This window comes from Rhinolophus hipposideros, assembly GCF_964194185.1.
Source record: "Rhinolophus hipposideros genome assembly, chromosome: 21".
Lineage (NCBI taxonomy): Eukaryota > Metazoa > Chordata > Mammalia > Chiroptera > Rhinolophidae > Rhinolophus > Rhinolophus hipposideros.
Genome location: NC_138067.1, coordinates 35,878,774 through 35,946,965, shown reverse-complemented (window position 1 = coordinate 35,946,965; position 68,192 = coordinate 35,878,774). Strand labels below are relative to the sequence as shown.

Sequence of the window (68,192 nt, the reverse complement as noted above, 5' to 3'; positions counted from 1 at the left end):
AGGAGATTCATCGGAATCCCAGGGCAACAGCGTCTTCACTATCGTCCGGCCTGTGGGAACAGGGGACTTAGTAGGATTTTGAGTTCAGCCAGGGACACGGGACATTGGGATGGGAAAAGCCACAACGAAGTGGGGCAGAAGACAACAAGTATGGGAGAGATACAAAAGCACATGATGGAAAAGACGACAAAGGTGGTGGACTGAGAAGGGGAGGTGAGCAAAGAAAACATCGTTTCCTCATACCACGAGTCTAAAGAAGACTATGCAAAGAAATGCTCAAAACTTGTTACCTTTTTTAGCCAGTCGTTCCATCTTCCGAGCCTCTATCTTGTCGCACTTCCGGTATCTGGGGAGGGGAGCAGCACGTCACCAGGGTAGGGGACTGGTGGTCTGGGGGAAGAGAGGAAGCTCTCCACAAGGGTGCCAATCCCACTGCTATGGCAGGGCAGGCGGCCTGGGTGACGGGCAACCATGGGTGGGAACGGAGGCTGCACCCCAACTACTCACACACAGCACTGCTTCTTGGTGTTAGGGCCCCCAAACTTGGGCTTGTCCAGGCAGTTGACACAGGAACCACAGTCCTGCACACGCAGGCAGCCCCGGCAGTGTCCACACCGTGCCATCCGCATTTTCTTCCCATGATGGGAGGGCAGTGAGCGCCGGGGTGTGTGGGCCAGGGGCCCTCCAGACCCTGTAGGCTCTGAGTCTCCCCCAGGCCCTGCTGACTCCACCTTCCCACGCCGTGACCGTGATGGGACACTCTCAGTCTCAGATGCTGATGAGGTATCTGGTGCAGCAGAGAGGGGATGGAGACACAAAGCCACCAGGCTTTCTACCTCATGTCCCTGTTCTTTCCTAGACCTCCTTCAATTGGCCCTCTGCTCACCACCTTCAGACAGTGCTCAGGTTCCACGGGCCCCCAAACCCACTTGGTCGAAGACCTAGCATGTGTTCCAACCCCCTTGCCACCCCGCCCCAAGCCCACCACTCAGCTCCCTTTCCGAGGCGCCTGGTACATTGGCTGGCCCCAGACTTGACACAGCGGTCCAATGTCCCCATGACACACCCACCCTACCCTCCGTGGCGAGGTCCTGCCGATCCCGGAGAGGAAGAGCACTGAGGCGAGGGACATCTTCGGGCACCATGGCCCGGGCCTGACCCAAGGCCACAGCAGCATGACGGCAGACGTGTTTGATGCGGGGGCCTTGCACAGGGGACTCGGGGCCCTGGGGGAGGAGAAACCAGTAATACATGTGGGGAGTTGCTGCTTATGCGCCTGTAACCAGCCTTCTTCAGAGGGCCCTCCTCCCACTCCATACCGATGGTCTCTCTCTCTTCGTTTCCAACGATTCATCTTCAGACCTGACAGAACCTCTATCTGACATCTGCTTGACAGGCCCCGTGACCTCCTCCATCTGCCCTCCAGGGCTTGGCTGGTGGGGGAATAAACAACAGGGTCAGAGGCTGGAAAAGTGAGGAAAGATGAGGCCAGGGCCGGAACACAGGAAGCTGGGGTACAGGGGAAGGACTGGCTCTGAGGGTTCCCTGCAATGCTGGAGGGTGTCTAGGGAGGCAGGAGGTTCAAGGATTTCAGAGAATCGAGGCAGGATGACTGGGTGCGGGGGCCTGGCCCAGGCACCATACTTACCGGCATCAAAGACGCCACTTTCTGCTGCTGCTGCTGGTCAATCTTGAATAGCTGCACCTTGGCTCTCTTGAGAAGACTGAACATTTTCTCCTCTACACCAGACAGCGGTAAGGAACCCAGGTCCGCAATCCGGGCCTTTTCCAGTGGTGGCGGCTGCTGTGGTGGGGGTTGTGGCTGCAGTTGTAACTGTGGCTGCTGTGGTGGTAGTGCCTGGGGCAGCAGCTGGGTTTGCAAGGCCTGTAGGGGCTGCTGTAGCTGAGCCTGAGGTTGCTGCCCATTGCTCGGAGCTGGAATTCCAGGTGGGGGCACCTCGGCCTTAACAGGGGTGGCAACCACAGGAGCAAATCGAGGCAGGCTGAGGTGGTTGGTGCGGCCCACTGCCCGTGGCTCAGGCTCAACTGGAGATTCATCAGCGGGAGGAGGCTCTGGCTCAGGGGCTTCAGGGGCTCCAAGAGGAGGAGTAGTAAGCACCGATTCATAGATCTTCAGGTGGGCTTCACTTGGGGTAAACTGAGGGGCCCGAAGGAGGAGGGGCCTCCTGGATGGGGTGACAGGGGCAGGGGGTGGGGGTGGGGCTGGCGGAGGGGCAGGGGGAGGAGGGGGCAGTTCCCGGGTCAGCGAGGTCCAGCGAAATGTGGGTTCCCTTAGGATGGACCGTCTCTTTTCAGGGAGTGGGACTGGAGTAGGTAGGGGGGTTGGAGCACATGGTGGAGAAGGGACTGGTGCTGGTTCCTGGGGGGCGAGTGGGGAGACGGCAATGGGAGGCCGCAGAGTAGGTGAGACCTCCACCTTTGGAGGTTTGGGGGGGTCTTCATCCATAAATCGCCGGGGTGTCTTGATGACACGGGAGGACCGGGCACTCACCACAGGCATAATAAACTGCCGGATATTCTTGAGGAATGTGGTGCTTTTGGGGGCCACAGTGGGGCTGTCTTCCAGAGGGCCTCCTGTGGTGGTGCTAGGAGTTGGAGTGGGAGGAGAGGTGCCCTCTGGCCCTGCCCGAGCAGCTTCCCGCTCTGCCCGTTGGCTGGCAGTCAGGGGAGGCCGGCCCCTCTTCCTGGAGCATGTAGCTGGGATCACAGGAGGTGCGGGTTCTTCTTGCTCCTCTGGGGCAGGAGGCGGTGGAGGGGATGGTGGGGGCGGAGGGGTCACTGAGGGTGGTGGAGGACAAAATGGGGATGGAGGAGATGTTGAGGGGGATGGGAGAGGCGGGGGAGGGGGAGGAGCTGGAGGAGTCAGGGGTGGTGAGGGCAGCTTTGTCTCTTCCTTTTCCTCGGCTAGCATCATCTCTTCCTCAGCTACAACTCTTTCTTCCTTCTCTTTCCCCTCTTCTTTGTCTTTCTCTTCTTCTTTCTCTTCTCCCTCCTCCTCCAACTTCTGCTCCTTGCTCCAGCAGGGGCCCTCTCCCTGTCCAGATCCAGCTCTAGCTCTTTCTTGGGGGGCATCCTGCCAGCTTTCCTCATGTTGATCTTGACCCTGACCTGATTCAAGTTCCAAGGACAATCGTCCCATCTTCACTTTTTTGGCCTTTGAAACAAACTTGATCACGAGGGGGAGCCCGCCTCGGCCTCGGCCCCTGCCTCCACGGCCTCCTCGCCCAGACTGTCCTCCACGCTTAGGGGTCCCAGGTCCTGGGCCAGGCCCCTCTTTGCACTTCCAGCTGCCAGTTCGGTGTTTTACTGGAACCACAGGAGGCGGAGGCTCAGGTTTGGGGATTGTCACAGCTGCTTCTGCCACCATTACTGCTTGTTGCTTCTTCCTGCAGGGGCCTGCTGGCCGTCCTGGGGGCCGCCCCCGAGAGCGACGGGGGGTGGAGGGCTCACATGCCCGGCTTCGGGGGGCAGGGGGTGCCTGGGCCCGCCGGAGAAGTTCAGTCAGTGCCTGCACCATCCGTTCTGTGCCCTCCTCACCCCGTTTCCGGGCAGGAGTCTTTGTAGGGGTAGGAGCCACATCGGCTAGGCGAGGAGGTGGTAGGGGGGTCGTCTTATGCTTGCGGCCCCGACCTCGGGGAGCTCGACCTAAAAGGAGAATAGGTGTGGGGAGATGGGTCAAGCTAGCCTTGCGGACTGAGGAAGGAACTCCAGGAGGGCAGGGACTAAGTCTTACTTGTCTGTTTCCCCCCACAGCCCAGCCTAGCTTGGGCTTTGAACACAGAACATACTCAGTAACTGACAGAGACTCTAATTGAACAGGGAAGAGCCGACACAAAGAGCGAGAATAACATTCCTATAAAGCTATAGAAGTAGTTTCCCCATCACTCACCTCGCTGGGACCGGAGCGCAGAGCGCAGGGAACTGGGGGCCACATCTTCATCTGAATGAAAACCCTGAAACTCCTGATTTAGGGGACCAAGGGTGGAGGGGAGAAACAGCAGTCAGTGCCAAAGCCCTAGTTCCACCTGAGACTCATGTATCGAGGACTATCCCCAGCTTCCCCCGCAATATACCCCTTCCTATTTACAAAAGAACTGAAAAGACTAGAAGGTGAGGGGAGTAGAAAACAGGGTCTCTCCTTAGGGATGGAAACGCGGGATATTTTGAAACCCCATCTCCTGTGCCAGACCACACCAGCACAGCCAACAGTGGCCTGCTGGCCCCAGAGGAAACAGAACGAGGTCTTCTCAGGCCACAAAGTAGGCACTACCCTCAGATTCTCTCATACTCCAATTTAGAAGAAAAAAAGTGGGACCTCTGTTTACACCCTCACAGGCCGCAGTTTCTTCCCGAACGAAGATGGAAATAGGGCCACCCAAGCATGGTGTGCATCAAATGGTTTATCACGTTGAGATCCACTCTGAGTCCTCAGGTGGCCACAAACTGTCCTGAGTAACACAACCCACACCTTCCTGCCTTTTCTCAGGCTGGGGATAAATCCAGAGCTGAGCTCAGACCTGCCAGAGTGTCCAGCGTCTGCCTTCATTCCATTTCTCTTCAACCTGTGGCCCTAAGAGGGAAGCCCTCCACCATTCTACCCTCTCTCCTCTTTAGGTCAAAAGAGGAAATGGGGCACTGGTGAAACCAGGGCTGTGTCAGAGGTTGCGAGGCTGGGCGGGGCAGCTTACAGGTGAGATCCCCGAGAGCCCCAGTCTGAGTCCACCAACGCCACGCTGCCGCTGTCACCACCACTGGTGGGGCATGCAGTTCCCAGAGCCTTCCGGCCCAAACCTGCACTGCCCCGGCTTTGCCAGCTGCCAAGAAGGCTCAGCCCAGGAGACTTCAGCAGGACCCACTCGGGCCCCAGTGCTCGGCTGCAGCTCGGGCTTCCCTACCCACTGGCAGAGGCCCCGAGCACCGACAGTTCCGCGCAGCCGGCCACCCCCCATGCCTATGTGCAGGGCGCTTTTCCTCCGCAGGGGCCCCGAGGACCCCGCTTTCCCACGTCATTCCTCGGGGCCACCCGGACCCCTGGAAGCCCCCGGCCTCCGCCCCGCCCGGCGCTGGGGACGCCTGTGACTGCCTCACCTCATCGTCGGATTCCCCGTCACTGCTCTCCTCCTCCGGCACGCAGCCCCGGCTCGGGCCCCAGCCTCGACCCCGGCCCCGGCCCCGACCCCGCTGAACGCGCGGGCCGGCCCACAGGCGGCGGAGTCGGCGCAGGCCCCGGCGGAGCCCCAGCAAACGGAGCAGGGCCGTGTCCTCTCCGGGCTCGGCTCCGCCCGGCCCCGCCGCGCCGCCGCCGCGCCGCAGAGCTACCCGCACTCGCTCGGCTCCGCTGCCCCGTCCGCCGCGGCCCCCGCCCCCGCCGGAGCCCCGCGGACGGCCCGGGAAGCGGCCCCGCGCGGAGCCAGGCCCGGGGCAACTGCCGCCGCCCGCCGCCGCCGCCATCTTGGCACCGTGAGAGGGGCCGGGGAGGCAGGGGGAGGGGCGGCCCGTGCGCAGGGCCGGGGGGAGGGGAGGGGAAGGAGGGGCGGGGCGGCTGCGGCTCACGACAACAAGCAGCGCCGCCGCGGGGCTGGCGGGAGCCGGGGGCTGGGCCGGTCACGCGCGGGGCACCACGGGAGCGGGAGTCCGAGGCCCGTCGGCCGTCACCCTGGACCGCGCCTGAAAGGCAGAGACCTCGCGTCGCGGCCGGAGAGGGGTGAGGCGCAGGGGCCTCAGGGAAATGTAGTCCGGACGCGTCGCTTCTTCCGCCGCAGCTAGGGCCGCGAGAGCTGGGGCAGTGGGGTCCCGTCTGGACCCGGAACGGAGGCCATCTCTCGGGCGTCCGGGAGGGGCGGTCCTCGCTGCGCACTGTTCCTAGCGTTCTTGTCTAGGCCATCGGCCCGCATGAACTACCACTCCCAGTGTGCAGGGGCCTTTGGATCCTGAGAAGCCCGGAGACACTGGGTAATAGAGTTCGCGACTTCAGGAGGTGTGGGCTGGGCAAGGGGCGGCGGCCAAGGGGTAGTCTCAGTTCGAGGTACCACACACCCGCCTTTCCGTACAGCGTGGAAGAAAAATGCCGCAGAAGCCGCGGCCCTGCGGCCTTTTTGCTCAACGAGAGGAGGCGGGTGACCGAGAGCAGGGCGGAGCACGAGTTCCTCTCGAGCCCCGGGCCCCCAGACTCAGGCTCCGCACGCCTTTGCTCGCTGTGGCAGGGACAGTCACTTGGGTGTTCACAGCCCACCCACACAGGGCTTGCTGCTAAGTCTGCCCGGACACCCAGCCCTCGCGGCCGCTCCCGCCGGGGGAGAACAGGGAGGCCCGGGAGACGGAGCCGGTGGCCGCCGCGCCGAAGAGCAGGCCCAGGGCCACCAGGGGCCGCTACAGGACTAGGGTCCAGGCGGCGGCTCTGCACCCCTACCCCGGCTACAGACTGAAGTCTGGGCTCGGCTTTTCTGGTCCTGAGGAAGGCACAGGAAACGCTTTATTTTGGTGATGAAATCAACAGTCCCCACACAGTTAACCTGCACTTGTGCAAACTTCACGGCCCTGTCCCCGCACGGGATCGCTGGCCGGGGCGTCTGCGGCCCGCGGTCATCTGGGAAAGAGCGCTCAGCGCTCTTCCCGCGGCGCTTCCTAGACGCGAATCTGCTAGGCAGCCGAAGCCGCGGCGCCGGTTCAGAAGCCTAGCCGCCCGCCTGCTCGTCTTTCATCACTTAATTCTTTCGTTCTTTGGCTGAAGTCAAATAAACTACCGACATCTCGTCAGGTGGGGGTGGAAGGGGGCCTACAGGGGAGAGGTCGAGGCCCGGGATGGCCTCGAGGAGGAGGAGTAGAGGAAGGTGGAGCGAATGGTCCATCCGGGCGGGAGCTGGCTAGGTGAGTGGCCGCGCATGTGCGCCTGCATGGAGGCCAGGCTGGGGCACCCTGCGCTGCACAGAGGGCAGCGGTAGGGTGCGGCCCCGTGTGTCCGCAGGTGCTTGGTCATAGCAGAGAAGTCTCGGGAGCGCTGGGGACAGAGGCTACAGGAGAAGGGCTTCTCGCCTAGGGACGGGAGAGGGTAAGGCTGGTGAAGCAAAGAAGGGGACGAAGGCTGGCCTAAGGGTAGATTGGCACGACTGGGCAAGGCAGTTGTGCGAGAACCTGGCACACAGGGACTTAGGGGCGGGCAGACCGGTGCTTGGAGAGAAGCAGACAATTGACACATGCCGGGCGCCCATACCTGTGTGGACTCGGTAGTGTGTTTCCATCTGATGTTTGAGTGAAAACCTCTTTCCACAGACAGAACAAGAATAGGGCTTTGGCCTACAGCGAGCAGGAGGAGCCAGGGGAGGATGTTGGCGTGATGGGTGACCTGCTGTGCCCCCATGACCCACACAGGTTGCAAGTGCACCTGTGGGGACAGAGAAGGCGAAGGAGGGCAGGGCTGGGAATCCCAGAGCCGGATCACTGGGACACCCAGGCAAGACATCACGCTACAGTGGGGCTGAGGCAAGAGCACCCTCACCATACTCACCTGTGTGCCTCTGATCAGACTCTTCTGTCTCAGGGCTGAGCTGTGTGGGGCCCTGAGGGAGGGAACCTGGAGGGAGCATAGTCAAGCAGGGGTCCTGCTCAGGCTGGACTCCTGCGGTTCCAGCCCCAGCAGAGACCATGTTACAGGGTTCATGTGGGACAGTGAGGGCCTTACCGGGGGTAGGGCTGGAGGAGGCCAACTGGTTCTGGCTCCAGAGCCCTTTGTGGAGGTTCAGGGACAGCGGGATCCTGGGGGTGGGGTGGGAAAGAGTTACATTACAGCCTTGGCAAAACCTGGGATCCTGACCCATCCCTTGCAGGAGGGGGAGGTGTAATGAGTTCTCCAGGGCTGGGCTTTGGCTTCCCCTGTGGTGGGAGCTTCTGGTTCTATCTGCAGCTCAGGAAATGTACAGTAAAGATAAGAGATGTGGTACCCTTCCCCCCATCACCACTGCCTGTCCCGAGCCATTCCCTCCCAGCCAGGCTTCCATTAGGCCCTTCACTCACCTCTGGTTCTGAGGCCAGACCTCTCGCCAGGCTGCAGTGAGGGGGGTGCTATGGGAGAAGGGGGTGCCATATCTGGGCGGCAACAGCAGAATGCTCCACAGAGCGGGCTGGCCCTCCCCCAACCAAGGGGCCCCAGCCCACCAGGGCCTAGGGGTGGTGCTGGTTTGGAGGGGACCTGGGGGGGGAAGGGAGCCAGGGAACTCCCCCAGACTTCCTTCAGAGCCCCCTGGGCTCTCCCTCACCCACATGATCACGTCTTGCTTCCCATCTACTCCCCCGTGGCCAACAGGGAATTGGTTGAGTTTCTCCTCTGATCTTATCTGTTCCTCCTGGTCCTCCTGCATGGCCTCTGCCATCTCAGGCCTCTCTCTTGGTGTCCTGTGCTCATGCGTCATCTCATGTTTTTCCCCACCAGCTCTAACAAACTTCTCCGGTCCTTCTTCTCCAAGGCCCCTCACTCCTCTCTCAGAATCCCTTGTGTGTTTCTCTTGCTCCTCCTGAAGTTCCTTCAACCCTGGATTCAGTTCCACCCTAGCCCTGTCCCTTCGAGCCCTCCTGCATGCCTCTTCCAGGGACTGCACCCCCAAGGCCCTGGCTGCCTCCTCAAGGGGCTCCAGTTCCCCAGGTTGCAGCTCTACGTTCTCCCCATAAACAAAGTACAGAAGCTGTGCAAAAGTGGAAGGGCTGATTCCTTTCACCAGAGACCAGCGACCCCTGCGGCCCAGCTGCTGACTCACACCTGCCAGCACTAGGCTGTGAGCAGGGAACTCCTGGCTCCCCACGGTAATCAGGGTGTCACATAGTGCTGGCCGGAGCCTGGCTGCTAGCCGTACCAGTCGATCAGAGCCATAGGGGCTAGGCAGTCTTGTCGGGGACACAGGCATTATGCCTTGCCTGAGTACCAATCTCAGAGGTTCTGAGAGAAAGGCCACAGTGTGAGGTCCACGGTGGAAAGAAGAGGGAGGAACAGCATATTTTCAAGCCTGTGGAGGGGAGGGGAGAAAGAGTGAGTTGTTGGTTCTGGATCAGAGCTCAGTCCTGAATGGAGCAAGTAAACTAACCTAAGAGAGGACCTCAGGTTATCTAGAACCATAATAGAGGCCAGGGATGGCAAGAGAATGGAAATTAGACCAAATTCAGGACGTAAAGAGCAGGGACCTGGCAGTTAACAATTATATCAAGTATAGATGCTGCCAATGGGAAATCTGACTTAAAGGATAGCAGACATATGCTTTTGCTTCTCCAAGCCCCTTTGCAGGGAAAGACCTCTGAGTAGGCCAGGATCTCCTCATTTCAGACAAGAGAACACCACCAGACCCAGTCAGCCGTGGCAGTTAGGGATGGAGGAAGACACAGCTTCATGGGAGGGTTTGGAGAGCTAGCATATCCTCCACACAAGCCCATCACGTGGAGCTGAGGGGCCTGAGAGGCAGAAAGGTCAGCAAGACGGGTCATAGCTGCAGGAGGGCAGGCTTAAAGGCATTAATCAAACATCGCCTTGAGGCTGAAGCTTCTAGAACACATCCTCAGAGAAGGAACGTGAAGGGACCAAAGACTCCCATCCAGTGAGTTAAGAGAGCAAGTACGGAAGCCACAGGAGAGAAGGCTTTGGACCCAAGGATGGAGAGAAGTTTGGGAGAAGACTGACCCTCAAGGAATCGCGAGTAAGGGAAATGAGAACTGTAAAGGGAGAGGCTATTTCCTTTCAAGGTTCAGATAAGGAGATAGTTTAATTTTGTTTTTCATAAGCCAAAAGTGAACAATAGAAAGAACCCAACAAGGCAGATTATCACACATCAAAACCACCACATTGGCTTTTAAGAAGAGAACTGGGAACCCAGATACAAAGAGACAGACCCAAGAATGTCAGTTCCCAGCAGGCATATTCCCAGGTGTGGGCTCACCGTGGGTAAGGACCCTTGTTGGAGGGAGGATTACTACTTGGATACCGCAGGAAGAGGGCTACAGCTTGGCAGGAACTAGACAGAAAGAGGGGTATAATGAGAGGGAAGACTCAGCTGGGAAGAAGAAACCACTCACCAGTTGTAGCTTCCTCCTGGACACCGCATGTTCTGAACTGCTGTTTGGGCTCCTGCCCCCAACCCCCAGCTAGCCCCGCCCCTGACCTCACAGTCTTCCATTGGGTGTCCCAAGTATCAGTCTGCCAGTGTCCCCCAACGGGGTGTGGTTTTACACCGTTGGCTCTGCTTCATCCTTCTAGGAGAGACTACCCCCCTCTACTTCCAGAAACCACACCTCCTGCCTCCTATCCTCCTGTCTCCTGATTTCATTTGTGAACTTCTAGAGCCAAAGAAGTGCACCTGAGGCAACAAGAACTTTGAACTAATCAGACCTGCATTTGAGTCTCATCTCTGCCATTTACTAGTTGGGTCACTTTGGGCAAGTCGTCTTTCTGAGCCTCAGTTACCTACCTCATCCATGAAATAGGGATACCCTCTGCTTATCTCATTTGGAGGTATAGTTGAAATGATAAATATGAAAGTGGTTTTCAGTACATAGTATCATTCAAATATTATTAGTTCTGTTTCTTAGAGGTGTCAGTAGAGCTCAAGCAGCTGGAAGCTGTTTCTACTATCAGAAATAAAAATGGCTGAAACATCTGAATTCCAAGGACAGAGTAAAAGAGGGCCAAAAGCATGTCCGACTTGGTACTAGGAAGCCTTGACTGCTATGTGGGAATGACCACTGTCATCTGGGCCACCACTGGGGACGGGGTGTGTGAGTGACTCAGATCCTCCCATCAAGCTCTGAAGGGGGCAACCCCAGGAAGGGCCTGCGGTGGTCTTCGAAAAGAAAAACTCTTTTTCTTGGGTTGATGACAAATGACATTTCTCTGAAATCAGGACTCCGGGGTTTCTTTCACTTCCTGCCCAAAGGGTCAAGGTCCTCAGAGATTTCCCCTCTTTTCACACTTTAGCACTTTCAGCAGGGGAAAGGATGAGGTCTGACAAATTTCTTTTTCTGTTTCTTATTCCATTATCCCTCATCCTGTGGCAAGTTTTCATTAATTCACCAAGTGATAAATCACTTATGATATGTGCCTGGCATATCATGTATGCCCAATAAGTAACGAAGGTAAACAAGTCAGGCACTGGTAGGCTGCTCTGGCGACAGGACATAGTCTGGTTCCCCCTGAGCTTCTCGTTTAGATCGTGGTCACCTCCTAGACTCAAATATTATGTCTCTAAACCCATGTTTTTTTCTTTGGCTCCAGAACCCCCAAATGTTCAGCCTTCTAGTCTCTCTCTCTTCAGACCCAGCATGCCTTCCCTTTACCTTTCATTCTAGCTTGGGTGCAGGCAGATGTTACCCCTTCCTAGATCAGACAGGGTGTGCCAATGGGTGGGGCTGGTGGAGGGGCAATAATAGGGTGGGGAGAGGGGAAGATGAGTCAGAGTGAAAGGGAAAATGCAAATGGGCAAGTTGTGTTCATTTGCTACTCTGAAATGTTTTCCATTTCTTAGCGTTCTAACTCCTCACACCACCACACCCAGGGACTCATTAGACACTCATATAAAAGTCACTTGGCCTGGACACATAAAAGCACCAACCTCTGATATGTATACAGAGGGAAACATCCTCCAACACAGTAATATACAACCCCTGGAGATATGGAATATGTGGGGAAAGCCACGAGGGAGACACCCCCAAGTGTAGAAGGAAAGGTACAGGGGTCTGGAATATGACATCACCATCTAGTGGAGTGTAGTCCCCCTTACCGCCCAGCTGTGTATCATGTTTCTGTGACTCAGCGCCCCCACAGGTGTGATTTGCCCATTGATGATCAAGAGAGTTGGAGACTGTGCTTAACGGGCAGCATCCTCTGTAAGCCAAATGTAGTTGACAGGAAGTGTCAATGGGCTTTTAGGAAATCTAAAAGGGAGCAGAAGGAGCAAGGGGACTCCCCATTCAGTGAACAAAAGCCCCCAAGAATGGGAAACCCCATCTTGCCTCCCACTTGGTGTTTACCCCACCTAAGGATATCCCTTTAGAGATCGCCTCCTTAGAGGTATCTCTAAGGCCCTCTACACCTCAGCCTTTAGGTTGATGACTCTCTAGGCCCTTCTGTCTCCCTACATTCTTGACTGCACAGCCCAAGTCATCTTCTTGCTCTGAGGGAGCACTGACAGCCGACACAAATAGCACTTTGATTTGGAAGGACAGGGGCATCACTGTTTCTATTCTTGAAAGGTCTGCCCTTGCCAGTCTCAGAAACCTTGTCCCCCTTCCACTTCCCAGGCTGACTCAGTACAGGCAGAGCCAGAAAACCACAGGTTATGAGGATGCAAGCCGGCATCTTGGGAGAGGGTAGAGTGCATAGGAGAAATTAGGTGGGACATCATTGGAAGAGAAATATGTGGGAAAAGGAGGTATGACTTTTGCCTCTCAGTCCTTTATAATACTAAATAAATTTGAAATCTGGTAATTTTTATTCTTACTGATAAGCTTGATAAGATTGACCAAGAGCCCCTTCAGACACAACCCAGCTTGATATAAAAATATCAACACAGCAATACAAGTATGGATTCTCTTCAAATATAATTAAAATTAAACCATCAGAATAGGCCAATTAGAGGAATGGTTATTTGTTTTATGAAAAGTATTCTCCCTTTATCTCACTTATTTTAACTATTGAGTATCTCCAAAGTCAAGTTAAGCAAGATTCAATTTAGAAAAATTCTATGAACTTTTCACTCATCCCAGGAACACATCTCTTTATGCAAATTAAGGTGGTTAACTCACACACACACACACACACACACACACACACTCACACACACGTAGCATTTTCTAAAGAATAAGACTGGTTATCGAAATCATACATAAACTTTCAAATGTTCACTCTTTCTGGTTAAGAATAATACATCAACACACACCAGAGAAGAGACATCACAGAGGGAATTCATTTCTTTCTTCATTTAAATCTATGTTCTACATAACCCCAAACCAGATACAGCGAGATGAGCTGAATCTAGGTCATAGAGACCCCATCATAACACACCTTTTGTGGATTAAGTGGGAAAATAACGACTAGAAGTAAAAAAACTTAGGTTCTACTACATCCTCACAGTGAAGGGTCTTTTTCTTCAGCCCTAATATGGGGCTAACTCTTCCAAGACCCTCAAATTCCTCACAGGGGCTGTTTTCAAGACCAGTACTGAATGGCAGTACTGCCTTAAACCCAGGGAGAGGGCCTGACTCTGACATCCTCTGGCTGTGTCTCTCCCCATTGGCTGAGGAGTGCAAGGTCATCTAGGAAGTACCACCTGGAACCTGCACCGCCCAATTGTAGGCCATGCTCTGGGAACTCAGAACTCTGGACCTCCCGGCCCAAATGGCCCACTTCCAGGATCTACGTGGTCCTCAACCCCAGATGTATATTCATGTCAGTGGGCTGCGGGACTCATGAGACAGCCTAGGCCCTGACTGTGTGTGAGGGGCATGGGAACAGGTTGGACATGCCAGTTAATATGTGAGATACTTTGAAGTGTGCACCAACACCAGGTGTGGGAAGAAAAAGATGAATCTCCATTTCTTGTCATGCCCAGGCCCCATAAATAATATGGGAGCCTGCTTTATTCCAATACTTCTTAACTTCTTAGGGGGTCACCATTCCTTTGAAAATGTAAGCCATGGAATTAACTCCTTACATCGGAAAATTGTAGACTTTTATGACATTTTGCATATGAATGACAGGGCATTCACAGACTGCTGTGAAGCCCATCATTGAAGAGGTCAAATACTCCTAGATTGCCCTTTGACTGCTTTTGGCCCATATTTCCCAAATCCAACACGCATGAAATCTTATGATTTCCAAGAGTTCACAGACCTTTGAAATCCATTTGTAGACCACCCTTTTGCATTCCCCACCCTTGGTTTAAGAACTCCAAGTATACATGAAAGCACTCTGAAAGGTTTAATAACACATAGAGCGGGAAAGGCTGAGTGAATATAGATATCAACACCCTGCCCCATAAGTATAAAAAGATGTTTGGTAAAGACAACGTGGGTGGTTTCCTAAAGAGCAGGATATCTCACACATCTCTACCTGTGCTCAGGTATGACATCCATCTTACCCATGCACCTGTCCCCTGCTTATAGCCTGATACCTTTTGAGAGTGACCAGAAAGGGTTTGGGAAAGAGGTGAGGACAGGAACTGAAGGACCCCAGACATGACCCAATCCTGGTTCTGTCTAGAGCCACCACAAGGCAATAATACTTCATGGAGGGCAAACAAGTTGGCTGGGGTTTGGAGACTCCTCACTCCCTAGAATCTTTAGAAGACCACGAGACTAACCTTCTGGCCACATGGTACAGCCTGGACCCAATACTGGAAAATCTGCCAAGAGCACCTCAACTTAGAGTCCAAAAACCCCTAAAAGCCTTGCAGCCACATGTTCCCAGCACAGCCTGGATGCAATGACCCTTAACTTCTCATTGGGCTTTTGACCTCATTAGTGCTCACTCTCAGCCCAGGCTGCATCAAAGATGTCAGAAACCTCTCAAATGCCCACTAGTTTCATCTCTTGGCCAGTAACTCCCAATAACCTCTGAAGAATCACAAGTCTCTCCTTCCAGTCGCCAGATCCAGACTTAGTCCAGAGACCCCAGACCACCTCTCACAGTTCAGAGGCCATACCTCATTGCCAATGACCCCACGCAGGGCTCCAAGGGCTTCCAACTGCCCTACAACACACTTCCAACTCAGGCTGGCTTAGGGACCATGTACCACCTCATAGGACATGCTGGCCTGGCCTCTGCCCAGCCTGGGCCCAAAGTTGTTCAGGAGGCCCTATTTCCAGCCTTTCCAGGGCAGAGAAAGTTCCCAAGGGTCTAAAGCTCTCAGCGCTCATTTCCCAACCCTCACAGCCACCAGTCAAGCCCCCCCATGCCCCAGCTTTGCTTGGGCCAGGCCCAAGCCTGAAGAAGAGTAAGAAAAACCACAGCACTCACCAACTCAGACGGTGTTCCTCTCCCCACTCAGCCTCACATACACTAAGGGCGGCACAAGCCCAAGTGGCGGTTAGAAAATGGGGAGCGGCGCTAGGCCAGGAACGCGATGCCCAGGCGCGCGCACAGCTGGCTTTTCGCGCCTGGATCCCAAGGCAGATACCGATTGGCTGCGGCGCTGGCGGCACACTCTTTCCTGGCTCCTGACTGGTGAGCGTGCTCAACAGACTGAGAGGCACCTAGGACAGCTCCACTACCTCGCGCCCACCGCTGATTGGTTGAGGAACTCGCGCCTGCCCTTGTGCTGTGGATGCTGGAGGCCTCTGAGACCTCATACTCCAGCCTCACCCCAAGGCTGGTTGGCTGCGGAGTTTGCCTTCTCTCACCCTTTCTATGATGATGAGACTGACACCCGGACCTCCTCCACCTGAATAGCCTTGGAGGCGCCCCCCACAAGAGCTCAGGGATACCACCGCTTTCTTGCCTTTGAGTAGCTCTCGTTGCAAACACTTTCACCTATCTCTCAACCCCTTACATATCTGTGGAGATGTGCGTGATTGACTGAAAGGCCCTCAAGAACCACCAGGCTTCAGCTGCCTCAGGGCAGCTCACCTTTCTCACCTCCTGCCCTGCCCCACCACTGATTGTTTGCAGAACGCACCCTGCCTTACCCGGAAGTATTCGGGGACAAGAAAGACGCAAGAGGGGGCAGTGCCTTGACCCAGGAATGGTCTAGATATTCCGCGCTTCAAATGCTCATTGACACCTCGACTGTCAGTTGAGCCAGGATCAACTGAGTACTTCGCGTACCAGACCCCCACTACGCTGTATAGAAAATGGCCTGTTGCGCTGCCCCGCCATTAGTTGGCCTGGGCTTAGATCCCGGCCAGCAGGCTTTCTGCCTAGGCAGGGATTTGGGCTGACACACTGCGAGCTCGCACCGCGGGAACATGCGAGGGCCACCTGCCTCTCCTCCCACCAGCCCGACTGCGGTTGCACAGCTGATTGGCTGGCCACACTCTTCTCAGCAGCTCAGCGGGTTCGCGCTTGGATGTATCCAATGAGGAGCAAGGGCGCTTTAAGAAGGCGGGCATTGTGTGACCGCTTCCACTTCTGATTGGTCCCGAGGCTTGCAGCTTCGCGTTTAATTGATCAGAGGGCCAGGAGGCGGGAGCCCAACCCAACGGTTTCTGGCGGTTAGGGTTCTGTCCCTGCGCTTCTGTTCAGCTCCCGAGCCCTGCCGAGTGGTGTCTGTCTCCTCCTTCCTTGCGACTCGCTGAGGAGCTGTAGGTTGGGAGGCGAGGGTGGGGGTTGGCCCTCTTGGAGAGGTCATGACGCAGAGGAGCCTGGGACGAATAGATGGAGCTGAAACCGGAGGGAGACTTGCCTAAGGCGAGTGTCCGGTCCGCGGGAGCAGACCCCTCAAAATAGTACGGGAAAGACAGGCGCTGTAGCTGTAGTTACAGCAGCTTCCGCTTACTGAGCCCTTTCCGTGTACCACGCACGCTTTGTGCGTCATCTTATTGACTTTTGCTAAGTAACCCTGTGAGGGAGCTGATAACTATGCTGGGTTATCCTTTGAGGTCGGCGGCAAAGTCACTCGTCTCAGGTCCCGCGGTGAGTATGGGCATCGCTGGCACTCCGACCTTGTTTTGGTGAGTCCAGCATTCAAGGTACCCTACAGTTAAGGAGCGTTGGTCTTGTACATGTGGGATGGTGTCTGCTGTGGTCACGTTGGCCCTGGTTTACCTCATCTACAAATGAGGGTTTTTTGAGGGGTTTTTGATTTTTGTTTTGGACTTAAATCTGATCCTGAAGCCTCCAGCACTTAGCGCATATTTGCAGTTCCTCAGTTTGGCAAATGCATTTGCATTCCAGAAAAGGATATTTTAAAAATCACCCTCATGATGGGTATCTTTGCCACTTATACCGAATCAGGCCAGTTTTAAGTGCTTTGCATGCATCATTTGAGTGAATTCTCATAACAAGCTCTATCCGATACTTACTGTTTTTATTCTCACTTCACAGATAAGCAAATTGAAACTGAAAGAAGATCATTGATTTCCCTAAGATCTCACCAGAAATAATTGCAAGAGCAGAATTTGAACTGTTGCAGTCTGACTCCAGAATCTAAGCTCCTTACCATTGGGTACACTGTCTCCCATCCTCACAGCTACAGTGTCCGCAGAGTCTGCACACATGGTCCTAGGGAATCCTCAGCCGCCCTAGGAAGAGGAATAATGACAAAACCCATTAGAACAGGCAACCACGGTGCATGGAGCCGAAGACACTCAGCTCACATAGCTAGTCCTTGGCAGAGCAAGGGATGGAATAATATATAACCTAATTCAAACCCATATTCTTAATTACTCCTCACACTGCTCCTTTCCTATTTCACAGATGAAGAAAATGAGACCCTAGGAGAAATCAAAGCGGGAGTTCAGACCCAGGTCTATCAGACCCAAGAGATTATCCCCTGAACTAGACTGCTGCTAGGAAGTACTTGTCTGGTAGATCTGGGTTGGATCAGGTGAGGGGTCCTCTCACCCAGCCAGCCTTGTCTGTAAACAATGAATTCATCTGGTCCCAACGTTGGCCCTAAAGGTGGTTGGGAGTGTATTTCACAGCCTCAGGACCATTGGAGGCTTCTCATTGAGAAGCCCTAGTCATAATTGCTGCCGTGTATGGAACACTTTCTATGGGTGAGGGAAGGTGGAAAGCACTCTGCGTCATCCATACATCATCTCACTGAATCTCTGTAATAATTCTAGGACATAGCTATTGTGATTGTCCCCATTTTACACGTGAGGAACCTGAGACCCAGGGAGGGATGGAATATTCCCTGGTGTACAGAGCTAGTAAATGGTGGAAACTGGATGGGAACCCAGAGAGCCTTACTCTAGAGCCCTGAAATCCAGCTACCCAGCATGTGCAGGCATGAGAAGATGGAGTAAGGGACCCTGAGCTCTGTCAAGGTGGAGTAGGAAGGGTTGTTGGCTTCATTCTGGGGGTTGGATTAGGAGAATCAAATGTCTGAAAAGACTAGAGAAATAACTATAGCTTACTGAGCAACTACCCTGTGCCAGACCCTATGTTAACTAAGTTTTAATATACATCAAGTAGCAGAGAGCCTTGTGGTTAAGAAGCTGGACACTGGATCCAAATTGCCTGGATTCATATCCTGGCCCTGCTATTTACTAGTTGTGAGACCTTTGGCAAGTTACTTAATCTTTCTTGGCCTCAATTTTCTCATCTGTAAAATGGGGATAATGATGGTAAATACCTGTAAGGACTGTTGAGAGGGTTAAATAAACTAATAGAAGAGTAGAACCCTGATGGGAACCCAGAAAGCGTCACTCTTCTCTTCCCCAAAGCCCTAAAACTGAGTTGCTTCCTCAAAGTGACCATCACCTGCCTTGACTCTCATGTAGGCACTGAACATTAGGCAAGATGTTTGCCGTGGGACAAGTGTGCTCCCAAAAGAGGTAGCAAGTGCAAAGGCCCTGAGACAGACGTGAGGAACATGTTTGAGGAACAGCAAGAAGTCTGGCTGGAGCCAAGCAGATGACTAAGGTTCAGGAGCTCAGCTCAACTGCACATAAAAATGATCCTATAACTTTTCAGAGCATAAAGGACTTTCTCTGAGCTTTGATCTCTGGATAAACCCAAGGCCATGATTACTTTTGAGGCTCATAAAACTTAGAACTCAGGGCTTCTTGCTCTGCATTCAGGGCTCATGGGTAAGGGTCAGGAGACTTGCATTCACTCAAATATTTATTAGACTTTGTCAGCAAATGCCATCTGTGCTGAGCCCTGAAGAAGACTAGCCCCTTTGAAATCTTTAAATTCAAAGGTTTAACTTTCTAGAAAGAAATTATATCCAGAACCAAGTGTAAAGTATAGCAACTGAAACCCAGAAGGGACACTTAAGGCAGGGGCAAGGAAGGGAAATGGGTAAGGGAAGACTTTCTCTATTTTTGGAGTATTTACTATGTGCTACACATGTTCCTTGGTACAGAGTATATAATGGTAAACAAGAAAAGACCATCAGTCCACTGTGGCTGACAGAACAAAACACTGCTGACGGGGTGATTTTAACAACAGAAATTAATTTCTCACAATTCTGGAGGCTGGAAGTCCAAGATCAAAGTGCTGGTGGGGTTGATTTCTCCTGAGGCCCCTCTCCTTGGCTTGCAGATGGCTGCCTTCTAACTGTGTGTCCTCACATGGCCTTTCCTCTGTGCATGCACACTCCTGGTGTCTTTTGTTCTTTTTATAGAGTGCTATATACTGAATGTTTGTTCCTGCCTCCAAAAACATCCATATGTTGAGATCCTCACCTCCAATGTGATGGTATTAGGAAATAGGACCTTTGGGTGGTGATTAGGTCACAAGGGTGGAGCCCTCATGAATGGGATTAGTGCCCTTAGAAAAGAAGCCCCAGACAACTCCCTTACCCTTATATCATGTGATGTTCCAGTGAGAAGACAGCTATCTATGAACCAGAAAGCAGGCCCTCACCAGATCCCATATCTGCTAGAGCCTTGATCTTGGATTTCTCAGCCTTCAAGACTGTGTGCAATAAATTTCTGTTGTTTATAAGACACCCAGTCTATGGTGGTCTATTATGGCAGGCCAAACAGACTAAGACATGAGGACACCAGTCTTTCTGGACTAGGACCCTACCCTTATGACTTCATTCAACTTTAATTTCTTCCTTAATGGCCCTGTCTCCAAATACAGTCACATTGAGGGTTAGAACTTCAATATATTAATGGGGGGGGGCACAATTCAGTCCATAACAGTGAAAATCTACCATTGAGGGGCTCACAGTCTGTTGGGGAGATACATATTTACTTCAGAGGGAGAGAGCAGAGCAGAATGGTTAAGATGTCAGATCTGACAGGGTTTAAGTCATACGTGTACCTCTTACCAACTGTGACTCTGAGCAACTTTCTTTAACTTTCTGTGCCTTGAGAGAATCAAATGAGCAGTCACCCACAAAGTTCTTAGAAAAGCCCCAGCACAGTGATCATTAAATGTTGGCTATTGTTATTAATTGCAAGTAAAATTAAAACTGCACTAAGTGCTATGAAGAAAAACCACAAGATAGACACTTTAAGAAAGTAAAACAGGACTCTGACCTAGCCAGGGTTTTCAAGGACGATTTCCTGGAAGAAGTGATGCTTGCACTTCAGCTCTGAAGGATTAATACTCCCTAACCAGACTAGGGATTGGAGAGTCTTCTGGGCAGTAGAAAAGCAGGTCCTAGAGCTCTAGCGCGGGAGGAAGCATGGCCTGGAATTTCAATGTCAATGGAGCAGACAGAGCAAAACAAGGAGAAGCAGGGCAGAGTGAGGCTGCTGGTGGTTGGCAGGACCTGGCCTCGTAGGCCATGCTCAGGAGTGCTGGCATTCTCCTATGAGCCATGCAAAGTCACAGAAAGAAGTGTTTATTTTTTTTTTTTTACAGAGAACAGTTTAATGAACCTCTGTGTACCTAGTTGCTTCAGTTCTCAACATTCTGCCTTATTTCATCAATACTCCTTCATTAAAAAAAAATTGTTTTTCTCCATGAACACATTCTACTTAATGAAAGCTATTAGGGCAAAAATCTCTTAAGAAGGGGAAACATAATGAAGATACTTTATTATTGGGCTATGATACGATCAATAGATACAATGTTTGGACTTGCAGTTTGATCTGTTGTATATTAACTTTGTATCCTGAAATCTTGCTATAATTGCTTATTAGTTCCAGGAGTTTTTTTCTTTTTATTGATTCTTTTGGATTTTCTACATGGACAATTATGTCATCTATAAAAAAGAGTTTTATTCCTTCCGTCTCTTTGTGTATACCTTTAATTTCCTTTTCTTCCCTGATTGCATTAGCTAGGACTTCCAGAATGGTGTTGAAAAGAAGTGGTGAGATGGGTCATCCTTGGCAATTTGATCTTAGGTGTTCTTTTGGTATAGCTAGGAGAACTTCAACACTAGGGACATTCCTTTAATTATGTGTCCAACAGGACTGAAGAAGAACTCCAGAAACAGAATTTTCTTAACCTTTTACCTTTTCTATTTTATTTCTTTCCATTCCAGTGCCCATGGCAACTGAGAAGACATCTAAGAGGCATCTAAGCAATTCTTCATGTCTTTAATGTCTCCTACTTGGTTTTTGAAACATGAATTTACTTAAAGCATTTTCCCCTTAATCTTCTATGATTCTTGACATTTGGAAAAAGGCACATATTCTTAGGACAGCTCTTTGGTGACTGGAGGAATGGCTCAAAGTCCAGGCTGTTGTTAGCACCCACTGCTTCCCATCGGGCTTTGTCCTGGGAACTGCAGGCCACTTGAGGAGATCACAACTGTGGAACACTCACAAATAGGAGCATAATTCTCCCTTTTGCACACCTCGTACACTGACCCTGGCCCTAGCCATTGACTTGTTTTGATCCATGGGACAATAGCAAATGTGACAAAAGCAGAGACTTAAAAATTGCTTGTACGCTTTGGGACTTGTCCTCTCTTACTGCTCTTGGGAACCCTGCAGACACCAGCATGTGAATAAGCTTGGGTTGGCCTGCTGTAGACCCAGGGCCCAATCAGAGCCAACACCCCAGCCACCTACACTAACTGCCAGCCAGCCATACATGTGAAGGAGCCACCCCACTGCAGCAGCGTGAGTGAGCCCAGGGGAGAGTAACAGAAGAACTGCCCAGCTCAGCTGAGCCCAAATGGTTCCACAGAATAAGAAGCTAAAAAACATTTTAAGCCATTGTTTTGGTGTTAACAAAAGCTAGCTGAGATACCCTGGGCCAGAGGAGTTTCTAGGCAATAAATTATCACTTGCCTTGACTTTGGGTATAGATCTTGAAAGTTGAAAAATTCCTTCAGTTTCCAGACTTGTTCCCTCAATTTTCTGAATGAATTTTTATGAGATGAACTTTAATACCAGGGATCTTCTTTTGATCATTTTCCCTAGCAGGACTGGAGATGGCTCTTCAAAAAGACCATTTTCTCTGTTTTGCATCTTCCTATTTCCTTTTGCAGAACACCTGAAAAAACAGTTCAGTGAGAAATCATGATTCTATTTCATGTTTTCAAGAGATCTCTTACTTGGGTGAAGTGTCCCTAGCTGGGGCCAGCCCGGTGCTAAGGTGGTTGGAGCCCCGTGCTCCTAATGCCGTGGTCGCGGGTTAGATTCCCACATGGGCCAGTGAGCTGCGCCTTCTACAGCTAAGATTGTAAACAACGGTTCTCCCTGGAGCTGGGCTGCGGTGGGCTGCCGCAGACTACCGTGAGCGGTCGGCAGCCGGCGCTAGCTGCCGAGAGCTGCTGTGAGCGGCCGACCGAGGACCGACGACCGACTGCCTCAGCCAGGGGAAGTGCAAGGCTCATAATACCAGCATGGGCCAGGGAGTCGTGTCCTACACAGCTATAGTGAGAAACAACAGGCTTGAACTGGAGTGTGTGTGTGTATGTGTGTGTGTGTGTGTGTGTGTGTGTGTAGGCAGAAGAAAGGGGGGGAGAAAGTTCACCTCTCCTCCCCAAAAAAGTGTCTCTAGCTGGACTTAAGAGGGTGCTGGAGGTGGCAGGCTGCGAGGTGAAGGGTAACAGCCACCTGCTGGTCACAGCGCAGGAGGAACAAGAACAAAGCACTGGAATCTGGAGAAAAGCCCCTAACTCCTGCAATGTCCTTCCAACGCCCTCTACTGACAAGGCCTAACCTTGTGCCAGCTGATAAATGTTGGGTGTTGGAATTAAGAGGCAATAAAATAAATTGATAACTGGCACAGGTGAGCAATGGGGGAGTGATGGGGGCCTCTGATATTAATAAAAACGACAGTGATGATAATGGCCAACATGAAATTCTCAGTGCTTTCTGTGTCATTTATCATCAGGAGGCAGGTGGAAGTGGAGAAGGGATAGTCCTTTCTGCCTCTAGGGTCTGTTCCCCTGTGTAATACTATGACTGATTTAATTTGATGTACAGAGCAGTGTGTCCTTAAGGGTAAAAATATTTGACGGCACTTGTTCTCGTGTTTTGAATCTTTCATTTTTGAAGAACTCAAATACTTTACAAAGTGCTGAGTAGGTGATGGTGATCCAACGTGTTTGCTAAATGAATATTCGTTTAAATCTGTACAGTTTCAGCGTGTACTTATACGATAAGTGTATATGCTTTCAAATCATTGATTTAAAATGCTTTGTTATTTGGCTAGAAGTTGCTGTTTGTCATAAATGTGAAATTTGTTTTTCAAATAAAGATTTTTGCTTCCCCCCTCACCTCCTAAAAAATCCACCCTGCTCTGAGTAAGCAACTCCTCCCTGCTCCCAGGTGGGGCCGTTGGTCGGAGCTCTCCGCAGCGCCCCCACATGGTGATAAGCCTGCACAGCATCCAACTTGGACAACGGGAAACAATCCAGAGGGGCTGCATGCTGCTGGGAAACTCATACATCCTGTCAGGATGAGGATGTGGTGCTGAAACTCCCTGCTTCCCTTCCCCACTAGTTTTAAAAATTCTTTTGTTTTTACATTTTAGTTTTTCCTTAGCACTTTTCTCCTCCTCCAGAAGGTAAGCTTTATAAAGGTAGAAAGTGAGGTCTTGATTTGTTCCCTGCTGAAACCCCAGAACCTAGAACAATGCTTGATGCTCATGATAGGCAAGCAATAAATATTACAACGCATGAGTTGATGATATTCACTGAAAAGATAGTCACACTTTTATCACGCAGGACAGGGACAAATGCAACCTGTCTCAACAAAGCTTTTTGGGCCCCCTGGGGCATGAATATCAGTGACATTGTCTGCATAAGATAGGGTTTCATTGGATCTGGAAAATTCAGTTCTTATAATACTACAGACTGTGAATACCCAGGACTTACACCACGTTTCTGGAAGACTTAATCTAACACTGTAAACATTTCCATTTAAGGGAGGTTAAGTCACACTGGTCTCCTGATTCTCACCCAGAACTCAGGATTAGCAAGGCCACAGTGCGGAGCCAGCAAGGTCAGTGGCCAGATTTCTCGAAGACTTGATGCCTTCAGGTTCCCGCCCTTGTGGGAAGCCCATTCCCTGCTGTCCGCTCTGTCTCTGACCCAGAACACTTTCAGCTCAGTGGTTCTGAGGGGACAACATTCAAAATATCCATTTCCTCACAACTTGTTAAACCATTTTGGTTAACATGGTTAAAAACATTTTTGATAAATGAGTGGGCCAGTTGGTAACCTGAACATTGTGTGAGTTGGTTTCTAGTGAATTGCCGTTTCCTTACTTTCACTCCATTCCTCAACCCTGTGTAATTTCTAACTGCAATTCAATATAAAGACATTCTGAAATAATGCCATCAGATAAAAATTTTCAAATAATGACATTGCATACTCTGAAAAACATCATGATGCAAGTGTGAGTAAATTATTTTTAAAATGTTCACCAGTTGTCAAACTGAATAATTATTCCTGAATTAAGAAAAATTAATCATAAACATAGAACAATTTATAAGAAAGGATGTATCCTGTGCATACACAAACTTCTTTTTTCCCGTCCTCTTTAGAGTTCTACAGATACAGAAACATACAGGTTTTTTTTAAAATAATCTTTTTATCTTGGAAAAATTTTAAGTTTACAGAAAAGTTACAAAGATAATACAGAACATTCTTGTATACACTTCTTCCAATGTCCCCTACCATTAGCATATTACATAGCCAGGGTACGTTTCTAAAAACCAAGAAATTAACATTGGTACAATACCATTAACTGAACTCCAAACTTTATTCAAATTGCACTAGTTTTTCCAGTACTGTGTTTTTTATTCTCTTCCAGGATCCAAACTGGAATTGCATTTAGCATATATTCAATTTAGTGCTTTGCATTTTTCTTAACAAACATCTCTATCTTGGAGATGGCTTCATATCAGCAATTGTCAATGTGGTGCCCTTTAAACTTAGCTGCACTGCAGTCCATGGCGTCAAAAAATGAATTCTATAACTAGTTCCCTTCTGATGTGATTTAGGCTCTTTCTCAGTTATCGCTTTTCAGTTACCCTTGTGCACAGGTCTTTGCACTCACTTGGGAGTGTACATGCAGGATAGATTCCCAGAGGTGGAACCAATTGAGTCAAAGGGCTGTAAGTTTTACATTTTAGTGGATAAGCCAACTTGCCCTTATGGAAGTAGTGTAAGCCACTGTGGATGTAGTTAGAGGTATATTCCTGCTTGATTACTATGTAACATTATAGTTTATTCTTTCCATTCTGTGATCTCAGATGGTGAAAGAAAGATGGGCTCAGAGAAGAAGGAGAGAAAGGTAAGTTGGGGAGGTAGCAAGGAGACAGGCCACAAGGGCCCTTCAGGGCCTGGCTGAGGAGCTGGATTTTGTGCTGAGGGCACTGGGGAGCCAGGGAGGTTTCCAGGCTGTATTAAGCCATGGACAGATGTGGCAACGTAGAGCTGCGGTAGGAACAATTATTGAATGACTGCGTCTCCCTTGAGTAGTCCTGGGAGCCCCATCTGGCCCTCATCTTTTTGCTCCCCTCTCACCTACAGGAGTGGGCCTCTGAGTGGAGGGACCAGGGCAGACAAACTTGTCTTGCCAGCTGAGGCCCGCCTTGGCCAGGCCAAACTGCTGTCAGTCCGGCTGAGTGGCACTGTACAGGTATGTGGCCAGACAGAGCCAGAGAGGACAATGTGACAGAGGTGGAGGCTTGCCTAATTGCTGCCCAGAGGCCAGATTGACCCCAGCTTGAGCCCAAGACCCCAGCATCTGGCAAGACCTGATCTGTCTTAAATGCTCAATTAAACTTGAAAATATTTAGCAGAGTTACTCTTTTCTCAATGCACTTCTCATGTCTTGCGGTGACATTTTTATTAAGAATTAGTTCTTGACTTTTGTTGAAAGACGAAAGTAATAATCGTCGTAGAATATTTGGAAAATACCAAAATGCCCAAAGAATGAAAGAAAAATTCCCTGCAAGTGTCTTTTCTTTCTTAATAACAATGTTAACTTTTGGGAGACTTTGTTTAACAATTTTAATGCAAATGTGCACCTATTTATATTTTTATCAGAAAAGCAATCATACTTGGCATGCTATTTTATAATCTTTTTTCACATGACAATTTTGCAAGAATTTTCTCATAGCATTAAATATGATTTTTAAGGAAACCAGTGTGGTTTTTAAGGACAAAACTGACTTTATGCATGTCAGTCTCCATTAATTCTACAAATATTCTTTAAAGATCCTCAGGCAAAAAAACCTTCATATTAACTCTAACATATGCTAAGCCCATGGATTAAACATCTCTCAGCAAAAGCACCAAGCATTTTCAAGTGTGACTTTATAAATACAAATATCTGAGTCACTTCAGAGAATCAGCTTCTGTACGAGGATGGTGGAGCCCCAAACATTTGAAATTGGGGTTCACCAGATATAGTTGCATACTCAGCAGGCAGTGTATTTCTGCATTTCATTCTGATTACACTGGGTCGAGAAGATTCCTGATTCATAATAAAAAGGTCTACCAGTTCCTGAGCTCTTAGAATGTGTTGGGCCATATGCCATGAAGTAGGGACTGTTGGAACTCCCATTTCACAGAGGGGCACACTGAGGCTCAGACTATGGTGGGGTTGGTGAGAACCCAGTGCTTCCTCTTTGCCTGTCTCAGAGAATCAGAGTCATAGATGAGATCTTTGTGAACTTGCTCATGAGGACATACAGGAATTTGCAAGATTAGGCCGAAATTCCCCCTTTCCTTGACATGTTTACAAGGTGGCCAAATATGTGTCCAGGGATGGAGAAGTTTCATTCCAGGGCCTGCAGAAAAGCCAATTAGGCCGCTTAACCTGGAGGGGCTCTTCTGTGTTAAAATATGACATCACATTTAAGTGGTGTCTTAAAATTCTGGCTTGGAAAGTAAAGCTATATATCGCTTAGTATTTTAGAAATCCCTTTACTACTCTTTGTTCTTGAAAAGTAATAGATGAGCTTTACAAAAAAATTTTTTAAGCATTATAAAGATACATATGATGTGAAAATTCCTCTTCCTCTCAGCCCTCCATTCCACTCCCCTTCTCAAAGGAGTCCTTCGTGGGAAACATGTATACATAATTTTTATAAAAATGAAATCACTTTATGCATACCATTGTGTTCCTTGCCTTGTTTACTTAACAACAAAGCATGATGATCTCTGATACATCTATTCTCTGTAGTACACTGCAATGTTTAAAAGAAAGAGGTGAATTCTTGTATACTGACAAGGAAAGATGACCATAATACATAGTGAAGTGAAGAAAGCAAGTGGCAAAGCAACATTTAAAGCCTAATTCTACTAAACATCTGTACGTGCTGATATAAGTATATATAGATATGTAGACATAAACTTTTGCAAAGTAAAAAAGGAAATTTATTATGTGTTAATAGCAATTATCTAGGGAGTTGGACCAGATTTTTTTTTGGGGGGGTGCATGTTTACTATAAAGTGGAACATGGGACACTTCCATTTCTAAATTTTTTTAAACTTTTAAGTGGAAGGGTTAAAAGTTATTTTTGCTTTTTGAAAAGTATTTTCTCTATTCTTTTAAACATTATTTTATGACCCATTTAAACGTTATTTTAAAAACCTTGACTCACTTCTTTAAAAAGACCAACCCTGTATATATATCTATAGGACTAAAAGTACTCTATGTGGTTTGCAAGTTTTTCTACTTTGCATTTCTTGGAGATTTTTCCAGTTTAAAACATTATTTTTTACTACTGTGTGGTGTTTTAGAGTATAGACATAGCATTCCTGATTTAACCAGTCCCCTACTGATATTCATTTAGCTTACTGTAATGAACATCCTCATATATGCTTTACAATTATTTATACCATTATGACATCTTTTTATACCAGCTCATAGATCTATCTTCTTAACAGCCACAGAGAATTCCAGTCCAAAGATATAACATGAGTTATGCAACTCATCCCCTGCTGATGGATATTAGGTTGTTTTCAATTTTTCACCTTAACAGATAATGACTTCTTTGACCATTAGAGATTTTTAAAAGTATGTTTTTAAAAGCTGACATCTGAATTCAGCATTTGCAGACCTTCAGCAGACCAGTGAGTAAATGAGGGCCCTGAGAAACTTCATTTGATGGGAAGGAAGCCAGGCCCTCCTGGCAGGGCCTAATTGCTTAAAATGGCCAAAGAATGGGCCTACTTCAGAGAGAACAAAAGAGCAATGATGAAATTCTTAAACAGTTTGTTGTCAGTCTTGTACTCTTAGAGAACTTACTGGAAGCTTTAGTCCCTAACAGGGATGTCTGTCACCTGTACTGGCCCAGCAGCCCTGCACTCTGATTTTTCTTTGATAAATAACCCCCTTTTCTTTTTTTCCAGTTACTTCATTTTTACTACTTCACATTTTCAGCAAACAAATCCAAGGTGCAAACAGGGTTTATTTCACATTAATATATTAACTGGTTGTGGGTTTTTCTGTGTCTGTGTGTTTTTTTGTTTGTTTGTTTGTTTTTTGCTTTTTTTGTCAAATAAATAGGGAATTCTCTTTAAATAACATCTCCTCACTTCACAGCCAGTCCGGGAGCAAATGAGAGCAAACTTTAGTGCATCCAGGGGGCATATCACCAACCAGGCATGAAGCTTAGAGGGAAGAGGGCAGGCTGAGGGTCAGCATATACCCAGGCCAGGCCCCTAGGGGTCAGGGCCTTTGCTCCAGCCCACCCAGCAGCCTCCAGATGGCAGCATGGGACAGACATGCGTTCTTCAGTTCCAGAAGCCCCTTCCAGAGGGAAAAGAGAGGAGGCCAAGGGGAAAAAATTCCAGAAACACTAGCAGAGAAGCAGAGGGCTCCCTCCCTGAGCTGCAGCAGCCTGGCTTAATGCCACCCAACCCTTGGAAGTTCATATTCAAGCTCCAGAAGTCACACCGCAGTAGCAACAGAACGACCAAGGACAGAGCAGGAAAGGGAAGGCAAGTGTGACAGGGGCTGGAGGCTGGCTGGGAACGGAATGTGGGCTGACAGTCCGGCGGAAGGTGGCTTCCACCGCTAGGCACAGACCAGAGTGAAGGGAATGTAAGTAGGGCTTGGCAGGGCCCTCGGGAAGACGGGAGGCTGAGGATAAAGGGGCGACCAAAATGAGGGAGCTGGACTGTGGTGGTGAAGGTGGCCAGAGAGTCCCCTGGGGGCAGAAACTATGAGAGCAAGACAGGAATGAGGGGGACACCCCACGCTCCTGAGAGCCCCAGAGATGGTACGAGGGAAGTGTGCTGAGTGCGTGTGGGCTCTGGGCTAGTGTGGGAAGCTGGAGGCGCAGCTTGAGTCAAGGGGCCCCTCCCTTCCGTCAATGCCAGTTCCTGAATAACCCCCTTTTCAACACCACCCCTGGATACATCCTTAGCAGGCTCATTAACCCAGGTGTCCTCCCCTGCCTAGCAAAAGGGTGGGCCTAGAACCTAACCAAGACAGCGAGATTTCATCCCTGACCTTGGCTAAAGCTATTGGGACAGAGGCCCTCTCTCGCCTCTGTGTTGCTTAGCTATAAAGATGTATGTCTGGTGTTGCAGAGAAATCCTGCCTTAGAATGAAGCAGGTTTCCTGGAAACCTAGACTGAACCCCTAGATTCAGCCCTATTGACTCAGTTACATGGGCCAATAAATTCCACTTTATGTTTCAGTCAGTGCCAGTTGGGTTTTTGTCACTTCCATTGGAAGAGTTCTTGTTCATTCACTTTTGCCCCAGAAGAAAACAAATTAAGTCACGCAACCAGTATGTATTGATTTATTATTAGATATGCTCAGCCCAGTGCTGGGAGATGCTGGGGACAATAAAGTGACCATGACAGAGCTTGTCCCCCCGTCACGGCAATCCCAGTCTACCAAGAACATAAATAGACAAGCACAAGCTACTCAGTAATAATGGCGACATCCACCATGAAGGAGGAGCTCAGGGAGCACAAGAGAGGCATCTGTGAATGGGGTGGTGAGATCTGAGGACACTGGTACATGGACCAGGAATCCACACATGAAATGAGGTTAAGGGCTAAGGGCCCATGCGTACATGTCCAGGGGTTCAGGGCACCCCCAACTCCCAGTAGGGCTCAGAAACCTGTAAAAGATCTTGGGAGTAGAAGGAGGGAAGGATGAGGGAGGTGGGAAGGTGTGGGTCAGGCGGTCATCCAGGCCTGAGCCAGAGGCAGCAGGAGCAGGAGCAGGAGGCCGAGGCGTTCACATGGCCTTCCCTTCTTGTTCCTCACAATGTCGTATAGAAATACATGGCTATCAGCATCACAGGAAGCTGGATGAGGAGGCAGCCAGGTGAGGGGGGGATAGCCCCACACCCACATCCCACCCAGCCCATTGGCTCCCCGCCTCTCACCGTCCACATCAGGATGGCAAACCCGAACCACGAGATGCCCCATGTGTAGCTGTCGATGGCATGGCCAATGTGTTCGAAACAGCCCTGGGCAGGAGAAAGTGAGGGTTTGAGAAAATGCCCAGAGAGGCTGGCTACTGAAAGCAAGAGTCACTGTGTGAAATCGCTTCCTTCCTTGAGCCTTGGTTTTCTCACCTGTGCAATGGGGATCATGACACAGTCTACCTCCCAGGATGGTTTCAGGGAGAAGGGATGCGGCCTTGAATCCAGGCCTTGCAGAAGAGGTGCTTTCCTGGTGGTCACTATGACAGCCTGAGGGCGATTGTGTTTACAGCTGGCTGTCCATGCTGCCCACAAATTCCACGGCTTTGAAATCTGCCTTTAGGAGCAGTCCAGTGCCCACGTCTCCTCATTTAGAGAAGAGGCCAAGTAGGGCCAGAGCCCCACGCCAGTCACCTTCATGGACCCCTGCCCCGACTTGGGAGCAGCCAAGAACAAAGGTTCCGAGCGTGTGCCCTGGAGTCAGGCAGGACCAAGCTGGGGGCCAGCTCTGCCATTTGCTGACTATGGGGCCTAAGTAGGAGTCTGACCCTCTGAGCCTCAGTTTCCCCATCTGTGAAGTGGTGACCTTAACAGCACTGCCCTCTGAAAGCAGTTACGGGGATTCCATGAGATGATGCCTGGAAGTGCTCTGCACATAGTCTGAGCTGGAAACAGATCTGTCCAACGCTGAGAGGGTGATGGCGTGCACACAGGCTCCCCCCTCCACGACACCTGATCTAAGATACACTGCCGAAGGACCCCAAGCAGCCAAGCGCAGCCAGAGGGATCACTGGGACCACTTCTCTTGGCCTAACCTCCTCTGGTTTCTCTCTCTGCCTCTGCACTCTCCTTTCAGTAGTTAAAGCACCTGTATGGAGCTTAACTGACTGAAATCAAACCCCAGATCCTTCCTTCCTTAGTGAGTGACCTCTGAGTTTCATCATCTGTAAAATGGGATTATTATCATCTTTACCTCATCAGGCTGTGGTGAGAAATAAGATAAAAACTTAAAGCAATTAGAAAGATGCCTGGTACAAAGTAAAACTCAATAAATGTAAGTCGTTATTGGTGTTTTTCTATTGCTATTATTATTGTTGCTCATATTTCCAGACAACCTGAGAAAACTTGCAGATGCCAGGTCTGAGTAAGACAGCCCCTGTATGTATCCTGCTGACTTGCAGAGGGAGGAAGGGACAGAAGGAGGGAGAGTTGAGAGAACCACAAAGAAGGGAGAGAAAGAAAGCCAGAGAGGGGATGAGGAGGTGACAGACAGTGGAAGGGAGGTAGAGATAGAAGAACCAGAGAGGGCCAGAGAGACCACAGACAGGTGTAGCAGCGGGGAGGGGACCCACCTTGGTGAACAGGTAGTCCACGTGGCCCAGGCGGCACCCTTCTTCATTGAGGGGGATGAAGTTGCCGGTCCTCCGACAGCACAATGGGGGCCAGGGGAACACCACCTCAGGGGTGGCCGCCCGGAAGGCTGATGTGAAGTTCACCCAGTCCATAGGACCAGATGTGCCACAACACTCTTGCTGGAGAGAAAGGCAGGGGTCAGGGAAGCTGTGGCTCAGAGCAGACAGTTGCTCACCTGAGGTCACACAGCGAGGAATGACAAGGTTGTCCTGCACCACAACTGGGCCCAACGTCCCCATGTCCTGGGCCTCAAAGAGGAAGGCGGTGTCTGTGTGTATGAGCAAGAACTAGAAGATATTTGTTCTAGGACTAAGAGACTGATGGAGGCTTGGGATCAAACACACACTGATTTATTTTAAAATTCTTTTGAATTAGGTGTCCACAAAACCTGAGGTAAATGACACCAAAAGGTGAATTTCTGGCTTCTCCTAGGCCCTGTGGATGTTTATGGCCCCTGAAGGATGAAAACATAGGCTCTTTCAAGCATGGGTTCCAGTCCTGGCTAGCTGTGTGACTTGAGCCAAACTGGGACCTCAGTTTCGCTTGGATCCCCAGTATTCTCCTCTGTGCTGCTGTGTCATGTGGGGTTTAATTAAGAACGTGGTTTCTAGAACCTGTCATCCTTGAATCCTTCTGGTTCTGTGACCTACCAGCTGTGTGAACCCGTGCAAGCCCCTCAACCTCTTGCCTCAGTTTCCTCATCGCCGAAAAGCTGATCTCCCTTACAGGGTGGTTGTGAGGAGTAAATAAGCTTGACAAGTGCCTTGGACAGTGCTAAACAGGAGTTAGTGCTCATTAAGTGTTTGTTGTTAATGCAATATGTGTAATGACTAAGAGCAGGGGCCCTGGATCTAGGCGGCCAGGATTGGATCCCAGCTCTGTCACCAACCATCTGACCCTGGACAAGTGACTTTCCCTTTTTGTTTGGGGGGGGGGGCTGTATACCTCATCTGGAAAATGACAATGACCAGAGCCTCCCTCATAAGAAGCACGAGTGGATATCATGTAGCAGTGGGCCTAGTGGGATCCCTACCTCCCTCTGTGGTCAGACCCCCAGGTCCTCCGGCCCTGTCCCCACCCCTTGCCCACCTCCATCATGATGCGGTCCCAGAGGCGGGTCAGTTCTCGGCCCTGGTCCGAGTCTGCACTGTAGAATGTCAGCATCTGCTTGGTAATCAGGGATGGGTTGGACACCATCTGCAGAGGGAATAGGGACCCAGGAAGAACAGGGTCTATCTGCGCTGGGTGGGGAGAGGGGTCGGCCTCCACCCTCAGCTGAGACCCTCACCACACTCCCTCCCCCCCACCCGAAGTCATGCCCCTCCCCTGGCCTCTGCCCGGCTCACGTAGTCTCGGTGGGTGTAGGACGTGATACAAGAGGCACACTCAAAGATGTATACGATGAGCATGAGCGTCAGGTACTGGGGAGAGACGGAGGCAAGGAGCAACAGACAGCCTTGTCAGGGCAAAGCCTATGAAGTCACCTTCCCACTCCCTTTCCCCCCCAGGAATGGACTGATAGATGGAAATGCACTTTTTTTCTTTTTTTTTTAAGTGTAGGGCAGCGTGAACGGTAGGATCTACGTGGTGGGCATACAGCTGTTCGCGGCTCAGGCTTTCACATTTTCCATGTTTGAAGTTTTTCATAATGAAATGTTAGGGGAAAATGAAATCAAGAAAAAATATGTAAAGTATTTGCTGAAGTTCACTATAGGCTTGGATGCGGTAAAATAAATGTCTACTTTAGAAAAGAAAAAAGACATTCTCGAGACAACCAGGGACATGTGAACACACACTGGGTATTGGAAGACAGATACGAAGGAGCTAGGTGAATTTTGCAGGTGGGCCAGTGGCATGGTGGTTGGGCAAAAAAAAAAAAAAAGATTCTTGACTGATGTTTAATGAAAATTATTTTCCTATCCTCACCTCTCACCTTCACCCTTGAAGCAACAGGGGGTGAAGGGTGGTACAACATGCCTGACTGCTTTAAAACAATGTCCTTATCACTCAGAGAAAGGTGCACTCAAGTATTTACAGGTAAATGACTTGGTGTCTGGAATGTGCTTCAAAATACCGCAGGAAAGAAAAATGCGGGCAGGCAGAAAGTGGAGTAGAGAAGACAAAGTGGACCAGTCTGAGGTTGATGATGTTGAAACTAGGTGATAGGTATGCAGGGTTCATCACGCCATTCTCTCTACTCTATGTTTGAAATGTCCCATAAAATATATATTTCCAATTATATATGTTTTCAATATATATGTTTTCAATTCTGTGTCTTTGTTAATGGCAAACTAATAGAGGAGAGAGAAAAGACACACACTTTTTTTTTGGTAGTTGGGTGAACTTTTAGGGTTTTTGTTAAATTATTATGCCAGAGAATCAAATGCAGAAAAGAAATTTCAAAAGAAGGAAACCAGTCTTTCCTGTTTTCCATCTTCCTCATGGCAAAGCCAAAGTCCTTATCAAGGCCCGTAAGGGCCACCTTCCCTTTCTCCCCTCATCCTTCATGCCCACCCCTCCCCCAGTCTTCTCCCCACCACCCCATCTACCCTCACCTCACCGCCTCTCTCATCCCCACCCCCACTTGGCTCCAGCCACACTGGCCTCCTCTGGCTTCAGAGCCTTTGCTCTTGCCGTTCCCTCCACCTGGAATACTCACTCAGGCTTACTCCTCACCTCCCATGTTGCTTTCTCTGGCTGCCAGGCCTTCCCTCTGCCTTCCCCCCTGCAGCTCTCCCTTCCCTCGTCACTGTCTCCCACTCTCAGAACACCTCCCCTAGGGCAAAGACTTTATGTTTTGCTCACTACATAGCCCTAGTGCAGGAGTGTCCAAACTGCGGCCTGCGGGCCAACTGCGGCCCGCAATATTTTTAATTGGCCCGTAGCAAATTCCAAAAATATATTTAGTTTACTTAAATAAACCAGGTGAGGCAATACGTACTTCACCTCGAGTGAGTGGCCGGCTGTTTGTGTATTTTACCGCATATGGCCCTTGGTAAAAAACGTTGAAAAATGTTTGGACACCCCTGCCCTAGTGCCTACCATAGGGCTTGGCACATGGTTCTTGCTCAACAAACATTTGTTGATGAAATAAGCAGGTGCTCCTGGGACTCTAAAGGGCCCTCAAAGGTAGAGGAAGCACAGCATTAGTTCTGTGTCAGTGGGGCCAGGATTGAAATCACTGCTTTCCCTATCACCTGGGCTTTGGCCTCTTTGAACCTCAGTTTTCTTATCTGGTAAATGGGTACAAAAGCATTAACTTCAGGGAGGACTGAAAGAGCTCATTTTCTAAACTGCTTAGTCTCTAGTGTCCAGGTACATGAAATGCCCTGGGAAGTGTGGGTGTTGTTGCAATTATTGTTGTTGGCAGAGATTAAGAGCACAGGCTCAAATGCTGAACTGCTCAGGTTTAAATCCTGGTTCTGTCACTCACTTGCGTTGTGACTCTCAATAAGGAACTTCATTTCTCTGAGCCTCAGTTTCAATTCTGTCAAATGGGCTCGCGATGATGATGATGATGATGATGGTATCTCATGGTGGGTTGTGAGGAATAAATGAACGAATCCACGTAAAACATTTAAAAAGCAGTGAGTGCTCCTTAGATGGTAGCTGTGCTATCATTACTGCCGTTGCTATTGACAGCCTTCATGAGCACAGACTCTGCAGACCAACTAGCTGAGGCTCAAATCCCAGTCCTGCTACTTAAGAGCCATCTGCCTGTACAGAGAGCTTCCTTCCCTTCCTTCCCTGTGCCCAGTTTTCTTTCTGAAATGATAGGGATGGCCAAGCCTAGGTCATTGGGTTATGGAAAGGTGAAATGAAATGATTGCCCAAGGCCCAAGTGTGGTGCCATGCTGAACACACACTGGCTGTGATGGTGGTTGCTATTATGACCCACCTGTCCCCACCCCCTCCCCCTGGGGCCTCACCGTGAGGATCATGGACCGCCGGCGGCAGAGCGCTGCTCCCACACCAAAGCTGGCCACAACGAAGAAGGAGAAGCCACAGAAGATGGCGATCCAGGCGCCAGCAAAGACGTCATCCTTGCCTGAGACGCCCATCAGTGGGTATACACGGTACTGGTCGGCCGTCACCCATACTGTCTCAGCAAACAGGGCCAGGCCTGACAGCTGGACAGGACAGCTGGTTAGAAAGGCCTGCTCAGGGACAGCAGCCCTGGCTGCAGGAGTCTCTGTGAGCAAGCTTCTTCCCCATTCTGAGCCTCCACTGCCTGCTCGGTAAAGTGGGCACATAATAAGAGCGGCAAACACATCGCCTTCCATGAGCAGGGATGAGGCTGGACAGAGACCAGGAGAAAAGGGAAGGCCCAGCCAGACTCCTGACCCCTCACAGCTGCCAGCTGCTTCAAGAAGACAAGATGCCACATGCAAAGCCTGGAGCACATGGCTGGCACAGAGGAGCTGCTCGGTCAACCTTTACTAGTGTTATTTCCTGAAGAGGCGAATCTGGCCATCGCCAGAACAATTACAAAGGCATCAACCCTTTGGTCCAGCAATACCACTTGCAGAAATCAATCCTACACACACACCTGCCCATACAGGAAAATCACAACCCCACAAGGTGATGCCCTTGCAGCACGGTGGGTAGAGGAACCAGAATGCCACACAACGCAGTGCTGTGCAGTTGTGAAAAAGGGCGGGGAGGCTCTCTGAGAACTCCTGTGCAGTGGCTACAGACTGTGTGAGCAGGAAGAAATGAGAGGCACGAAACAGGATGTGGAACGAGCTACATCTGGGGCAAGAAAGGGGAGAAAATAGTATATGTCCTCCTATTACTTGTATTTGTTGAAATGTTGGAGAAACTAAAACATCTGGTTACTTGTGGGGTAAGGGATGGGGAACAAGAGAGAGGAAACTTCTTGGTGGATACCTCTGACAACAATCAAATGAACACTCCTAGAGGACGTACTAGGTGCCAAGCATTAGGACGCAAACTGGTTTCTGTGTGACGATCATTGTTACCAGCTGTAGGGTACATTGTTGTTATGGCCAATACAAAGAGCAAGCACGTGTGCCAAAAGGGTCTAAGCACGTTAATCCAATAACTCATTTTATCCTCTCAGCAGTACTATTTTATCTCCATCTTCCACATGAGAAAATTGAGGCCCAGAGAAGGGACATCACTGGCTCCAGGTTCCACAATAGAAAGTGGCAGACCTGGGATTTGAACCCAGGCTGTCTACCTCCAGAGTTGTGTACAGATATGACATATTTTCTTTACATTAAATATTAAGTAAAAGACATTGTTATTATTCATTATTATGGGCCTCCTGTGTGCCAAACAGGCACCTTATGTCTATAATCATGTAACGACAATAGCTAGCATGTGTCAAGCACTTTTTCCGAGCTGAGGGCCATACATGGATTAATCCACACTAACATCCCCATAATGAGGACATAATCTATAGATGGGGAAACAGGCACAGGGAAGCAAAGTCACTTGCTCAAGGTCACATAGCTGGGGAGAGGCAGAACTGGGACTCAAAACCAGCCTGCTCTGACTTGAGAGCTTGCAGCACTGGCCTGCTGGGGAGTGCTGGGCCCTTGCCACCCACCCCAGGATCAGGACTACCCCCTTATCCCCACCCGCCCACTCAGCTCCCAGCACTGGGGATGTCTCACCAGAATAATGATGTTGCCCACGACCAGCAGCCCCACCACAATCGGAGACCCCTTCTCTGCCTCTGCTGTTGCAGAAGCCATCGTCCTGCCTGGGACACATGAGCAGGAATGAGGCCAGGAAAAGGCCAGGAGGGGAGGGAGGGCCCATCTGGACTACGGCCTCCACTCCACACCCATGCTGCCAGGGGTTGCTCCTGGCTTTCTCCCGGGCCCAGGGTGGTACTGCATTGGCCCAGCTTCCCTCAACCCCAGGGGTGGCCCATTTTACAGAAAAGGAAAGTGTGGCTGAAGCAGGGCAGTCACTGGCCAGAGCCCAGTGCTGGCCTTCCTTGAGCCTCAAACCTCCCCAGCTTCCCCTGCCATCCAGACTCCTCCTCACCTTCTCTGCCTGAAGCTTGTCTGGCCAGCCCCTCCCAAAGTGGCTCCCTATATATGCCCAGGCCCCTCCTTGGGCCAGTCTCCCAGGAAGGGGGGAAGGTACCTGGAGGAGGAGACAAGAGGTCAAGCAGGCAAACCAGCATGAGAGAACAGCTTTATGTGCCCCCACCCCTACCCCCACCCTCACCCTGTGATTTATAGACCTGAAATTCCAGATTGTGCTGGTGTCTGGCCACATGGGCAGGGTGACATGCAGGTGGCTTTTGATTCCCAGGCTACTGGGGTGGGAGGGTGGGGGGGTTGGGAGGGTGAGTGCACTGCCTAATGTCTCTCCTTAGGACATGGACCTTCCTGGGAGCAGGAGAGAGATCCAAGTCAGACCTGCACACAAATCCTGAATCCCAGAACTGCCCCCTCTGCTGGTGGTCCCACCTCTCCAAGACTAGGAGCCCAGGAGGAGGCCCAGGTAGGCACCCTGGCAGGCAAGGATAGTGCTGGACCAAGGCAGGGAGGTAGGAAGGAGATAAGGGGGCAGGTGGGCGGGATGCTCAGAAGGCTGATTGTATGGGCTCTGGACCGAAGAGAGAAGATGGCAGGAGATGCGTGTGGGAGGGCAGTTCGAGATGAGTGTACAGTGAGGGGGAAAAGAAGTGTGCCAGAAAAACGGAGGGGACACACTGAATGGACTTGGTGGAAGTAAAGCCCCCCTCCCACCACCACCACCACACACGTAGAGACAAAGCAGGGTCATGGTGAGAAGCCAAGGATGGAAACGTCTTCAAGGCTGCAGAATCAGAGACCTAGGCTCAAATCCTAGCTGTTTCCTCTGTGCTGCGGGACTTGGTGTGTACATTTGCATTTGCAGAATGGGTATCATCAGACCACTTTCCTGGCCGGCAGTGGGAACTGAGTGCGGAGATGTGTGCCAAGGGTCTTTCAGTCCTGGTGAGCTGCAAGTGGCCCAGCCTCAGCAGCAGCGCTCCACAGAGGCCCACGTTCCCTCCGATGGCATCCCCTAGTGGCAGAAGAGTGGTTCCGCAGGCATAATTGGTGGCTTGGGGCCCCCAGTCCCTCCCCAGAACTTTTCAACGAGGAGGGCCAGGTGTATGCGAAATGGGCAAACAAATGGAACTTGAAATTCTGATATCAAGACACTGGCTTGGTAGTAAGACACATGAGATGCTTTCCAATTAAAATGGATAATTAGGTTTTTAGTTAATCCACTTTACATTTAAAATGGTTTTTTTGTTGATTTACATTTATATTAAGGATTAATGAGAAAATTTAAATAATAATGTACACGACCTATCAAGTAAATTTTATAAGGTTTAGCTAAAATAATTTGCCAAATGATAAAACCAGGCTAACAATATGAAATATTTTTATTTTCAAAAAGTTGGTAACTGTTAGCAGTTGGAAGTTATGTAAAATGTCCAGTAAAAGCAAAAAGGTGACATCATTTAATGTCACCAGACATAAAAGGGATCCATCTTTTTCTGAATCATGAAGCCAGTGTACTTTAATGTCAAACTTGAATTTTCACTATTCTTTCTATTATATAAGCCAGTCTTCAAACATATTTTGAACTGCTAATTACTTCCTTTAAAAAAAATCACAATGCCAAGATGTCCTAAAGGTGACATATGCCTACCCTAACTCTAGCATATAGGTTAAGGGACAAAAGTATTAAAAATAACTATAGATACCATTAGTTAATGGGGGGGGAGTAGCGGTAGAGTTTTTGTATGCAGTCGAAGTTGTTAGCAGCAACTTTACTGAATTCATTTATTAGTTCTAACACTTTTTTTGGTATTTAGGATTTTCTCTGCATAAGATCATCTTCAGAGACCATTTTACTTCTTCCTTTCTGAGCTAGATTTTTTTTTCCTAATTGCTTTGTCTAGAACCTCCAGTACATATTAATAGCGTGGTAAGAGTGGGCACTGTTGTCTTGTTCCTGATCTTAGAGGAAAAGCTTTCAGCCTTTCACTGTAGGACACTGGCTGTGGCATTGTCACATATGGCTTTATGTTGAGGTGTGTTTCTGCTACACCCAGAAGAGTTATTATAAAACGATGTTGAATTTTATCAAGTACTTTTTTCTGCATCGATTGATGATCATATGATTTTTCTTTCATTTTGTACTGTGGTGTAATGGGAAGGTGCTAGCTTTGTAGAAGCTCAAGATGTCACGTTCATGGGTGGTTGATGAGTGCTTCCCTCTGGAAGCACATCCTGTTTGGTTCTCTCCCTAGGTGATGTTTGCAGCCATTGATATAAGCCTTAGGTTCATCAGGGGTTGCAAAATGCTGATATTCTAATTCTTTCTTTTCTTCATTCATTATCTGGACTACCAGATATTTTTTAAAAGTAATATAAAACCCTATTGTAACGCTATATTCAATGAATACAATGAAATGAGGGTGTAATATATTCAAATTCACATTATCACAGTTTTACTGTACCAAATTCCTCATATTAAATCCCTTTCTACTTAATATGCCTGGGAGGTTTCTGTTTCCTGCACTGAACCCTCTCCTACACAGACACACTAAAAGGAAACCCACAGCCACATGAACTGGCAGGGAGATTGAAATGTCAGTTTCCTTACTTGTAAAATAGAGGTCTAATAACATATGGCTCATTGAGCTGTTGGAAGGCCTGAGATAAGTCAGGTAAAGGAATCAGCATGGTAGCTTTAGTTTTACAGCCCGTAGCTATACCCTAAGGGGCAGTGAGGTAGAGTCCTGTGTTCAACTGCAACAGGGAGATAGATGAGAAATGGTCTTGTAGCAGTGTGCTGTAAGAGAGGGAGGTGGATGAGAGACTGCCTCATGGCAGCTTTTCGCAAGACTGCTTATCTCCTTTTGTTTCAGGAGGAATCATTAGGAGTTGTGCTAAGGTTCAGGTCAGACCACAGTTAAGTCTTGCCTATGTGGCTTATGTGGAGATGTGGAAGGTTGTCACGGTGCCATGGTGGAACTGCTCCCCATAGTATCACCTCACAGGTCATTTGCCAATGGCGAAAACGGAAAACATCTTTCCAGAGGACACACAGCTAGTGGCTACGACCTTTCCCAGGGATTAGACTTGACCACTACTAATGGGGTAACCTGACATCAGGTATCTCCTGATGGGATGCAATAAGATACACGCGGGAAGGATTCTTGCCAAAAATACTTAACCTGCTTCTAATCAAGCAGGTTCTTCTGATGAGTTAACTTCCAGTGTATAAGAGCTACAAAAAACAAGCTAAATGACACCATGAGGAAACAAAAAGTCAAATCCAGAGTGGGGGACATTCTATAAGGCACCTGGCCTGGACTCTTAAAAAATTCTGCCTTATAAGGGTGGGCAGATTGTGGGGGTGGCTATTCTAGAATTTTTAAAGACTAGATACCTAAAAACCTAATACAGATGTGAACCTTGATTGGATCCTAGTATACAAAAACAAACTAAACAACAAAATGGGCAATTTGGGAATTCGTTTTTCTTAGGAGTGGTAACTGTATGAAGGACCATGTCATTTTTCAGAGATGCATGCTTAAATATTTAGGAGTGAAGTGTCAAGCTGTTTGGAAACTACTTTTAAATGGTGCAATAAAAAATAACATGTATACATAAACAAAGTAAATAGGACAATGTTAACAATTGTTGAACATAGGTGATGGGTGTAAGGGCAATCATTGTACTATTTGTCCACTTTTTCTATGTGCCTGAACATTTTCATAATAAAATTCTGGAAGGCAGAATATATTTATATTTTTAATTTCCTCATGGAAATTACATTCTAGTGGTGGTGGTGGGGGGGGGGCAATTATCACGGATGAGTAAGTAAAACATAGGGAATATTAACGGTAAGTGCTTCAGAAACGAAAGGCGTGAAGCACTGCCAAGCGTGTGGGAGTTGAAATGGTAGGCTGATGGTCAGGAAAGGCCTGAGTTATGTTTGAAGAAGACTTGAATGCAGGGGGCAGCGAGCTGTGTGGGTATCTGGTGGAAAAGCATCCAGGCAGAGCAACAGCAAGTGCACACAGGCCTTGAGGTCGGAGCCAGGTTGATGCGTTGAACTTCTCAGTTCCCGTCACCCCGAAGAGGCCAGTGCAGTAGGTAGGGAGTGTGTGAGCACAGCGGTAGATCGGAAGAAACAGGAAAACCGTATCAAATCTTTCTCAAGTTAAGCACATATAAAATATGTACATATAAACACTTCTAGGCGTACGGGCTATCTGGAAAAATACGTTGGAAACTGCTAGGGCTGGCAGCCTCTGGGCAGAATTAGGTGACTGGAGTCAGGGGAAGTCCTGTATCTGGACTTTTCACTGATTTCATGTGAAATTTTCACTACGTTCAAGTTCTTTGCTATTTTCAACACAGGCCATAAGCTTCTACAGCCCCTCGAAGTCCCTCTGCGTGCACCAGGGTCCCTTCCAGCCCCTGCTCTTCACAGGCAGCCACTGCAGATCCCTCCCTCGGGCGTTTTCTTCGGTACAAGAATCATCACCCTGCACGTTTGATGATCTTTCAGATAATCATTTGAGTGGTCTTGAAGAAACACCAGTTTGGCCACAACCTGGTGCTCTGGTGGTTACGCTGTCTCAGGAGGAGCTCCCTGTTGACACATGTGGTGGATGACATTTTGGGCTGTTATTGTATGGCAATTCTTTAGGGGGTGTCGAGGAAGAACATTTCTGAATTCGGCCTACTTAAATGACTTCCAGTAATCACCATGATCAAATGAAAGAGAAAGCCTGGAACATAGGGAGAAATTACACACTGTGCAGAAGACTGCTTATTACATGATATCAAGTATTTAAGTATTAAGATATTAACAATAATTTCTTAGGTGTAATATAGTGTGATTCTTTTAAAAAATGTCTCTCTAAGAGATACATATATTTATTTCATCATTCATATACTTATTTCTGGATAAAATATGATCTCTAGGATTTATTTTAAAATTACCCAGAGGTGGGGGGTAATTAGAGATGAAACTGGTTGTTTATTGATAATTGTTGAAGCTAGGTGATGGGTACATATGCGTTTTTATTATACTATTTTCATGTGACTCAAAAATTATGTAAGAAAAGTTCAAAGAATTGTACAGATAATTAAGGGAACACATAAAATTTTAGCACATACAGGGGCTTGGGGCTATTTCGTATAAGCACTTACTCTGTTGTCTTTCACAGAGGACGTGGTCAAAGTTTGATAAAGTCAAAATCAAAAACAAAACAAAAAATAATCACTGAAGCCCCTCTTACTGGTCCAGGCACTATTTGCACCCTAGCTTCTTGCCCAATCATCCAGCTTGTTTATACATACACTCTCTTACACTTTTCCAACAAGTATTTATTATTAGTTAAGCCATGATTCAGGATCCCAGGGCGGGATGTACCCAGGTCCCCCTTCACCTCCCCGGGAGAAGGACGGAGGACAGAAGAAAGGTGGGGTGGAGCCAGTTTAGATCTTCCCAGGAAATGTGCCTTCTGCCCGGCGGTCATCCCAGGTCGACACCTGCAGAAACACAGCCAGTATTACTCGTTCTTTGTGGGTAAACCAGATGGATGGACTTCTTTGTCTTCCTCACTTTGCCCACCTGCTCATTTCTTCAGTCAGTTAACAAGTAACTCCACTAGTGACACTGCTCCAGGAGCTGGGGAACCAGCAGTGACCCAGAAAGACAAGAATCACTGTTCTGAATGAGCTGACATGAGCTGACCCACTGCAGGGGGTGGAGATGAGAGGGTGGGGGGTGGGGAAGCAATAACATGCAGAAAAATCCCAGGCTCAGTGTGGGGCTGTCCATGGGGAGACGTGTGAGGTACAAGAGCTTAAAGACAGTGGCTACGTCCTGCTTCAGGAACTTCAGAGTCAACACTCAAAGATATTAGTCAGAATAGAGGAGATAAGCAATACTAGGCAGCTGTGAAAAAAGTAAGGCTCCTCTATGCTCCAGAAATAAATGGATCTCCAAGATAGACAGTCAAGTTCAAAAAGGGGACAAATGGAATAGAGTGCGATACTACTGTTGATCAGATGTATGCGTAACATAACAAATGACAGAACGGCCAAAATGACAATGTTAACACTCTCCAGAAGTAACACTTTGCTCCCTGTGGGCCTTCCTACAGGCAGTTAGAGGCATATTCATTTACACACACACACACACACACACACACACGCTATATAGTAGAGGCAGTGGATAAAAGCATGGAAAAGAGAGACTGTATCTGTATCACTTCCTAGTTGTGTGACCTTGGACAAATTATTCAACCTTTCAGGGCCTCAGTTTCCAATTCTGTACAATAAGGATACTAATAGTACCTACCTCGTCTTATTTTTTATAGCATGTTTGCCCTTATACAATATAAAGTGCTTACAACGTACTTGGCCTACACAATAAGTGCCATGTATGTGCCTATTTTATTTACACACACCCCCACATCACAAATACTCTACTTTAACACACACACACACACACACACACACGGCCATACTATATAGATTGTCCTGCAACTTGCTTTTCCCCCACAAGTCTCAGAGCTCTTTCTATATTCTGTCATGTAGATCAAGACAAACCTATCTATCATTATGTACCTAACCTGGGTTGTTTCTGAATGTTCCCCATTGCAAACAACTGTGCAAAGGATATCCTTGTATATGAACATTTTTCTAGGATGTCTAGAGTATGATTTTTTCATTTTGAAAAATGTCACATCTAGAGTACATATTTTTCTTCATTTTGAAAGATCCTGCCAAATTGACCTCAAAAGTGACCTCAGAACCACCAACAATTAGCACTATCAACGTTTATAATTCTTGCACCAGACTGAAAGGTAAAAACAAGCATATCTTTGTTGTTTTAAGCTGCATTTCCCTGGTGACTTGAGTGGAGAGGAACATCTTTTCATGTCTGGGATTCATCTGGATTACCGCATCCTGGACTTGTATTGACTACAGTCTACAGTTCTAAGTGTGAATTTCTCAGTCGCTGGGTTTATGTCTCCACTCCCTTTTAAATTAAAGAATCAGGTTGGTCTGGTACTTTGGCAAATTACCCTTTGTCCAACAATCCCACTTCATGAAAGGAAACTAAGGAAACCATTCAAATAGAGAGGAAAACATTTCCTGAAATGGAATTGTACACTCAAGTATCATTTAAAATAGTGAAAAAAGAATGAGTCCAGGTAAAGGGGGACTATCTCTTAACTATTAAAGACGATGGCAGACTGGCCCAGTGGCTCAGGCCGTTGGAGCTCTGCGCTCCTAACTCCGAAGGCTGCCGGTTCGATTCCCACATGGGCTAGTGGGCTCTCAACCACAAGGCTGTTAGTTCGATTCCTCGAGTCCCGCAAGGGACGGTGGGCAGCGCCCCCTGCAACTAAGATTGAACACGGCACCTTGAGCTGAGCTGCCGCTGAGCTCCCGGATGGCTTGGAACGTGTGTTCTCAACCACAAGGTTACCGGTTAGACTCCCGCAAGGGATGGTGGGCTGCGCCCCCTGCAACTAGCAACGGCAAATGGACCTGGAGCTGAGCTGCGCCCTCCATAACTAAGACTGAAAGGACAACAACTTGAAGCTGGATGGCACACTCCACAAGATTGAAAGGACAACAACTTGACTTGGCAAAAAGTCCTGGAAGTACATACACACTGTTCCCCTTCCCCAATAAAATCTTAAAAAAAAAAAAGATGATGGCTACCCAATAACTACTGCACTGATATGAAAATACGAATACAATGCATGTTAACAAAAAAAGCAAAGTACAAAAGAAACTATCTAAAGTATGACTCATATCTACATTTTTTAAAAATACATGAAACCACACCTACACATACATTAGTACACAGAGGAAGATTTACCAAATTCCTAAGGGAAGTTTAGGAAGAGGGTGACCAGGGGGACTTTCACTGTCTACATTATATATATTTCTCATTCTGAGGACTATAAAAAGCTAATGCTATTTTTCATGGAGAAACTGAAGATTTTTAAAAAAACAGAAAATAAAAGATGGTTTGAAAAAAATGTCTTAAATGCTCATGTAGAAAGAGTGCTAGCCTCCGGCCCCTACCCATCCCAAAATACACATATGGAGATTAGAAATTAATTTAAAAAACACACAGGAAAGACCTGGAATATGCTACAACAGGAGAATGGGGACCCTTTTCAGCCCCTTGTATTTTTTAAGTTTCTGTGAAGTGAAAACGAAACAACAATAATAAAACACTTATTTTTACTTCACCAAGTTTTTGAAATAAAAAGCCAGGACTACTGGGTCTAAAGGCGCTTGTGCAGAGTGCATTTATATCCAGCGTAACAGGGCAGACACAGCAGGCACCTGAGTGGAGGAACCACACAGTCTGATGCTCCCAGGTAGGGGCAGGCCTAGGTCCTAGAGACTGGGGTGTGGGGCAGCACTGGGACTGGAAGCATGACCCGAGCACCCCATCCAGCACGCACCCAATGAGGTTGGAGGGAGGATGATAGATCAAAACATTACGTTACCCAAGATCACCCAGGGACAAGGGGTAATCCTGGGAGCACACCGGGTTCTCAGACACTTGAGACAATGCGGCCAGAGAGGTGAGAGGAAAACCAAGTGAGCCGAGGAAGAGTGCCATTAAGGCAATTTGTTCTCAAGAAATGAGCCCCAAAAGATGTACATCAAGGATGCTTAAAGTGCTGAAAAATTAGAACATAATCTCAACCAAGAGGACCAGTTAAATAAAAGCATCTGTAAGTTATTAAAATGAATAAGGCAGATCTATATGCATTGTCATTTTGGAAAAAAAAAGGGGCTCCAAGACACATTGATGAGCAAAGCAAGTCATAGAACATAATATATAGTATGAACCATCCACACACAGAAAGGACCACAGGCTTATGTATGATAACTTTATATACGGAGAAAAAGAGTTAACAGCAGCTACCTCAGGGGAGGGAGATTGGGGAACAGAAGTGGGTTTCTACTTTTTATTTTACTGTACTGCTCACATTTGTTGTTTTTTAAATGAGCACTATTACTTTTGCAATACTATCATATTTTGACTCTAAGGCACATTATTTTACTTTAACATCTCTGAAATTAGCATGCTTGTTACATTCATTTCCAGCATTTTAAAAAAAAGATATGAACATCTCTCGATGTTTCTTGCAGTCAATGGGGTCTTCGATTTAATGAAACAGAATAATATTAAACATAAATTCTTCATTAAAAAAAGAGGATATGGCAGAGAGTATTAAATAGTGACAAAAGGTCTGGTCAAATCAGGGCTAAAAGGACTGCCTTATTGCATCATATTTTTTAGAGATGCACACCGAAGTAGATTAGGGGTGAAATGACATGTCTGGGATTTGCTCCAGAATACTTCAACAGAGGACAGAAGAAAAAGAAAATAGATGAAGGAAATGTGGAAAAATCTTGACACTACTCAATTTTGGTAATAAGTATTACTTGGGGTCACTTAATTATTGTCTCTACTTTTATGCATATTTGAAAATGTTCGTAAAGGACAGGACTGCACAGATGGTGAGCTCCCCAGGGACAGGGAGCAAAACTGAGTACACATCTGTAGAGTACATGAGCGAGGTGGATCCAGCAAGAAGACAGCCCTGGTCTCTTTGGCTGAGAGCCCTGAATAGCTGAGAGCATCAGTGAAAGAAGGAAAGGAAAGCAATTCTAAGAAGAAAAGGCCAAGCCCCAGGCACAGTGTAATGCCCTGTCCTTCTGCCTCTCACAGATCAGCTCCCACCAAGTCACCACACTCCCCTTTCCTAAGACCCCGCCCCAGCATCCCAAGGGCCCTAGGAGGAGTCACGTACCCAGGATATGGGGCACAGGGACTTGTACACACGCCGGTACCATTCGCACACGGAGACATCACCCCGTTTAGCAGTCATTGCCTTCTCACAGCGGTGGAAGTCTGTGAAAAAAGAGGTTCTGGGTCAGCCTAGACAAAGGGCTAGAACACGTCTTTGAGCAGAACTCACAGAAATACTTTTTACCTCACAACCAGTTCTACAGACACACACACATTTCACAAAGAATGCACATGCTTACAAGAGTACTACAAAGGGCTAGATAAACCTCACTAAATTGACTTTGTAATCCCTAGAGAACTGCTCTTCAACTTGGAAACTCGGGGTCAGGACTGATGGGACAACATGAGGGCCATTATGGAAACGCAGAACCAGGGCAAGGGAAGGGGAAGATGGTCTTAATGCTAAGATGCTGGAGTCTGAGAGAGGAAGACAAGAGGGGCATAATCTGGTTTTGAAAAGCAGGCAATAAATTAAAAAAAAAATAATTACTCCAGGTATTCCACTCCGGGGCATATTCCCTAGACAGAAAAGCATTCTCATGGACATCAAATTCCATCTATAAGAACGTTTACAGCAGCATCAGTTGTAAGAGCCCCAAACTGGAAACTACTCAAGTGCCATAAATAAACTGTGGGAAACTGTGCAGCAATGAAAATGAGCAAACTGCATGTCACCACACAGATGAATATTCAAAACTGTTGAATTAAGAAATCCAAACACAAGAGAATATATACAGGATTTATAAAGTTCACAAAAAGGCAAACATAAAAATGGTGAGAAAACCAAAATGTGATTGTCTTATATGGATGCGGTTACATCTCTAGTGAACACAAGAAAGGGCATGCAATAGGCAGGGGCGTGCGGAGTCCTGGCAATGTCCACTTTTCTATCCAGATTATAGTTACACGGGGGTTCACTTTAGAATTATTCATTTCATTGTACATTGGTTTTTGTACTTCCTGTATGTTATCTCACTTGCGCGCGCGCGCACACACACAAATCTTTTTTTAAAAAAATCATCATAGGAACCAAAATTTATAGCAGTGGCCCACATCCTAAACACAGTTGGTAAGGGGCATGGGCCCTGTGAGGATGTCTAAAATAAAAGACAAAAGGCCTAGCATGCATGGGTCCCAGTGAGGCAAGAGGTAAGTAAGCAACTACAGCTATGGGACCAGGGGAAGTTCTGTATTCCCCCCACCACCATGCCCCGCTTACCCAGGTAGTTCTGCCAACAGTTCCTGGTCTGATTCTGGTTGGGGAAGCGGCTGTCAAAAGGGGCAGTCTGGTAATTCTTGATTTTGGTCTTGATGTCTTCTGCCATCTTGCTGACTCCTGGAGGCAAAGAGAGAGGGTGTTGACAGAGGTTTTAGGGGAACTGAGCCTGGGCATGCCAACCCACCCAGGCCCCAGGGGGCCCCAGACACAGAAGATGGGCTGGATATGAATAAGGTGCCACACCCTCCCTCTCAACGTACACACACAGAGGTGAAGGACAGGGCAAATCATAAATCTAAATGTGGAAATCACAGCAAGGTTTGGAGGAAGGGTGGTCAACTCCTTGGTGAAATCAGGCCTTATCTGTCACAAAATAACACTAAATAAGCACTCATTTAGTGCTTACTACAGGTCAGGTGCTGTTCTATTCGCTTTAATTCTGCAGCCACTCTAAAAGGTAGAAACTATTTCTAACAGGGTTCCACAAAGGTCAGGGTGTCCAAATGACTTCTCAAGGTCACACAGCATACAAGTGGTGGAGCTGCACCCAATCACTGACATGACCGACAATGCACAGGTTCTTAACGTCTCTGGTGCCATTCACTCTTCTGGGGACTAATGACCCCTTTTCTCAGACTATGTTTAAGTGCATTAAAAAATTGCACATGGGGCCGGCCCGGTGGCTCAGGCGGTTAGAGCTCCATGCTCCTAACTCCGAAGGCTGCTGGTTCGATTCCCACATGGGCCAGTGGGCTCTCAACCACAAGGTTGCCAGTTCGATTCCTCAAAAAAAGGCCTGGAAGTACACACTGTTCCCCAATAAAGTCCTGTTTCTCCTTCCCCAATAAAATCTTTAAAAAAAAAAAAATTGCACATGCTCACAAAGAAAACCAGTTTTATGTAGCTGAGGATTCATCAACGACCACAATTTTGAAGTAATCATGAGTGACAATATTTTGTGACATCTGCAACCATAATGTGATTGACATAAGATGAACTGTGATTCTCACAGCTGACAAAGTCAACAGACGCTGCTAACACTGATGCTGTTGCCTCCATACCTAACTGAAGGAAATGGTACTTTTCAATTAGCGATTAGTAAAAATACAGATGTAATCCCCCCCCCCATTTGACTACTAGCACCCCTTGAACTCTATTGATGCTATGGACCCAGGGTTAAAAAACCTCTGTTATAAAGTCTCTTATGAGGTGACACTAAGTGTTCACCCGGGAATCTGAGAGAAACTGCCTCCATTCCAGAGAAGTCGTGGGGTTACATAGAGGCGCGCAAGCCAGTGTTCAATTCAAGCGATCCAAGGTAATCGTGGGGGATCTGAAGCAGCAGGGTATTTCCTGGAGGTGGGGCGGGGGGTGTAGAACACCAGCTGCTGGGACACACGTGGTCGGAACAGTCGTTTGGGGCGAGACCCCGACCCATTATCTGGGAATGAGGGTGGATGGGTGACGACATTGCGGCCCCACCAACTCCAAGGGGAAGAGGAAGGGCCAAACACCCGGGAGCTGGGCTGCGGCCCAGGAAAGCCGCGGGGACCACGTCTGCGGCCCAGCGACTAAGAGCACTGCAGCCCAGACACCGGGGTGCAAATCCTGGTCGTTCGCTACGTATCTGAGTATCTCTGAGCCTCAGTTGCCTCCCTGTCAAAAAGGACAATCACAGGCCCTACCTCATAGGGCTGGAGGGAGGACTAAATTAACTAATACGAGTCGCTTGGAATGTTACCCGACATTAAGGAAGAACTAAATGATCCTTAGCTATACCTACTAACACAACAGGACCTCAGGGCCCCGGGAGGCCGAACGCCTGCGGCCGGAAACCTCACCTCGTTCTCGAGGAAGCTAACGTCCGGTTCCTCAGTCCCCCAGGATGGAGTCCCGGGTTCCCGAGTCCTCGACACTCACCTAAACAAACCCCTGAAGCGGCTCCCGGCTCAATGTGACCCTCAGCAAAGACGGTTCCCTCTGACCGGAAGCGGAATTAAGACGGGCCGGAAGCCGGGCGAGTTAGGCTATAGAGGAGTCTTCCACGCGGCTAGAGCGCCTACGGGGAGGCGGTCCCTGAAGCCATTACGGCCACGCCCATTTATGCGAATTCCGATTTTCTATTGGGCTGAATGCCTGTTCATCATCACTCTGGGCCCAATCATGAGCTTGCGTAGCACTTAAAAATGCTCCGAGCTGGGGCTTGGGAAGTCGCCTAGTTACAGGCTCTCATTGTCTCTCTGGTTTTACCGGGAAGGAGTTCTGATTGCTGGGGCTGGTTGGAGACTGGGCCTGGGGAAAAAATCCAAGTGGAAGTACTCTTATTCGTGCAAGAATTATTTATTGAACACTTAACCTGTGCCAGGTACTTCTGTAAGGGTGAGGGATGCATCGTTGAATAAAAGGCAACCCCATGATTATTATGGGGTCAGTTGTTAGGGTATTGAAAAAGAACAACTCTTTCTTCCAGGGTCATTTGTCACGTTAAGGGGATTGCCTAGATTCCACCTCCAAACCTCAGAAGGTAGAAACTCATCTTTTGATCTTGCCTCAGTTTACCTCTTTGTTTAGGTCAAAATCTCTATCCCTCTTCTCTTTACTCCCACTGTTGCAACTTGGGAGCTGGCCTCTTAAAAGATCTTTAAACATGAAGGCTGCTTCCCCCACGGGCCTTTACACTTGCTGTTCCCCTGGTCTGAAATGTTCTTCCCACAGCTCCTCCTCTTTCCTCACCTTCAGTTTTGTTTTTTCCTCCTACTGCCTCCCCCCCTCCCACTCCGGTTCAAGCCGTTGTTTCTCAGTCTAGTTGTGTAGGACACAGCTCCCTGGCCCATGCTGGTGGCCACCAGCCTCTCATGGCAGCACATGGTAGCCTACGGCAGCACACAGCAGCCCATGGCCGCTCACAATGGCTGCCAACTACTCCCGCTGGCTGCACTGGCCACCGCCCGCTCCTGACAGCACGCTGTAGCCCACAGCAGCCCACAGCAGCTCTCGAAAAAGAGACCTCAGTGTTAGGAGCATGGCGCTCCAACCACCTGAACCACCATGCTGGCCCGACGTCCTTTAGTTTTGTCCTTAAATGTCACTTTGTTGGTGAGTCCTTCTCAGACAAAATGTTTAAAGTTGCCATCTTCCCAGTCTCTATCTCCCTTCCCTACTTTATTTCTCCATAGCATTATCTTTTCACATACTATGTCCTTCCTTTTGTTCTGTTTACTTTCTTTTGTCTCCCTCGATACCATAGAAGATTGTAAAGGAGCAATTTTTGTCTGGCTTACCATTGTATCGCTAGCACTTAAAATAGTGCCTAGCAAGTAGGTGGTGCTCTATAAATATTTGTCAGAGTGAATGTCTTGTGTGAATAAAGCACCTTCTGGGGACTGGAAGAAGGAGCTGCGAAAGAGAACTGCTTTCATCCCTCCTCTTGGTCTGGCCTCCAAAGCTTTCCCGATACTGTGTTGGGTGCAATGTCCAGGCCTTATTGATCAGGGGCCTCTTACACAGTCTGTGTTTTTCAACATTTCAATTATTTGTGGAACTACCTGTGTATATGCCTGCATTCACCCCCTTAAATGATATCTTCCTAAAGCCCAAATCCCTTTCCTGCTTAACCCCTCCATGGCTCCCCTCTGCCCTCAGAACAAAGTCCAGCCTGCTTACCATGGCCCCACAGACCCTTTGTGAACTGACCCATGGTCCGCTCTCCAACACAGTGATATTTTAGTTCATTGAACAGTACTGTGAGATCTTCTACCTCCAGGCCTTTGCTTATGCTGTTTCTTCTGCCTGGAACATTCTTTGTCTACCTGACCTCAAGCCAGCTGTTTTCTCCTTCAGGAAGCCTTCCCTAACCTCCCCTGCCCCAGATTAGGTCAGTTTCCCCATCCCAGCCCTGATCGTTGTGGACTATCCCAGTCTGCCCCACCAGACTGTGGGCTCCCTAAGGGCAGAGTCCAGAGTTGTCTTGGTCACTGCTGAATCCCAGGCATCACCTACAGCAGGACCACTCAGCTGGCTCTCTTTAGGGACTCAGTGGTTCCCAGATTGGGGTAGGCTATCCTTGGGGTCTAGATCTGAATTCTATGTCCTCCAGCTCGGAATGTGAAAGCAGTCGGTGGTTTTGGGGGGCAAGCACTAGGTCTAATTCCTTGATAGTCCCTAGCACTGTGAGGGCACACAGTAAGCCCTTTTTGGAGCCTCAGTCCTCTTTTCAAGGGGGGCAGAGTAGGTAAACTCGCAAGTTAGTAACTGGGTCAGATTTCTTCACAAGCCCCAGCATAGGGCAGGCACACAGTAGATCCTATGGGGACTGAGTTTAAGTCCTTTGCATGTCCCATTACACAGTGAGCACACAGTAGGTTCCCTAAGGGTCTGGGTCTCTTTTGGTCATGGTGTATCTTGGGATCACACAGGCGGGGGTGGGGTGGGATAGTGGTGGTGGTGGTTGGTGGTGCACACACACAGGCTCCCAGCGGTGGGTCTGGTCAGTACCAGTGGAAAAGATGCAGACAGCACGCGGATGAGTTTTGACGGGATATTTTTATTGGGTCGCTGCTCCCTGTCCTCCCACCTCGCGGTCTGCATAACCTAGGCCAGGCACGCGGCCCCCGAAGCGGTAAGTGTACTTGCGCCCACCGCTCTTGCGCACGATGTCGCGGCGATAGTAGTAGCGCAGGCCTCGGCTCAGCTTCTCGTAATTCATGCCGGGTTTCCGCTTGCGCTCTCCCCACAGCCGCGCCACCTAGGGCGGAGACCCGGCTTAGTCTGGGGTGGTGGTAGGGGGTGGGGAGCGGTTTGGCAAAGGCCTCGTGGGCAGAGTTCGGGTACAGTCCGGACACGGTTTAAGCCGGGCAGAGTCTGGTGGAGGTGAGGGTGAGGTTGGGGCGGGGCCAAGAACCAAAATGAATGGCGGGGCTAGGCTGAACAAGAGGAGACTGGGGCAGGACTTGGTGGGTCCGGGAAGCTGTCCCACCTCTTTGGGGTCACACAGCTGGAACTCGCGGCTGTTGCCAGTCCAGCGGATGCAGCTGTTACGCGCCCCATCTTGGAGTAGCTCCAGGAGGAACTGCCACAGCTGAATGGGACCTGCAGGGTGAAGGTAGGTAAACACTCAGGCTTCCTGGGCCCCGTCCATGTCGCTTCGATGACCCAGGAATCCCGGCTCCCTCACCTCGAAGATCCAAGGGTCCAGGTCTTCTCCACTCTGGACCTAGGAGTCTGGAACCCCTTCTCCTCGGGGACCAGCGAGTCCGGATCCCTCCATGTAAGGGACCCAAGAGTCGGCCTTGGGGACCCAGACATCCGGGGTTCCCATCTCGGGGATGTAGGGGTTTGGCTGCCCCACCTTTGGGACCCAGGCATCCAGACCCTATGCCTCTCACATAACCCAGGAGCCTAGATCCTCGTCCCTTGCTCCCTAGAAGACTACCAATGTCTTTTCCTCCCCTCCTTCAGGATTTAGGAGGGCCACCGCCTCCTCTTCTTCCAACTCTTAGGTATCTAAGCCCCGCCCCCTCACTGCCAGTTTCCCGGGTTCCGCCCTTAGGAGACGAGGCCCGTCCTCCAGGGACACGGGCTTCGCTCCCTCCCAACGAAGTCTCACAGACCTCTCACCTCGGTGGTTAGTTTTGGAGTCACGAGCCAAAGTTGCGCCGTCCGACTGCTGCCTCAGTTCGGAGTTAGTGGTGAGATCTGAACTCCCGTACTCCTTCGAAGAGGTGGTGCAATCCGTGTGCAGCCCAGAGTCCCAGGAGGTGGGATAGTCCGAGCCCGCAGGCCCACCCCAAGAAGTGGTACAGACGGCGCGCTGCTCCCCGCCGAGGCCCTTGCCCCAGTAGGCGGCGCGGTCGGGGCCAATGGAACAGTCCCAGCTGGTGGAGCTGGCCGCGGTGGGGGCGCGCGACCACGAGCTGGCCCCTTCCGCGGAGGTGGTGTAATTCTGGCCCGCCACTCCTTCAGACCCAGCGAAGGGGGCGGGGCCCAGGCCAGGAGGGGCGGGGCCCAGACCAGGAGGGGCGGGGCCCAGACCAGGAGGGGCGGGGCCCATGGCCGGCGAGACGCGGCTCCAAGCATCCCAGCCGGTACACGCCAGGTGGGTCCAGTCTCCCGACCACGGAAGAGGCTGAGGGGCGTGTTCTGTGAGGAGGAATAGACCCCAAGTGAGGGGAGCCCCCTTGGGCCTTCTAGGAATCAAAGCTCTTGGCCCTGGCACCTGAGGCCCCAGGCTCCCGGATTTAGGGCAGGCCAACTGGATGACAGGCGTCCCCCGTCCTATCTTCGTTTTCCCTCAAAGATCGGGAAGGCTAAGTTTCAACCACGGTGGAGAACCCCAGACCCCTTCTTCCCCCGCCTCTCCGCGCACACTCACCAGCCCCCCATAATGCTTCTGGGTGCGGTGACGCCGAGCCCCAGTCCCGCTGCGAGAGCCCTGCGAGGCATAAGGAACTTAGCTGAATTTCGGGAAGGATGTGAGCAATGACCAGAGACCCTCCTCAACCACTCACCCAGTAGTCTTTACTAACGACTGAGAGTCATTACTGAGAGTAACGACTCTCAGTGGTTACTCCCTAACCCCTACTCATTCAGACCTAGGGCTCGGGACCCAAGCCCCCTCCTCTTTCAACCTCAGGAGTTCAAGCCCACAGCCCTCAGCCCATTCAACCTCCAGGAGTCCTAGCAAGACCCCTTCCTCTCTCAGATAGAAGAGCCCAGACTCTCACCTTCCCCAGCACCGAGGGGTCCCAGCCCACAAACACCTTTCCAGCATGTCTCCTCTGTCAGCGTGTCTCCTTGGTGCTCCAGTTCAGGGAAATAGAAGCCGAACTCAGCTCCTTCTGCAGAGTCAGGAGGTTAGGGACAGTCAGGGTCAGTGGGGGCCCGTCCGCACCTGGGTACCGCCCCCCCACATGCACACACATTGCTTCTGCCCCCCAGCAGCCTACCCAGCCCTGACAGCCTGTTTCCCGGGGGCACTTCCTGGGGTGATGCTTCTTCATCCCAGTTCCACAAATCCATGGATGCTCGTTGTGAGTGTTCTGGGGGGAGGGAGGTGCAAAGGCACAGGGTGAGCTAGTGACACTTAGGGACCCTGCCTTCTGGCTCCCCATCCCTTGCTTCTCTCAGACCCAGGAGTCCAGGCCTCTGCTCCCTGCTCCCCCAGAACCCTGGACTCTTGGCTTCCAGTGCCCTTTTCTCTCAGACCAGGAGTGAGCGACCTCAGTTCTCGCCTTCCTCAGACCCAAGAGTCCAGGCCACCAGACCTCCAGTCCCCAGTTCATGGCTCACCTTTGGCGGGTCCCTCTGCCTCCAGCTGGGGGTCTCAGCCCCATTTCATATCATGTACCCCCTCCCCTGGGGGCCTGGGCAGGGGGGAATTTTCCAAGACGTCAGAGCTGGGGGTCGAAGCTGGGGTCGAGTTGCAGGGGGCCGGGGCGGGGCCGAGCCACACTCCCCCCTCCCAGGGATGGCCGGCCGCCTCCCAGTAGCTGGGGCTGTCCTGCTGCAGGGGTGGCTTGGACTTGGGCAGTAGCTTGAGTAGCAGTAGGTTGGGCGACGGGGGGTGCAGAGTGTTTAGGGGGTCATGGGGACGGGGCAGGGGGCTTGTGGACAGGTTCTCCGTCTTGGGGACTTGATCCTGCGACATGAGGTGTGATGGGGGGAGGAGGTTCTGGGGTGAGCTGGGCTGCGCCAGGCTTATCTGCAACAGGAAGGGGGATTTCCGGCCAGACCCTCGGTGAGCCGACCCGATGGGCCTACGTCACAATCCGCAGGAGGATTGCGGGGGATGGGGTGGGGGAAGGCGGACCAGGATCCCTGACCAGGCAGAGTTCTCCCCTTCTGAGGGCTTTGAGGAAGACTTACTGGGGCTGCTCCAGGGGAGTGTCAATCATGATAACAATAGCATCAACAATATAAACAATAACACCAGTCATAGCTAACATTTACTGAAGGCTTATTGCAGGGCACCAACAGTGCCATGAGCCTTAGTTTAATCTTTTCGTGTAGGTACTACACTTAGCCTCATTTTATGAAAGAGGAAATTGAGGCAGGCTTCCTCCCACTTCTCTTCATCTCCAAAGTCCATGCTCTTCCATGCTATAATAGTTTGGGACAAATGGGGAAATTTGAGTATGCACTGAATATGAAATATAGAATTATTAATTTTCTTCGATGTGATAATGGTATATGAAAGATGTCTCTGTAAGAATATGAACCCTGAGATATTTAGGGATGAAGTGTTAGGACGTCTGTAACTTGCTTCAAATGATTCAGCAATACCCTCCCCCCCCAAAAACACACCCATGTGTACATGTAACATATACATACATGCACTATTTGGGACATACTGACATATTAAAAAATTATTTGTTGTTTACCTGGTTTGAATTTAACTAGGTGTCCTGTATTTTTATCTTCTAAATTTGGCAACCCTAAACCCAGGTGGATTGACTTCCAAGCCGGTGCTTGTACCCATTCTGCTATACTAATAAGTAAATATTTACCATTAAAAATAACCTCTTTAATATGGGCATTGTCCAGTGTTCACTCAGCTTGATCACTTGCCATTTGTGGGATGCGAGGTATGAGGGTGTGGGCTCTGCTCTTCTTTCCATGTTACAGAAGGAAAACTGGGCCTTAAGAGAGAGAGCCACTTACTAGGTTACATACACAGTGAATGGGTGGGGGGATGCTGGGATTGGACCTAGTGTTGGGTGAGCCACAGAACCCTTGGACATCCCTAGTCCCACTATCCATCTAACCTAGAGGCCTGAAGGGAGTCCGGCGCTGTTGTGCCTACGGGGCCCTAGGCCTCCTCTCCCTGAGGCTGTGTCCTCTCCTATCTTTCTCCATGTCTCTCTGCCCTAGGCTGGAGTCCCAGGCACTGAGTCTGACTTCAGTGAGGCCTTGTCACCCATTGTCTCCTGGTAAGTCTCTCTCCTTCCCCATGCCTATTTTTGAGTGCTCCTATCTCTCTCCCTATCTCCTTACCTTTCCATCTCTCTCTGGGTTTTTTCAACTCCTGCCCCATTGACTTTCTCTTAGTTCTCACCTCTCTTTCTGCCTCCCTCCCCATCTCTCCATCTCTACTTGCTACATCTCTCCACGTCTGCCCGTCTCTCAATCCCACAATCGATCTTTCCCTATCCTCAGGACTTAAATGTACACATTTAAAACCCTCCTTTCTGGAATCATTCTCCTTCCCGTCCCCTCCCTTGCCCTCATGGTTACAGTGAGCAGAAGGTCAGGAGTAGGGAGGGCTAGTGATATGGGGGTGGGATGTGAATGGTCCGGGGGAGCCGGGTGGTCCAGCCCAGGTGGCAGGGGGATAAAGGGCACTTCCTCCAGGGGAAGGAGGCCCTCACCCCTCTGACCAGATTGGAAAATGTGACATCAGAGAGGGGGCAGTAAGGGGAGACAGGAACAGGAAATTTGATACCTCTCCTGGGTGACCAGCTTCCCTGAGAAGTCTTGGCAGTTTCCCCCTCCCCCATGTCTCCTCCCAATACAGGGTTGTCGGCTATGCCCCTGGAAGACCCTCATCCCCTCGTGCTCTGCCTCATCCCTGCCCCAGCTTCCATCCAGACCTCAGCCCACAGTAGTCTCAGGGCTCTTTCTACAGTGCAGAACCGTGATGCCACTTCCCTGCTTGAACTTTGTCTCAGCTTCTTAGGGCTGGCTGCTGCCTTCAGGGTAAAGTCTAGGCTTAGTCTGGTATTCAAGGTCCTGCACAGACACTTCTTCCGACAGGCAGAAACAAGCCGGGAGTTGGGAAAAGAGATGGGGGTGGGAAGAGACCCACAGATACAGAGGAAGAATTGACTCAGATACAGATTCATAGAAAGAGACAAGAAACAGAGGGGCAATCAGAGAAAGACAGAGAAAAACGCTCAAGGAGACCCACACAGAGACATATAGCACGAGAAGTCAGCTGGGATTTGGCAGTGAAGAAACTGGAAAAGTCTCAGATCCAGAGGGTGAGAACTGCAGAGACTGGGATAGAACAACAGGAAGAGAATGAGACAGTCTCAGAAATGGCCAGTTCCTTTAAGAAGCCCTCTAAACAATCAGGTTGTGCCCTGGGCTCCCCCATCCCAACCGAGACCAGTCTGACCCATCCCTGTGTGGCAATGGGCCTATTTTCTGCCACTGGACCAGGAGCTCTTGAGGGAGCAGGGCCCGGGACTATTTCAGTCACCGCTGTGTCTCTAGCACTGTGTAGGCCCTAGGGGAGTTTGTTGAATGGATGAAAGCCTAGAAGGCTGTGAGCTCCAGAAGGGCAGGGTCCACCAGATGCCCTACCTTGGTGCTGAGAACACAGGCTGGAGTCAGAAGAGCATGGGTCTGAGCCTTGACTTGGCTTCAGCCTTGCCATAGCCTCCACTCCCTCTCCTGTGGAATGGGCTGCACTCGGCGCGCACTTAAGGGGTTTCCAGAAGATGTAATGGGTACTCAGTAGAGACTGAAAAAGGCCCATCTGCATGTCTATCTGGGTAAACTTTCAAGACTCCCCATTATCCCCAGGTAGGGGGATGTCAAGCCCTGCACCCCAAAGAGTGCTTCCAAGCCCAACCAGGGATGGAAATGAACAAAAATTTATTGAAACTGGTTTTAGGGAGGATGGGTAGACGGCTAGTTGGGGGTTTTCCAAAGAGAACTGTGGGGGAGGAGCCAGTGTCTGGCCGGGTGGGAGCGGGTGCCCGGCCCCTGACCCTATCTCAGGCCCAACTTCTTCTTCTCTTTCTGCTTCTTGCGCACCACATCCAGATTCCGATCCTTCCACATGCTCTTGCGCAGCTTGATGGGGCGCGAGCCCACATATTTCCCTGTGGGAATGGAGGATTCAAGGTCAGGCTTGGGGTTTTGGCCCCATGCCCATCACACCCGCTTTCCCTAGGGGAGGCCTCACTCACCATTCATCTCACGCATGGCACGCACATAGTCACTGGGGTCCTTAAAGCTAACGAAGCCATAGCCCTTGGTCTTGCCCGTGCGCTTGTCACGGATCACCTTAGCCTTAAGGAAGGATGGGAAGCGGCTGAAGGCACGTGCCAAGATGTCATCATTCACCTCATTACCCAGATCCCCACAGAAGATCCGGAAGTCATCTGGGGTTGGGAGAAAGGAGGTCAGAAGATGCAGAAGCCTGGCCCAGTGACTGCCTTATTCAAATGGCCCCACGGTTTCTAGAGGCACCCCTGAGCCCTCCTCCCTCTGTATCCTCAGCAGTCTGCCCAAGGCCCCCTTAGTAATAACTGCCAACACCTGTATGGTATTTCCCCTGTGCTAGGCTCTCTGCTACGGACTCATGAGGTTTTAACACAATTTGACATCCCAAAAATCTTTTTACACTGAGGCACAGAGAGGTCAAGTCACCTGCCCAAAGTTACTCAACCAGGAAGTGGTAGAGCCCCTGGGATAAGAACTCGGGCATCTGGCTCCAGAGTCCTTACTTTTAATTAACTGCACTACCCTTCCCCACCCTAGGGCCATCTCACCCGTTCCCATGATGAAGCCCCTAACTATCCCAGCCCTGGCCTCTCCTCTGATCCCTTTGTCGCGGATCACCTTAGCCTTAAGGAAGGATGGGAGGTAGTTGAAGGCACGTGCCAAGATAACATCGTTCACCTCATTACCCAGATCCCCACAGAAGATCTGGAAGTGATCCGAAAGGTTCTTGGTCTCCTGGACACATCCCTATGGACATCCCCTGGTCCCTGCCATCGCTGTACCCTACCCCATAATGGCACCCCAGTACCATAGACTTCATCTTTCCTCAGCTCGTTTCCTCTGCAAAGCCCACTCTAATTCCCCCTTGAGTCTCTGACACCTGAACACACTGCCTGATCCTTCTCCAAGGGGCGGCCGGTTGGCTCAGTGGGTTAGAGCACAGTGCTCATAACACCAACGTCGCCGGTTCGATTCCCACATGGGCCAGTGAGCTGCACCCTCCACAGCTAGATTGAAAAAAAAAGACTTGACTTGGAGCTGATAGGTCCTAGAAAAACAGTGCTCCCCAATATTTCCCCCCACCAAAAAAAAAAATAAAATCCCTTCCCTGGGAGGCATAGACTATTATTACTCCTTATTATAGATGAGGAAAATGAGGCTGGATGGGCTCCGTGACTTGCCCAAGGTCACAGAACTTGGGTCTACTGTCTGCACTGGCCACATCTGGGCCCATGCTGCTATAGCCCTAGCCAGCATGGGTGGGTAGGTCCCAGAAGAAGATGCAGAAGTCAAGGACTGGGATGGGAGGTAGGGCCCTTTCCTCGGCGACCACTGTGGTTGCCCCATGGCTTCAGTGAACAAGTTAGGCCAACCCAGGAGGAAACAATCTAACAAACTCAGAGGCTGGGACTTTCTACAAGGTAACTGGCCTGGACACTTCAAAAATTATTATACACGAGACAAGGCCGCAGGAGGACCATTTTCATTAAAAGATAATCTAGAGACATGAAACTGCATGTATCCTGGTTTAAGGGAAAAATAGCTATCACAGTTTGGGAAGAATTGGGTCAATTTCAATTTAAATGGAATACGAGATACCGTGGAATTACTATTAGTTTTCCTACATGTTAATGGTATTATGATATGAAAGAATGTCACTTTTCTTAGGACATGAGTACCGAGGTACTTAGGAGTGATTATTTATAACTTGCTCAAATGATTGAGCAAAACCCTAAAACACATACATACCCAGAGAGATAAAGTAAATATAGCAAAAATATTAATTGCTGAATCTAGCTGGTAGACATATGGCTGTTCACTGTGCAGTTCAGTGTTTAACATTTTTCATAAGTTGGGAGAAAAACGAAAGCTCTTTCACCTTTAGCAAGCCAAGTCCCTCACGAATAAAACAGGCCAGGAGGCCTAGGTGCCAATCACCGCCACCGTGTTCTGCTCAGTGGCAGGAGGAAGGCCCGCCCCTCAGCACCACAGCCTAGGCCTCCACGAGGTACGCTAACAACGGTGCCGGCCCTACAGAGAGGAGGCAGTTGTGCAGTTACCTGGTGCACCTTCCCTGTATCTGCCCCAAGGAAGAGAGCTTGCCCTGACCGTGGCTGCGCAATACCTGTCTCTGGACTTGGGCCCATTTACCTGCATCCCACTCCAGCAGGCTGGGGTCTTCCCAGCTGCTCCCAGCTGCCGTGCGAATGCAGCGTTTCAATTTCTCTGGCTTTCCTTTCTTCTTGTCTTCACCCAGGGGCTCTGGGACCTGCAGAGGAAAGGGGACGGGGTGGAAAGGCTCGGTGTTGGAGTCTTTTGAACCCGTCTGTCCCCCTCCCACCTTCCTTTGCCCCCTGGCCCTCCTGCCTCCATAGTTAAAGGACTGGATGTGCTCCTGGGTTGAGATATGTCTGTCTGCCACCCGCTCCCTGACAAGCTCCCAGCCCCTCCAATTTCCTGGGATCCTCCTACGTCCACCAATAGAGGACTACATGTGCTTCTGTGTGTGGAAGTCCATGGGCTCCTGTCTGCCCTCTCAGCCCTTTCTGTCCCCACACTGCGATGCTCCCTGCTTACCTCGAGAGCCATGAGGCCAGGCGGTGGCTCAGGCCGTGGGGGCCGGGGCCGAGGACGCAGGGAGAGGAGCTCAGGAATGCGTAGTGGGGGCAGCAGGCCTCGCACAACTTCCAGCGGGAGGGGCAGGGGCTCAGGTTCAGGCAAAGGCATGGCAAGGGCCAGTGGTAGGCTGGGCCCAATGACGGCAGGACCAGTTGGGGCACCTCCTGCCCCCACAGCTACTGCTGCGCTAGCGTCCTCTAGCCCGGCTGCTGCAGCCACCACTGCCTCGTCCTTCTCTTTCAGGCCCAAACCCAGGCCTAGGCCCAGCTCTCGGGATGCTGGCTCTTCCTGTGGACAAGAGGAGAGAATGAGGGGGGTCAGCTCAAGGCTCAGACCTTACTCCCATTCCCCACCCTGTATAACAAAGCAAAGGGCCTGAGGGCCAGAGAGCAGGCAAGAGACATCTAGACAGAGAAAGGAGTCTCTAGTGAGAGGCAGACACAGGGACAGAGAAACACAGGCAGAGAGACAGACAGACATACACACACAGAGACAAACACAAGGACAAAAGAAAGACATCAAGAAAGAAAAACGAAAAGGGACAATCCAAGAAGAAATTGAGATAGAGATAGAAATACACCCACAGCATCTGTTTCTTTCTATACTTTTCTCACAAAAAGAAAGAAAAATAGAAAGATTTGGCCACAGAAATAGAGAACAGAGACAAAGTCAGAGAGTAAGAAGTCAGAAACATGAAAAGCCAGGGAAAAGGCAGACTTAGACACACCCCATCAGACCAGGATTGACTGTCTCCCTACCCACTGCACTTCTGACAATCAGCTCCCTGTCCACACTCACCAGGGGAGGCCTCAGAGCAGCCATGGAGCCCAGTGGGGGCCCCGGGGCCCGAGCCATCGGTGGTAGCATCATAGGTGGTCCAGGGGGCCCAGACAGAGGGGGGCCCACAAGGGCCTGGTGAGGAGGCCGCAGAGCCATAGGGCGAGGGCCTCCTGCTGCAGAAGAAAGAGCAGAATCTGTCAGGGTGTTAGTGGGGTAGTTAGAGGGCTTGGGGAGGGAGTTATGTGGCAGGGATGGTGATCCTGGCCCCTCACCTGCTCTCTGTAGCACGTGGGGGACGAAGGCCGGACGCAGGATAGGGGCCCTCTGGGGGGCCACAGCTGTGGGAGAGAGAGATGGGGGTGCATGTCATGGGGGACCAGGGCACTTGGGGCAAGGTGTGTGTGTGTGTGTGTGTGTGTGTGATGGGGGTGGGGATGGGGAGAGGGAGAGGGAGAGGGAGCAAGAGAGAGACAGAGAGAGACAGAGAGAGAGAGAGAGAGAGAGAAGAGAGAGAGAGAGACAGAGAGAGAGAGAGAGAGAGAGAGAGAGAGAGAGAGAGAGAGAGAGAGAGAGAGAGAGAGAGAGAGAAGGGTACTTTCCGCATCCAAGAAATCCTGGAGAAGAGTGTGGGGAGCCTTCTGGGAAATGCAGGGGTCTTTTCATTTGTTCACTCAGCAGAAATTTACCACTGAGGATCTCCCTTGGGCCTGTCCCTGACCTGGGCAATGCCAGGGACACACCAAAAGACCAAAGGCTCTCAGGGAGCTCCTGGTCCAGAGTAGGAGGGAAGAGACCCATCATCAGAGTGACAGCCCAGACTGATCAAGGCTGGGATGAGAGAAAGCCCAGGCATGGTGACTGGGGCTAGGAGGGGAACGCCCAGGGAGAACTGGGAGCCCAGAGGAGTGCTCTGACCTATCCAGGAGAACTAGAGAAGGCTTCCTGGAGAAAGGGAACTGTGAGCTGAAACCCAAAGGATAATGAAGAGTTAGGCAAAAGGTGAGTGGAAATAGTACTGGCAAAGGAGAACATTTATAAACAAAATCTTCCTCCATTTGCAGTTTAGTATAATTGTAATAGAGGAAGTTAGGAGTTAAAGGGCATCGTAAGAGAATGATCAAGAGGTCAGCAGGCATCCCAGCATAGCCTTATTGGCTGAGCCATGGATATCTTCCTGAGGGCACCAAGGAGTCACAGCAGGGTTGGAAGCTGGGCAGGGTGACTAGGTCAGATTTGCACTTTGATCAAAACCGTAAAGCGGAAGAGATGTTAAAATTTCTCAGATATCAGATACAAAAAGTATAACGGGATTTAAGTAACACACATTTGATCTAATAAGAGATTGTACCAGAACTTTACAAAACACATAATCTTTTCAAACACATAAGGTAGTAATGTCATAAACATTGACTGTGTGTAAAAAAGGTCACCTCAACAACAAAAAGAATGGCCTGTGGAGAGGACAGATTTTAGTTGACTTTGGTTAGTCTGATTTTGGTTTAGCTGATAGGTTTTGGAAGGTTACAGTTGGGCAAGTGAGCAAGGGAGAGAACTTCAAGAAAAGCATTGCTGACACATCCCAGTAACATTTAGGGCTTCTGGGGAGGATGTGAGGATCTCTCTCTGCAAGGGGCTGGGCAATGTGGGGTCTTGACTGCCGGGTGAGGAGCTTGCTGCTGGTTTGATGGTTTGTTTATTCATCCCATCAACAGATAACATATAATGCTTACTATGTGGCCGGCACCAAGACTTCTACCCCTCACAGAGCTTATATTTTAGAGGAAGCAAAAGATAATAAGAAAAGTATATAGCTTGTTGGAGAAGGAGTTAAGGGCTATGAAGAAACATAGCAAAGGGTAGGGATTAGAAGTGACGGTAGGAGGTTGGTTTGCAACAATCAGGTTAAGCTTTATTAAGGCAAAATGACTTGAAGTACAGAATCAGGTTTGTGCTTTAGGAAGATGACAAAATCAGGGTGGGGATGAAATGGAAAGGGTGAGTTAGAGCAATGATTTAGGCAAGAGGCCGAAGTAGTCGAAACTAGACTGCTTGGTTAAATGTGGGTTTCCTGGCCCAAGACCTACCTGCTCGCCGCAGGAACATGGCTTCTCGAGCCTCTGGACTGTCCAGGTGACTCCGATCACCAGGGCCAAAGCCAACTGTTGGGAGGGGAGAGACAAGGATGGTGGGAGGATAGTCCCGGGCATCCCTTCTTACCACCCTGCCTAATCCCCTGGCTCCCTCACCCTACCACTCCTTACTTACCTGGGCCCACAAAAGGAGGGCCACCAACCATGGGAGAAACCACTGTGGCTGCAGCGGCTGCCCGGGCCTCCAAAGTCTGTTGGACCTGTTGGGGAGGAGGTTGGGGTGAGGGGCCTGACTCAGTGCTCTCAAACTGTTCTGGCTGGCTCACCCTGGGTGGTCAAGGGTTTCATTCTTTGCATTCTCCATGGGGCTGGCCATCTGTTAACCTTTAGGTCTCAGCTAAAATGGCACTTTTCAGGGAGGCTTTTGGGATCATGCTAGCTAAAGCTGTCCTCAGCTCCTCCCAGTAGCAACTTCTCTCACCATCCTGTTGTTTCATCTGCCCCATACCACTTAGCACTATCTGAAATTATGTCTAGCCTGTCCTCCCATCTCCTATGCCACCATCCTGGTCGAAGCTACCATGATCTCTTGCCTAGATCATTACAGTAGCTTCTTCTTTAGTCTCCTTAATTCTGCCCTTTGCCCCCTACAATCTGTTTTCCAAACATAGCCAGAGCGACCCTGTTAACATCTAAGTTGGACCATATCACCCCTTTGCTCAAAATCTTTCAATAGCTTCCCATGTCAAAGTGAAAACCAAGGCCCTTACGGTGGCCCACAAGGCCCTACCCTATCTGGTGTCTATCACCTCTCTGTCCTTATTTCCTCCGCCCAACCTCCCCCTTGCTCACTGCACTCTAGCCACACTATTCTCCCTGCTGTTCCCTGAACATGTCAGGCACACACCTGCCTCATGGTCCTTGCACTAGCAGTGCTCTTCTCCCAGATATGTGCAGGATTCCCTCCATCATGTCCTTTATATCTTTGCTTAAATGTCACCTCCTCAGGAAGGCCTTCCCTGACTGTGCTGATAAACCTCTGCCCTTCTGACTGTACTCTGACCTGTCTCTTCCCAGGAAAATGTAAACTCCAAAAAGGTAGTGACTCTTGTTCTCTGATTTGTTCTTTGCTATATGCTTAATGCTTAGAATAGTGCCTGGTGCATAGAAGGCACCCAAAAATTATTTGTTGACAGAATGAACAGGCTTCATTTGCTTGTTTTCTTTTTAGTAGTCTCTCCACTAGTCATATACGGCTAGCTATTGAACACTTGAATGTGACTAATAAGAATGAGGAACTATTTAAGTATATATTTTAAATAGATACAGAACGTTCCCATCATTGCATAAAGTCCTACTGGACAACATACTCTAGAAAATAAGCTCCCAAAGGGCAGAAATAGTCTGACTTAGTTATTAGTGTGTCCTCAGCACCTGCCACATAAAATATTAAATTGTCATGCAAATTAATCAACAAGCCAACATGTCAATAGCTCTCTGTAATACAAGCACTGAGTTCGAGGTATTGTGCTCTCTGACTTATACGCCTTAGCTCAGACGTACCTGCTGGTATGTGTTGGTGGCGATAATTGGGCGGATCACAGGAGCTGCTGGGACTTGCATCGCTTCTACCGTGGGGACCGTGGGCACAGCAGTTGGGATTCCGGTTACCGGAGCACCCAGAACTTCCTGCTCAAACCTAGGAGAGCAGGACAGACAGCACAGCTCAGGACCTTGCACCAAGTCTGGAACGCTGACTATATCGTGACAGCGCCTTCACCCCTGCCAACCTCTCCTTACTCCCGCCCCCGCAATCCCGAGGGTCCCGTTTCCTCCTGATAGAGCCATATGTCGGGCATATTGCGGCCTGGAGGCTCCAGGGCTCGGCGGCTCTGGCTCTGGGACAGCTTTTATCGCGCCCTGTCGCGGGGCTTACAGGGCCATCTCCGCCTCCATCTCCTTTAAGCGTTCCTCGCCGATCTTGCCCGGGATGCCGGCGCCAGGGCCCTGGACCACAGGTCCTCCTGCACCCGGAAGTCCCGGGGTCGGCCCCGCCCCGGCCATCGCTGCTGGCTTCGCTGTCGCCGCTACCACCGCCACGACTCAGCTGCCTCCGCCGGTTCCGCTGTCTACGGTCTGACTTCGTCAATGTCGGCGCCCGTGGATGACGTAGGCCAAAGCGACGGGCGCCGACGCATGACATCATACGCCAACAGGGGCAGTCTTTAGAACGAGGGCCAATGAGAATCTGGCCACATCCGGAAGGCCCAGCCCAAGTAGGAATATAGGCCAATCAGAGTGTTGAAAAAACGAACCTGTGGAAGAAACTAGTTACAGCTCAGTGGCGCTGGGGCCTTTGTGGAGGAACGTTGGCAAGTGAAAGCTACTTAAAGTCAGTTGGTCCGGTCCCTAATGCCCAAACTGGACCTCTGAGACTCTGTAAAGCTCGGAGGGCCCTCCGGTGCCACCGCGAGGCCCCTTCCGGAAATTTTAAAACACACTTAAGTGCGCATCAGCCCAGGGCTGGGCGAGGCTGGAGACAGCTGGGGATCGTGGGCTCTCGCTCTGAGGTCAACAGTCAGTGACTCCCAGAAAGATTAGACATGATGCGGGAAACTCAAGAGGAGGCGCCGACCCAGACTTCTTAGAGGACATGACAGCTGAAGACTTTTGCTAGATGAAAACGGGAGATACGTTCTGGATAGCAGGAATAGTTCACGCGAAGGCCAAGAGGCAGTAGTCAAAGGCGTCAACTCAGAAGGTCACGTGTGTAGGTTTGGTCTCTGTGTCTTTTTCTTGTGACACAGCTGACCCCTCCTTTCCCCCCTCAAAATGTTTTATTATGAATATTTTA

The 68,192-nt window shown here is 49.7% G+C and overlaps 6 protein-coding genes across 11 annotated transcripts in view; all 6 read right to left on the bottom strand.

Moving 5' to 3' along the window:
- Positions 1–5,472, bottom strand: part of KMT2B (lysine methyltransferase 2B) — a gene marked incomplete at its 5' end in the record, with an annotated part of 19,251 nt that extends 13,779 nt beyond the window's left edge. Inside the window, 8 exons of the mRNA XM_081032734.1 lie at positions 1–50; positions 291–346; positions 508–787; positions 1,076–1,226; positions 1,320–1,433; positions 1,649–3,666; positions 3,911–3,983; positions 5,110–5,472. The exon at positions 1–50 is cut by the window's left edge and continues 229 nt beyond it. Of these exons, the coding sequence (XP_080888860.1) occupies positions 1–50; positions 291–346; positions 508–787; positions 1,076–1,226; positions 1,320–1,433; positions 1,649–3,666; positions 3,911–3,983; positions 5,110–5,472 (3,105 nt within the window). The remainder of the gene's footprint in view (positions 51–290; positions 347–507; positions 788–1,075; positions 1,227–1,319; positions 1,434–1,648; positions 3,667–3,910; positions 3,984–5,109) is intronic.
- A 1,302-nt stretch (positions 5,473–6,774) lies between these two features.
- ZBTB32 (zinc finger and BTB domain containing 32) lies at positions 6,775–9,100 on the bottom strand (the record flags this gene model as incomplete). The annotated part of the gene is given in 6 exon segments (XM_081031436.1): positions 6,775–6,804; positions 6,806–7,053; positions 7,232–7,402; positions 7,526–7,591; positions 7,700–7,773; positions 8,032–9,100. Coding segments are annotated over 6 exon segments (1,473 nt in total). The 5' UTR covers positions 8,916–9,100.
- Positions 9,101–29,769: 20,669 nt separating this feature from the next.
- On the bottom strand, positions 29,770–37,915 carry UPK1A (uroplakin 1A). Of its 2 annotated transcripts, none has more exons than XM_081031387.1 (8): positions 37,856–37,915; positions 37,477–37,565; positions 35,764–35,964; positions 33,181–33,255; positions 32,924–33,031; positions 31,774–31,953; positions 30,383–30,466; positions 29,770–30,301 (listed from the first exon to the last, which is right to left on the bottom strand). In XM_081031387.1, the coding sequence occupies exons 2-8, from the start codon at positions 37,555–37,557 to the stop codon at positions 30,257–30,259; spliced, it is 774 nt and encodes a 257-aa protein (XP_080887513.1). In that variant the 5' UTR covers positions 37,558–37,565; positions 37,856–37,915; the 3' UTR covers positions 29,770–30,256. The 2 variants fall into 2 exon arrangements, with proteins under 2 accessions (XP_080887513.1, XP_080887514.1); XM_081031388.1 differs by having other exon boundaries at positions 29,771–30,301; positions 32,924–32,998.
- A 5,270-nt stretch (positions 37,916–43,185) lies between these two features.
- Positions 43,186–50,937, bottom strand: COX6B1 (cytochrome c oxidase subunit 6B1). Of its 2 annotated transcripts, none has more exons than XM_081031385.1 (4): positions 50,820–50,937; positions 48,900–49,016; positions 47,682–47,782; positions 43,186–43,371 (listed from the first exon to the last, which is right to left on the bottom strand). In XM_081031385.1, exons 2-4 carry the CDS (start codon positions 49,003–49,005, stop codon positions 43,318–43,320), a joined length of 261 nt encoding a protein of 86 aa, XP_080887511.1. In that variant the 5' UTR covers positions 49,006–49,016; positions 50,820–50,937; the 3' UTR covers positions 43,186–43,317. The 2 variants fall into 2 exon arrangements, with proteins under 2 accessions (XP_080887511.1, XP_080887512.1); XM_081031386.1 differs by having other exon boundaries at positions 50,741–50,865.
- A 2,486-nt stretch (positions 50,938–53,423) lies between these two features.
- ETV2 (ETS variant transcription factor 2) lies at positions 53,424–55,916 on the bottom strand (the record flags this gene model as incomplete). Its single annotated transcript, XM_081032495.1, has 6 exons — positions 53,424–53,643; positions 53,875–53,987; positions 54,516–55,037; positions 55,270–55,329; positions 55,622–55,735; positions 55,844–55,916. The coding sequence occupies 6 exons, from the start codon at positions 55,914–55,916 to the stop codon at positions 53,443–53,445; spliced, it is 1,083 nt and encodes a 360-aa protein (XP_080888621.1). The 3' UTR covers positions 53,424–53,442.
- Positions 55,917–59,478: 3,562 nt separating this feature from the next.
- On the bottom strand, positions 59,479–67,504 carry RBM42 (RNA binding motif protein 42). 4 transcript variants are annotated; one of them, XM_081031870.1, is made up of 10 exons: positions 67,275–67,504; positions 66,902–67,037; positions 65,514–65,598; positions 65,333–65,407; positions 63,521–63,586; positions 63,267–63,442; positions 62,427–62,756; positions 62,001–62,118; positions 59,813–60,007; positions 59,479–59,725 (listed from the first exon to the last, which is right to left on the bottom strand). In XM_081031870.1, exons 1-10 carry the CDS (start codon positions 67,400–67,402, stop codon positions 59,613–59,615), a joined length of 1,422 nt encoding a protein of 473 aa, XP_080887996.1. In that variant the 5' UTR covers positions 67,403–67,504; the 3' UTR covers positions 59,479–59,612. The 4 variants fall into 4 exon arrangements, with proteins under 4 accessions (XP_080887996.1, XP_080887997.1, XP_080887998.1 ...); XM_081031871.1 differs by having other exon boundaries at positions 63,267–63,421; XM_081031872.1 differs by lacking the exon at positions 63,521–63,586 and having other exon boundaries at positions 63,267–63,421.
- Positions 67,505–68,192: the final 688 nt, after the last annotated feature.

Bases quoted from the DNA above. Each gene is read 5' to 3' on its own strand.
- UPK1A (XM_081031387.1), bottom strand. From the start codon at position 37,557: ATGGCTTCTGCAACAGCAGAGGCAGAGAAGGGGTCTCCGATTGTGGTG. The intron at 35,965-37,476 runs GTGAGACATCCC...TGTCCTGTCCAG, and splicing joins TGGGCAACATCATTATTCTG to CTGTCAGGCCTGGCCCTGTT. The intron at 30,467-31,773 runs GTGGGTCCCCTC...TCTCCTGCCCAG, and splicing joins TGGACTACCTGTTCACCAAG to GGCTGTTTCGAACACATTGG.
- COX6B1 (XM_081031385.1), bottom strand. From the start codon at position 49,005: ATGGCAGAAGACATCAAGACCAAAATCAAGAATTACCAGACTGCCCCT. The intron at 47,783-48,899 runs GTAAGCGGGGCA...CTTTTTTCACAG, and splicing joins CTGTTGGCAGAACTACCTGG to ACTTCCACCGCTGTGAGAAG. The intron at 43,372-47,681 runs GTACGTGACTCC...GTGTTTCTGCAG, and splicing joins CCCTGTGCCCCATATCCTGG to GTGTCGACCTGGGATGACCG.
- RBM42 (XM_081031870.1), bottom strand. From the start codon at position 67,402: ATGGCCGGGGCGGGGCCGACCCCGGGACTTCCGGGTGCAGGAGGACCT. The intron at 63,587-65,332 runs GTAGGTCTTGGG...TCTCTCCCACAG, and splicing joins CATGTTCCTGCGGCGAGCAG to CTGTGGCCCCCCAGAGGGCC. The intron at 60,008-62,000 runs GTAAATGGGCCC...TCCCAACCCCAG, and splicing joins CCTGCTGGAGTGGGATGCAG to ATGACTTCCGGATCTTCTGT.